Genomic DNA, 72089 nt, shown 5'->3' with positions numbered 1-72089 from the left:
CCAAAAGGGCTGGTGCACAGGGAACAGCATAGAATTTCTCTAACCCCTCCCCAGACCTGTAGAGTTCATCCCTTGGGAAACAAGTACCACATTTCATTCTGAGTTTCTACAGGACAAAAAGGATCCCCTTCTGTTTGTGTGGACTTTACCCTGGGTGTATTTGATGAGGGGTTTGTGCTGCCGTCTGCCTGGGAGGTTTCACTGCTGTGGAAGGGTGGGAAGGCCTCACCAGCTTCAGGGAAGACACCAGGACTGCGATATGCCCCTTTCTGCCACCAGTATTTACACCGCCTCCTAATCTTGGCATCACACAAGCGCAGGGGAGGTGCTCATCCAGCTCTCTGCCAAGCTGCTCCATGGAGCTAGACCAACCCAATACTAATGACTTGATTTGTTTTCCAAACTATGAGAAGACAAGGTGGCCAAGGTCTGTCTTAGGTCAGTTTAGGCTGCTCTGGATGTGTAACTTTAATTCTAGGAATGTGATTTGTTCCCATTTCACTTTTTTCACACCAGTCACTTTTCTGTAAACTAATATCATCTCTCTCAACACTTGTCTGTGTTCCCACTGGATGCAAACAGATTTCCAAACACAATTCTCCTTCAGATTGCTGGTTTAACCTCACTGCAGTGCTGCCAATTATAATAATCTTTGTCCCACATGCTGAAAATAACCTCTTGAAAGCAACGGATTCCCTGCAAAGTCATGCTCTTGACAGCATTATCAGGATCTTTCTTGCAAAGGCCACTAGCAACCCCACACATGAGCTGGCTAAAGCTTGGGACACAAAAACAGGGGCAAGCCCTGGAGCTTTGTGTCCCCAAGGTCTGCCTCCTATTTCTTTCAGGAGAGATTTGCCAGATATTCTGGCCAGGGTCTGTGGTTTTGGAAGAGGAAACATTATTTGTCTCATAAATACAGACATCAAATACAAACATGGGAGCTGCAGTTCCTGGCATGAAAGCTTTTTGTAGCAATTTACTATCCAACATCCTCATAACTAATGAGGGCTGTAAGTACTATTTTTAGTACAACTAAAATTTGCTATAAGTTATTAGAGAAAGACATGTTGTGTAATATGTGACTAATGTACCATCTCACCAAGAATTTGTATTAGATTGCTGAAAATTGCAGGGAAATGATTTCCAGAGTATTCCAACTGCTCTGAATGCTCTTTGAATGTACAGCACAAAGAAATCTACAGCTTAGCTGGCTTGGCTGGCTAATTATATTAAAGTTGTTAGAAAATTAAATTACTATAATGTAAATTCAGTCCACACCTTACAAGAAAGATGCGTCCAAATGTATTTCAGGTGTGACAAAATTGAAGTCATTGAAATTAATTGGGGCAAGAAGTAGAAAGTGGGAGAAGATTACCAAAGGTAGAACTGATGAAATAAGATATTTCATTTTCTGGGGTAATTAACTTGGCTTTTAAAGCCTGTCTGGGGTAGCAGGGCCAAAGGTACCCTGAGGCTGCAAGGCTCAGGCAGCAGTGGAGGAAGCTAACTTGAGGGGGAGGCAGCTGAAACCCATGTGGGTCCTGGGAGAAAGTCAGTGTCTCAGCATGCATTTGGTTTGTTCTCATCTCTGTCCCTGCAGAGATGGCTGAGTATCTTGCATTATTTCCTTCTTATCTGCCTTTGCTTTATTGCACCATCACACATTATTCAGCATCAAGTGCCCATCTTGGAAAATGGAAAGACAGAATCTATGTATGTACACTCTGTGTCTCTGACCCACCATTTCAGTGCCAGCTTCCCAGGCACATGCCAAAAAAACCTCAACAAAAACCTCTCTCCCACACCCTCTCCCCCAGGTAGCAACCCCAAGTAACACCCTTCTTTTAAAAGAAGTAGCATAAAACATTTTCTCTCTCTTCTCTTGAGTTGGGGAACATTCTTCCCTACATAATGATGTTGTTTTCTTGTCTGGCAATGTTGTACACACTGTCACAGCTATTTGCTATGCAATTCAATTCATAAAAGTCAGCAACCTGTTGAAGTGATTAGCAGTATTTGCTTAAGAGACGCCCAGTACTGGAATTGCAGGAGAGTGCATTACAGGTCAGAGTTACAATATTGACCAGGATCTGGGAGGAAGCTTGTACAATCACATTAGCCATTCCTATTTATGACTCCTTAGCTAGTTAACCTTAATACAGCTGCTCTTAAGAGATACACATGGGAAGTAACTCTGTATAAACTGTATAAAGTTTATGTGCAATCAAGTTGAAGATGGAAAGATGGGGGAGTAGATCCTTGAGATGCAGATTACTTCAGCTGCTAGACAAGAGCACTAGCCTTGGCTGGAGGATCAAGTGTCCCAGCCCAGACATCGACATGTTATTGAGAGAGTGCTCCAGCGAGGAATATAAGGTCACCAGCCCTGGCTTGGTGCTTCACTGCCCAGAAGAGTTTTGTCTGTGCCTGGAGAATTTTTGTCTGCATCTTCTAGGCACTTCCTAGTAAAGTGGTACAATGTGAGGCACATTTGGTATGGGTCTAAGAGGCAAAACATGCAGGGAATCTGTGTGACTTTACCTCCATCAGAAAGTAAAAAAAAGGTAAAAAGAGCAAGTATTGATTATGGAAGAGAAAACAAAAATCCCTGTGATGGAGCGCAGCCCTCAGAACACAAACCGAACAATAGAAGCGGCAGCAGGATTTTTCAAAGCATGAAAGTAACTTAGCAACACATATTTATTTCCTGTTTTAGAAAAGGTGTCATGAAGGCATGAATTCCCAGGAGATGAATCATATATAAAAGACACACATTGTTTAGCTTTAAAATTGCATGTGGAATACCAGTGAGATAATTCTGCATATGTTCTCCTCCATTCATACAGACCTGGCATGCTGATCACCTAGCGGGTGTGCATCCAAAGAGAGGATGAAGCTGCAAAGTCCTTGAGAAAGAGCATTTGATGTATTTCCTCTCACATTTCTGTTGGTGGCACAACAGGTAGCAGGTATAGATGCATCTTAGAGAAATGTAATTCCTGTCCAAGAGATTATATTACCGTGTGAGAAAACTTTAGTTAGAAATTTCCTCTGTGGTCTTCGTTTAGTAAGCAGTCACATAATAGCTTACTTCCAGGAGTTCAAAACTAAAAGAACATGCTTATTATAATGTTGTTTCTGTTTGGGAAAGTGTAAAGCTCAATGATTCAGGATTTATGTTTCAGGGAAATCAAAAGAAAATAAAATTTTACTAAGAACATTGCCAGTTTTTTTTTTTCTTTATATGAAAACCTTTCTGTTTTCACTAAGACTTTCAGTTTTCCAAACCAGCAATGCTTTTTCAGAAAAAATCAAGGCTGAATAGTCACAGTTTTATGGGTTGCATTGGTGACATTTATTGTGCAGCTATAAGCGTGAGATCTTTAATGTTCTTGAGCAAGCTAAACTCTATAACTCTGTCCATAAGCATACAAATATTGTTCCACCCATGTTGAAAGATATTTATTGACACTTAGCAATTTATATGAGGTCATGGACCTTTAAAACAGGTCTCTTTTTGAAAATTTTATTGCTGTGTTACATTGCTTGACTAAAAATAATTAACTATCTACATTGTTTAATGACACTGCCAAACTACCAACAGTAAGGTGAAACAGAAATGTGAGACTTTAGAAAATTCTGCCTCTGTCTCATTGAGTCTTATTTTTCAAAAAGAGAAGCTTCTTTTAAAAATAGAATCCACAAAGGTATAAAAATGTCCCCTATTCCTGAGAGGTTTGCATGGACCAGTAACTGCAATATTTACACTGCCTCCTCATCACTAATATATTTTCCTCCCAACATCTTTGTGAGAGAGTGAAAGGACTTTTTTTTCTTTCAACAGATGGATATCTGAGACATGGAATAAATAGGAGAGGACATGGTGTGGGGATGGACTGATTTGTGAAATGCTGCAGGCATTAATACAGATTAACAGTAACACATTCTGGAAAACATTTCTTGCAGCAAAACGCCCAGGTATGTAACTAGTTTTTCACCCCACAGGCAATACTCAGAGCAACTCCTCATAATTGCTCATTGCTAAGTGTCTTGCTTTTCCTGTTGCAGGAATTACTAAAAACTAAAAATTCACCTGTCTACCCCTGAAGCTGTCTATAACTGGGGATGTCTGGGCACATCTTTAGTCCTTTCACATGATGCTGTCTGTGCGATCATGATGGGGAAATTCCCCGTGGCAACACTTGACAGGGAAGAACAAAACACTGCAGCCTAATGGGTAAATTACGAAGGATGGAAGCACAGCCACAATAAGACGGTGCTCTGGAATTTTAGCAATTGATAATGAATAAGTATGACATCTGACAGCTGAGTGATGCTGTGGAATAATACTCTTTCTGAGATCTCACATATGGTTCAGTCTCATTGGCTGTCTTAAAATGTGTGAGAAAATGAGGTATTTTCATGTTCTCCCCTTTTCAGAGTTTTTCTTTATAAACTTATACTTACAGTGAAAATAGCAATTTAGTGGTTTTAGCAACTGTCTTTTATATTTGCCTTCTTACTTGCAGAAATAATAACCCAGTTTTAAGTAACAAAGATTGATCTCTCCCTGACAGCTTCAGTCTCCCTCTCTCCAATGGAAGATGGGAGACGGTTCAGCTCAGGGCAGAGACACAAGAAGGGGCCTGGGAAAGAGGACTGAGCATTTCTCTTGTGCCTTTCCTTGCCCCACAGCCCAGGCCAGCCATACATGTCAGTAGCTCTGTATCTAATAAGAGGGCTCTGTAGCCATTTAGAAAATCAATTCCCAGGGTTTCTGGCTTGCTCAGTTCTCTGCAAGTCAATGTGCACATGATTTCACAGCTGATTTCAACCCAAGCCACTAATGACGGTAATAAATGTCTTCCAATTTTATTAAGTCAGATGTAATTGGATATTTCAAAGCAACTAGAGGAATGGGATAGATTAGATCTATGAAAATATGAGATTAAATTCCTCTTTCACTTGTGGCAGCTCTATTGGAGTATCAGAACTGGTGTCTGTGTACTACTGATTTATCTGTGTCTATTTATGAGGAAATGGAGTGTCTGTGCACATATTTAACAGATCTGAGTACTTTTAAAAGCAGAGTTTGCCTTGTTCTCTCTCAGAGGAAATGGGAATTCATCACTCTCTTAGCACATGCCCCAGAGCCTGCAGCAAACACTTTGCTTTGGGAGGCGTTCCTTGTTCTGCCTGTGCCCATCAGCTGGACAACACTTGTAAAGTGAAAACTGCTCTTTTTGGCCGAGTTTAAAGGGAAGAAAATCCAGCCACAGGATTTGCACATGCTCACAGGAAATGGACAGCATTGCTCTGCCAATAAAGCATGGTCTGAATGAAGGAGAAGGCAGGATGTGTGTATAGTGGTGGATATCAAAACTGACTTTTGGATATTTTGGAGACACTCTGTGCCCCCTGCCTGCCTAAGCCATGAGTCTCTTCCCAGTGACTAGACACTAAGTAGATACTGATTAAGAATCAGAGACCCCAAAGCCCGCATGTCTCTGAGAGAATCGAGCATTATTGACATGAGAAAAGGGAGAACAAATGCATATTAACTTCAGGGATGACAGGCTTTTACCTCAAAGTTACAGGGGCAGCAGTGACTGAAGTAAAAACATGAACTATTTAGAAGATGTTACAGGAAATATTTCTTTGCGAGAGGCAAATTGGGTAACAAGATTAAATTTTGAAGGGGAGGGCTAATGTGACTGACTTAGAAAAGTATTGATAGCTGTGCTAAGCCAAACCCACACAGGTTTCCGAAAAGACCTGCAGAGTGCCAGAAGCATAGGTACATTGTAAGAGAGTCACATTTTCGACTCACAGAGTCATACCAGCTGGAAGGGAGCCCTGGAGGCTGCCTGGCCCAGCCTCCTGGCCAAAGCAGGGTTGCTGAAGCATTGAGTTGCAGGTAGGAATCAAGGTTTGTCAGACTATTAATTTATTCTACTGAGCTTCCTAGAAGAATTAATAGAAATGGAAACTATGACTTGATAAGAAATTACATTGTTTAACTTATTCAAAATCAATGGAAGTTGGGAATTACTGAGCTTTATTAGGCTGAGAAATAAATGGAACAGTAAAGGCTAGTTACTTAACCAAGGATGTTGTGTGGTAGTGTTGCAGACACTGTACGCTCCTCCACACCAGCATCCTACCCAGGTCTGAGATCCCACTGCCTGTAAAAACACACACAAAAAATATTAAAATATGTTAGCAAATGCCCAGTGTCACTGTTGAGGCATCTGCATGACAGTCAGTTGGAGCAATTGCTTTCAGATGAACTGGCTGTCTTATCTAGGGGAAAGTCATAACATCATCAAGTCACTTCCATGTTCAAGATGATGAATCATTTGAAAGATTGTCACAGATGGGAGTGAGCCTGGACCATTGCTTGTCAAATCCATTTTAGCCTTCCAAGTGGGAAGGACTTATATTATCCTTCAAACAATGGTGTAGCTGAGGTCTCTATGTACAACTCAGCAGAATAAAAAAAAACCAAGCAAAACCAAAAGCCAACAATCAACCCTCTAAAGAAAACTTATCCTGAAGGATTTTGGTACCAGATAAATATCATATACTGAATACCTGTACAGCCCATTGCATGTTTCTATTATTTCAAATGTAATAAATTTATGGCAAGAAAATGTAGAAATTATATAACTATTGGGGTTTATTTCTATCTTCCTTCATTTTAACCACTCTTTTGATATGACATATGCACAGATTTGTCTCACTGAACTCTAAGAGCATATTGATCCATTTGTGCCTGAGATAGGAATCCTTTTAAGTCTTATGCTGAACACAGACTTGGTAAAATTTTTCAGCAGTAAAGAAAAAGCAACTATAGGGCTGATCATTTAAAAGACTAAATGTTTGTTCCTTTTCCTTCAGCATGAGCTGCTCTAGCCAAGGATATTAACCTGAGTAACAAAAGGGATGGCTGAAGGGGAAGTGCAAGATGAGGCTTAACATCCTCCAGGCCTGAACCTAAAGTACTTTCTGCAGCCAAAGCTGCTATTGTTGCTAAAAAGGGTGCTGTGAGTTCAGGGACACTGGAACCTTTATCTATATTGCTTTGTCTGGATCACTTGAAATTAAAGGAGAATAAATTACTGGATTTATAATGTGAACAGAGTATCTTGTCATATGGGAACATCCAGAAATGTTCTCATATGCATCTTCATGAAGGTTCATATTTTCCTAGCTGTTAAGGATTCACTGCTTAACAGCAAATTTCCTCTGAAAGCTCTGAAGATGTTGGACTCTCACCCAGCCAGATCACTAGACAGCTGTGCTGTCTGGAGGAGTGGGAAGGACTGGATTGGACAGCCTTGGTGCCAGCAGCCAGGTGTGCATTGCCTGGATCAGCAGAGCCACAGGAGACCTCAGAGCAGAGAAAGTGTCTCAGCTTGCACAGGCCTCCATCCCCATGGGGCACTGCATCTTTCTCCTTCCTCTGGGTAAACTCAGAGCTTTTGCTCAGGCCCAGTTTCATCTTCACCAGAGCTGGTGAAGTGCTGTGCCAAGGACTGGCCAAAGCCTGGTGTAACTGTCCTGGTGTTGGAGAACGTGGGTGTTTGTCCCAGGGTGCACCCATGACCGGCAGGGAGGGATCTGCCGGCAACCTGACTATGATGCTGAACACTTCTGGGCTCCTTGCAGACATGCTGAAATGGGGAAAATTGTTACTCATTCAAATAATAGCTGACCTTCTGGTCAGAACATGTTACCAGGCACAGGTAGGCAACCTATTGCATGGAGTTTTGTTTTCACTACCCCCTTGCATGAAATAAGCCATTTAAGGCTCAGAGATTGTTTCCCACAAAGGCAGAGGGCAGAAGGTTAGTGGCTTCCTTCCTTAATGGGACTGTGGGGCTCCCTCGGCCGTGTTGTGGCAGGGGGCAATGGAGGAAGGAAGCGGATAACACACAGCCGTCCTGCACGCACCCAAGGGGCACAGAGCAAGAGTCAGAGGTTGTGAGCTGTGAATATCTGGGTTGGAGAATAAAAGCCAGGTGGTACCGATCCCCAGAAGCAGCCAGAGCTGGCTGCCCCCCAGAGCTGCTGTTGGGTCTGTGAGGACCACGCAGGAGCTGAGGCCCTTCTGCACGCCGTGGGCAGCACTTGCTGTCCTCCCATCCAGCCCTCCTGCCATCCTGCCATCCTGCCATCCTGCCATCCTGCCATCCTGCCATCCTGCCATCCTGCCATCCTCCCATCCTCCCATCCTGCCATCCAGCCATCCTGCCATCCTGCCATACTGCCATCCTGCCATCCTGCCATCCAGCCATCCTGCCATCCTGCCATCCTGCCATACTGCCATCCTGCCATCCTGCCATCCTGCCATACTGCCATCCTGCCATCCTGCCATCCAGCCATCCTGCCATCCTGTCATCCAGCCCTCCTGCCATCCAGCCATCCTGCCATCCTGCCATCCAGCCATCCTGTCATCCAGCCATCCTGCCATCCCGTTATCCTCCCATCCTGCCATCCTGCCATCCCGTTATCCTCCCATCCTGCCATCCTGCCATCCTGCCATCCTCCCATCCTGCCATCCTGCCATCTTGCCATGCAGCCTCTCACCTGAACCAAAGGGCCAGACTGTTCAGTGAGATATGTGTGAGTTCAGTGTGTTATGGATGAGAAAATCCCAAGCAGGAGACAGAAAAAAACTGCAAAATGGAGATAATTAGTCAACAGGTACTCTCCTCCCTCCCCAAACCCTTCAAGGAAACAGTTGTATCTACTTTTTTCACTCTGTCTGTGGTTATATACTTATTATCTGTCTTAACAAGAAGCAGTGTGTCAAGTCAATGTATGATTTATTATCTTCTACAAAAAAGATTGTTTTCTATGTTCAGTCTTACTATTAAATGAGCAGGGAAGCAAGTAACAGTCACTGGTTTTGGTGGGAGGCATGTATTTCCCAATATTATAATTTGATTTCTATTTTAAATAAATACAAAGAACCGGAAAAACAATGTGCCAACAAAAATTGCAGTGAAAATTACAAATTAGGTATTACTTCGATATCTAATTAGACTGAAATCTGAAGGAAATTAGATAATATCTAGGTAATGTAAATTCAAAATTAAAATCCTCATTCACGATTGAAGTATGTCTTTTGCAAAAAAATATACCAGATTAATTACAGGATGCAAAGATGAGGAAGAAAAGAAAGTGGGTGAAAGTGGCAACAAATGAACCAAAGAAGGAAAGATAGTAAGCTCTTGTGTTTCAGTAGAGCCTTCCACTAGGCCACAAATTTGTGTGAGAGAGACTGAGAACACTTTTTTTCAATTCATGTTCAGATTTCAATTCATGGTTCAAAGATGAAACACTGGAAACATGTGTGCTCTTTTCTGCCCTATTTAAATCACTTCAGGATAAATCCATCCCTGTTGTAAGTGGGTGTAACTCTGTTCAATCCAGTGGAGTTGCACCTGCTTGCACTAAGGGAAAATTTGGCTCAGATTGGATCCAAATTAACTCAACATTTGGAAATAAAAATTAGAAGCTTGGCATATTCCTGCATTTCATCTGGAATCTCATAAAGCCTGACATTAGTTTATCTAATAGATTTACAACTTGAAAAATATTTTGTTCTGCTATCAACTCAGTCCAAAACTCTCCCTTTCTCTGCTCCCTTCATCCTTCCTCCCTCCCCTCCCTGGGCAGGAGGATTGGTGCTGCCTTGGCCCCTGTCGTCCTGCTGCAGCTGGTAGAGAGCCCAGCTAATAACAGCACATCCTTTTTGATCTCCAAAGTGCTCCACAGGAGGTTGTTCCTGTTGGTAAGGCTGGCCCTGCAGCACTCATCTGCCAGCTTCTCCTCAGACTGTAAGGATGTGAGGGCCTGAGGATGAGGGACGCTTCCTGCACCGGCACTGCCAAAGACTGGGACAGCAACGTCTGGCATCACTGAGAAGGAGGAAGTCTGGTTTCCTCCCTTAATTGCTAAAGCACTGGTACAGAGGCTTGTGTGGGGAGGAAAGTAATTTTTTTTTATTTTTTTTTTTAATCTTTGTCTATCTACGAGTTTTTAGGAGTCATAAGGGACAAGTAGTTTAGCCTGGAAACTTGTAAGCATTTAAAGGGATGTCTTTCAAAGAAATGCAAGCACAAGGAAATGTCAAAGATCCTCCACACGAAACCCACCCGTTCAGAAAAAGCCTGAGTAAATGGATAGCCTGTGCAATGTGTTGGGAAAGTCAACAAACCCAGGGCTTCTCACAGGAAGGGAGAAGTGAATTCCTGAATCAAGGATTCTCTCCTGAGGAGACCAAGCCCACAGCTCTGAGAAATACAGAGTTACAACCTCTTAATGTAGTTTCTTTCCCTCCAGAAAGAGTACTCCAAAAAAGCACCCTGGAGCCCAAGAGAATCTGGCTCAACAGAGCAGAGGAACTTGTGTTATGCTTGGAAAAGACTGGCAAGAGGGATTAGTCTTTGCATTACACATTTGTTATGTTTGACCATTGCTATATGTGCACAGAGAGGTGTGTGATACCCCAGCCTTTCAGGGACAGCCACGTGAGCACGTTGTCAGGATCCAGGAAGGGCTGTGAAACCACTGGAAACACTTGCAGGCTTGGTAGGTGGTAGGAAACACGTCTTGGAGAAGAGGAAAAAACATATGGCTCAACTGGAAAGGTAGTGGTTTCTCTTGGATTAAGTACTTGCAGAATCACAGAATGGCAAAGGTTGGAAGCAACCAAGGGTTTGGGGTGAGGTTCATTTTCTTCATAGTAGCTAACAGGGGACTGCAGTTTGGATTTGTGCTGGAAATGGTGTTGATAATTCAGGGATGTTTCTGTTATTGCCAAGCAGCACTTACACAGCCTCAGGGCCTTTTCTCCTCCTCATCCCACCCCACCAGCGAGGAGACTGAGGGTGCACAAGAAGCTGGGAGGGGACACAGCCCGGACAGCTGACCCCAGCTGACCAGGGGGGTATCACAGGCCGTATGCTGTCATGCTTAACTTATAGAGCTGGGGGGAAAGCTGACGAGGGGCAGCTGCTCAGAGGCTGGCTGGTCAGTTCATTGGTAGTGAGCAGCTGTTTTTCATTTGCATAACTCATCTTTTTTGTGGTTTATTTCACTCTTGCTTTTTTCTATTTTTTTAAATTTATCTTCCTTTTCATTATGTGATTTCTATTATTGTTGTTGTTATATTATTATTGGTAGTAATATTATTATTGTTAAATTGCTTTTATCTCAACCCACAAGTTTTCTCACTTTTAACCTTCCAATTCTCCTCCCACTTGTCCTGGTGGGTGGAAAGTGAGTGAGCACCTGTGTGGTGCTTAGTTGCTGGTTGGGGCTAAACCACAGCAGTACCTTTGGAGGTCATCTGGTCCAATCCCTCAGCTCAAGCAGGGCCATCCCTAGATCAGCATCTACCTACAAGCATCTACCCCAAATTTTCGCTCCGTATGAGTTAGTCAAATGATCTACCTTGTCTTTGCTTGCATGCTGCTTTTGTCACAGTATGTTTTTTACAAAGACTGCTTTATTAAGCCTTTTTTATCAAGCAGAAGACAGGAGCTTGTTGATAATGTTGTTCCAGTCAGGATAAGATTGAACACGTTATTTGTACAGTGGTGAGGCTTGGCTTTTCTGACGGAAGCTGTCAACAGCTGCCATGAAAGCTGCTTGAAAGAAACCGCTATTTGCCTATTTAAATTTCGTCGGCAATGAAGAACTTACTTTAAAACCACAAATAGCAATCAGCTCACCTTCCAGTCACTTCTAGAGTTTTCCAACTCAGAGCACACTGGATTATTTCCTAGAAGCATGCAAATAGCAGAGTTTGAATTAACAGCGAGCTAAAGTAGAGCACACAGAAACAGAGGATTACCCCATCCCAGACCAGGGTAGTGAGAACCTTTTATTGAAGCAGATGTAAATTCTTGTTTTATGAAAATAAGTGGGAATTTCGCCATTTACTTCAAACCGCTATTCTCTGATCCATTACAATTTGAATCTAAACACAAAAACACAGCACTGATACTTTGGACACCGAGGAGAACAAGATAAATTAGTCGTCAGCAGAAGTGAGATATTGCATATGTTTTGGCTCTGTTTGGGATCTTCTGGAGCCGAGAATTTTGATAAGTATGCTTACTGTTATATTTTACTTTTTGCAGGAAACAGGCTAGTTTTTTATTTTTCCTTCAAATGTTCAGAAGTGATTTTTACACTCAGTAAGTCCGCAGTAAGAAGGATGAAAAGTCAAGTCCGTTGTGGTGTACCTTGGATGGAAGATTAGCAAGGATCAGCAAAATATTTTTGAAGAACATATCAGATTGTTTATTCTATGATAATTCATAACTGGAAGCCAACTCCTGCCATGAAGAAATCAAGTACTTCTTATTATAAATTATTTCTACTACCTTTGAGTTTTCTCCCTGTACATGGACTGGTGGCAAGAATCAACCAGTGTAACTTATAACAAATTGTGTAACACTGTCTAACTAGTATGTAAAATGGTTCATCTTGGCTTCTGATGACATATCAGTCACGTCATCTAACATGAGGTTGGGTTCTCTTGTTTTTTATATTTCACCAAGATGTGAGATAGAGCCATCAAGTTTCAGCTGTCACAGGAGCTCAGGTTCCATTGGAACCACTTATTTTCAAGTATGGAATTTAGCCAGAAAGCGGGAATACTTTTGTCTTTCCTGCAGATATCTATGTGAGCAGTCTATCAATGTGTACAGTTACTTGTGTTTCCACATGCTTGTAAAAATGAGCAATCCTCATAGCTGCCTGTGGTAGCTACTTGCTTTGTTTTGACTAGCTCCATTACTTATTTTCTTTTGTCTCTCATTCAGAGAAAAATTAAATTACTGATAAACAGTACTAAAGGAAGTATTCAGAGTTGTGCATTAAAGAAGTGGGAAGGGAGGGAGGGGGAAATAACAGAGGGTAATTTTATCATACATCTTTGACCTGAAGCAATAATAAATGTGAAGTCTGTATAATCATGGGTGATGTTTTTATATACGTATCATATTTTAGATTGGTTTAGGAGAGAAACACATAAAATTGATTGACTGGTGATGTGGCAGTAATTATGCAAATAGAGTACCTCGACCATAAAACACTTTAAAGAGAAGAAGGTAGTTCAATAACAAGTAAGCATAAAAAAAACGTGGTTATTGCATCTATCCTAATGCCCTGACATCTCTCCTGCCAAAACATGAAAGGAATGGATGTTGTGTAACAAAATTAAAACTTTATAAAATGTCAGATGAAGGTCATAAATAACTTTTCCATATAAAAAACCATGTCCTTAATTGTTGACTGTGACTTTCTTACAATTTTGTTCGGTCCTGGGCAAAGTTCAATTTTATGAGACCAGCCTTGTGCAGCAAACACACCTTTGCTCTGCTGCTTTACTGCACCATTAATGGTTCGTTTGCCTTTGGGGGCAGGGGAAGGTAAGGCCTGCTGCTGTTCTAGCCTTTCCCTGATGCTGCTCACATGAGAAATGTGAGGTAATAGTTCACTGAGTCATCCTGTGAAGTGTTCTCAGTTGCTGAGAATAAGTAATGGCAGAGTATTCCCTCACTGCCCACTCCACAGTCCCTGTATTCTTGCAGCTGCATGATCATTTTGCATGAATCATGATCCATTTTTGGTGAATGCTTGAGAAGGGCAAAAGATAAAGAAAAAAATTAATTATGCACAATGGACTGTCTTTGAGTGGAAACTCAAAGGGGTGGAAGAACAGCCATCTGAGCACAGGTTTGACCTTAATTAGGCCTAGATTTGAGATGTGAGTGAAGAACCCTCCAATACCTAGAAAACTGGAGATATTTGCTTGCAGGCAGCCGTGCATTAATTTTAGCGAAGCAGGAGCTTCCTGTGAGGCCAGACTGCTGAGAAACAAGCAAAGAAAATGTACAGCAGAGAGGATTGAAAGCATCTTCCAAAGCATACTTCTTCCCAGCCAGACGTATCAGGAGGTACATTGGAATCCTGGAGAAATCCTCTTTTTTCAGCTGTCCCTGTGTCCAGACTTAGGTTGAACATGTTCCTTATGAGCTGTGTTGTTTATGTTGGCCAACTGCTCTCCTCAGCAGCAAGTCCTGTGCTTTTGAGCAGGTTCAGGGTGTAGGGAAGTCTCATTGTGCTTGTGCTCTTGGCTTGATGATTTTGGATATCACTGAGAGACCCACTGTGCACAAACAGGCTGGTTCTGCACCACAGGCCTCCTTATGGACTAAACCACATCTGTCCATTTTCTCTCAACTAACTCTCCCAAGATGGACATGGCCTTTGATGGCAAAACACTGCATGTGGGCAACCACACTCCTCTCAAATATGCAGTGCCAACTTGATGTGGGCCACATGCTCTCGGAGAATCCAGGTTTTGAGACATTAAAGACAGTCATCTATCAGAAGTGACTTGAGAGTGATCTGCTGTCCAGAGCATCTTCAAAAGATGGACTAGGGAACATCAAATAAAGCAAACAGGATCAGGGTTCATCACAAGCCAGTGGGAGTGTTGGTTCTTGCAGGAGGTGCAGCTACCTGTGCAGCAGGAAGGAACAGGACAAGCTCTGGACAAGAGATTCATTGCAAGCTACTAGAAAAACAAACTGGGGTGTCTAGGAAAGTTCAAAACATTCTGAGCTGAAAATGGTCTCTGTGCAAGGGACTTTAAGGAAAATGTATGTTTGTGTCCTGTTCTCATGTTTCCCAAGAATGTAGCCAGTTTTTTGTAATTTATAAACAGAGTACTGGACTAGGAGGATATTTGGTTCCAGTACATTTGCATGGATGTTTTCCCTACAATTAAACTGCTAAATGCTTTTTTTTGCCATCTAAGTAGGACATAATAAATATATAAACACAATTAAATCTTGAACCTTTGACTTGCTCAAGTATAAAATTACTCCTATCCCCATTACTTCTCAACTAATTGCAGAGTCTAGTTGAAACCAAGACTGCAAATGTGAAGGTGAGGAACCTCAGCTGCCTGCAGTGCTGTTTTAAGGCAAGACCAAAATCATGATAAAAATGCCCATGATCATATAGTCCAATAGTCAACATGAAACCAGTAGATGTTGATTTCTTCCATGTGTAGAAACAGTGATTTACATACTGCAGGATAACACTGATAGGTCACCAACCAGCAAACACCATGTTATGACATGTCAAGGTCTGTCTGTTCCGGGGAACCAGGAGCTCCAGCCCTGTACAGCTTTCATGGTGACTGCACATATATTTTCTTCACCCTGTTTGCTTATCATGCAGGTTTCTGGAGCCCTTGTCAGGCATGAAGTCACATAGTAACAACTATCTTGGCTTCAAAAAAGACAGTAGCTCAGAGTTACCAGGTAAGATGTACAGACTTGGTAAGGCCATGTTTTACTGTTGCCACTCGCATTTAGTCCAGTCTCCAGCCGGACTAACACCGAATTAGCTTTGGAAAGATATATTTATTTTCTCACACCAACAGCCAGTATAGCCAGGAGATAGTCCTTCAACAGAGGACCCATCAGACACCTAACAAAAGGCAACATTTCAGCCCATGTCCTGCAGCTAGTCCAAACACAGAAGCATAATTCCTGATGGAGTCACTTAGCACTTAAAGGTAACTATTAGGCAAGTGAGAAAAAAAAGTCCATCTCTGATTTAAAAGCAATATTTGAACCTGGCGCAGCAGAAACAATAGGCTCTTTCCCAAGTGGAGATCAGGTATGTTTATTTTACTGAAATATATGGGTTTGTGACAATCAAAAGCAGATGTTCATTAACAGGCAGGACATAGGTAGGTTTCCAAGGCATAAAGCATGAGGAGGGCAAAGAGGCAAAACATTCAATCTCCTGCCTTGCACCTGAATCTGCCCAGCCCCTTAAATCAGTTTTCAGCAATGCTTTTTGATTTTCATGTTTTCAAGTAACAGCTATGCAGATGCTGTTCCTGCTGGCCTTGCAAAACAAATACTTTGGAGACCATTTTGATTCCTATTTCAGGATATTCTCCATTTTTTTGCCTTTAACTTGACTTGGGGTCCAGAACTAGATTTGAATTCTGATGTGCAGAGCTGAGAGACTTCTTTTATAAACTGACTGCAACCCTCAGTCTGGAGCTGAGCTCCTTCAGAGCCTTCATGTGCTCAGATCCCATGTTTGGTGCAGAGGGACACCTGTGGATGTGTTACTCCTTCTATAGCCCTTCTGTGTCTCCTAACAGTTTGAAACTCTCTGAGTGGAGGTGAGTGATGTTGCACTAGACCGGGACAACCTTATTTCAAGCAGGAACTGTCAGCAGAATCAGTGCAAGGTCAGCCACTCCACTTGTTCCTTTCAGGAAACTACTCCTCCTACAGACATGCTTACACTAAACAAACCCCCTCAAATACATATGCTGCAGCATTCCTCCATATGCTGGCGTCATGAAGACTGGCAAAAATGCCATGGCAGCAAATGTTAGCAGACTTCCAGACCAAAGCAAGCCCCGTTTTCCCTTGTACAAGGACAACTCCAAGATAACTTGCCAACTTACAGTTGGTTGTGTTTCTATTTTCAAAGAGTGCAGCAGAGTATCAGCAAAAAGAAAGTCCCGGGAATGTTTCTACCAGGAAAATTGAGTGATGGAACTGGTAACTGGATTCAACACACTGGCTAAAGAATTATTTTTATCAGCTGACCCTGAGTATGCCTATAAGATCACATTTTTTAAATTTTGTCTGCAAGTGCAGACAAAAATCTCAGTTCCAAACCAAACTGAGGTCTACGTGTTGTGGATCAGTCACTTGAGTGCTTTGAGTTTTTTATAAAAAGACAAAAAGAAAAAGTGTGGATTTAGACTTGTGGAATTCCCCAGATGGCACTCTGTATCCACTTTCCTTCATCAAAAAGCCTGAGACACCCCTGCCCTCCACCCATGTGGTTCCCAACCCTGGTCTCAGACCAGGAGGGTTGGTTGCCACTAAACTATGTGGCCTAAGAGTTATCTTCAGTGGAAATGCTCATGAACCCCCCCTGAAAAATAGCTCTGAAGAGGAAGGCACCCAGCTTCTCAGCTGCTGCATTTCAGGGGTAATGGTCACAGTAGCAGAATCATAGTTCCAACTCCTCTACAAACCTTCCAGCTTCACAATTATACAATGTGATACCACTAACATAAAGGTAGTAATATTGGCTATCAGAAGCAATAATGACTAATTAGAAGTCCAAGGCTAAGTCCTGGTTCTCAACAGCAGAGGCTCCTGGGTTCCTGATACCCTGGGAAGGAGGTGAGAGAGAGAATCTGGAGGAAGGTTAGGGAAGGATTGCAGGGACCACCGGTGGGCCAAAGAGCTCCTAGATGTCTCCCCCCACACGGGCAGAGAAGAGTTGTGGCAAAGTCAGGGAACAAAGGGCATGTAGGTTCCACTGCTGGCACAGACCTTGAAGCCATGTGAGTGGTAAATAGGTCTATCACCCACATCCACAGGGGCTGCAGGAGCTGGAGTCTGAGCCAGAGAGTGGTCTCTGCATCCAGAGCTCTACTTTTCTTCCATTGCCTGATCCCTGTGCTGCAGACCAAGGGACAGGGCTAACAAAGTTACAGCAGGTATTTGACACCACAGACCTTATTTCAGTGTGTTATGAAAAGTCACACAGGCAGTCTTTTTTTCCTAGGCTCAGCATTCAGAGCAAACACACTGCTGTAATCTTTAGCAAATACATTTTTGCTTGCACAATAAATCTGTTCAGAAATCACACATTTCCATTCAAACTAGTCACTAAAGAGTCACGTGTTGGGGCCAATCTCTGCTTTGTGCTGACACTGCATGGGCAGAGAATCACGTTCCTTCATGAAAACATATCCCCAGTCTTGAGGCAGGGCTTGGCTCAGGGTCACATAAGATTCATCCACATTTCATATCATGTTTCCTCCTCTTTCTTCACCAGCCAGTCTTGAAATATGTCACTTCCGTGCCAGCAGACAAAAACAAACCACAAATACATGCCAAGTGGCTGTACCTATGCTGGCAAATAAAATGGGCCAGGGACCAGTTAAAGGAGGAGCACTGCAAAGCACATCCTATGTCCCTCTGGCTAAGCTCTCACTCTCCAAAGCAGGAGGACAACAATCCAAACCAGGAGCAGACCCTGGCCCAGATGCTTTTCCCTAACCAGGGGCAGCAGCTGGGAAAATGTTAGGTGATCCCAACCAAAACCGTGCCATGCTGTGTAGTCACTAACAGGAGCTGTCACACACCGCTGCCTGTGTCCTGGCATTGGTGAGATACTACAACAGTCCCCGGCTGGGACATTGCCCAGGATCTGGAAGATCCTCAGTAAATGCCTTGTCTGTGAATGACTCCTGTGAGATGTTTGGAAAACTACAGAGGATTTCTAAATCCTGTTGATCCACAAAATTGGGATAAGGAACCCCACTATATGTCTGAGCTGTGGAGGGAGGATAGAGCACTTTCCAGCTTAAAAGTAATAGGAAAACATGACAGCACCATGGCTGGACAAGTGGGCTTGTCCCATTTTGTATACCTTTGAAATAAAAAATATTTTACCATATTCTGAAATAAAATGTTTTGTATTTTGTTTCTTATTGGTATATATCTTTTTTGCTTCCTTCATTTGTGAAAGATGATTTTCTGTTCTATTTTTATGACCTACTTATTGCTGATATCAGGAATGATATCACTAAATGAACTTCAGTAAAGACAGACAACTTTCTTATACTGAAGAATCTAATAAATGGGGTGGGAAAAAATCAGGAAGTTGTTTTATTCAGTGCTGTGGATTTAAAGATTTTCTGATCTATCAATTGTCCAGTAATATATGTGTGACAGACGTGTAGGTAGGAAGAAACAAACCAAAATGCACAGGATGAAACAGAAGCATAGAGGGAGAAAAAGAGGGAGGGAGAAGAAGAATGAAGGAGGGAAAACAGGCGAGAAGAAGGAACCACCTGGACTGATGTTCCCTGGCTCATTCGTGTACCCACCTTCCTCTACAGCATTTACAAGCCAGAAGCTCAGATGGACGCAAAGCACTCCTGATTTTCAGACTTCCATGCTGAAGATCCTCCAAATTTTGCAGCCCATATGTAGAGCTACTCAGAGGTATATGTTTGGAATGCATAGTTTAGCTACAGTTCTTCCAACCTGCCTGGCCTTCCCTTTATACATTAGATTTCCATTTAGAACCTGAAAGGAATATACCACCAGGGGCTGTATTTCAGGGAAGATCTAAGTGCAAGGCATGTGTGCTGGAAAGCTTTTATTTTCTGAGGAGTTTCCCAGCCCCATCAGGCTTTACCTCTGAGCAACATAGATTAGACATATGTAGGCTCTCCTTTGAAACTTGTGCACAAGACTGTTCTGTGACAAAGCTTCAGAGCAGCACTCAGACTTTTGCAAAGGCAAAAGAAAAAATTTGAAAGACTTTTAAATTCATATACTTCATGGGTGTGGGAAGCCATAAATGTAAAACTACATCCTCTGCTGCCATGGGTTTGCAAAACTGCAGAAATGCTAGTAGAGGGAGAATGAACACTTGACACCAGGTGAGGGTCAGCTGCAAAATATCTGTTTTTCCATGTGGAAGGGTTAGCTGGAGAGATGGTTAAAGAGCAGTATTCCATGACGTCAGTGGTGTTTATGATATGCCCTTTAATTACCCTTACCAGTAAATCAGTGTGTGCACTTTAGTACCGCAAAGTAGGACATACTTCAAGGAAATAATAGCTCTGTTGATTAGCTAATGAATATGCTATCAGAGAACTCAAGGAGCCTGTCCAGTAATGCTCACTTTAAATAATAATTTTAAATAATAATTAAATTCTAAATAATAATTAAAAACCTAGTGCATGCCTCAAATCCACTGCTTAACTTTTCAAACAATTCTCACATTCATTCTTTCAATTATCTGCTCTGAATTTATTGATAGAAGGATGTTGTCCTGTTCTCTGGCTGCATGTTTGATTCATGGAAGCAGAACAGTACACACAGAACAGAGGCGTGAATCTAATCTTATCTATGGCTGAAAAATGAACCTCCCTTCTCCCTAGGGCCAGGGAAACCCTCTCTGGATGCACACTGTCCAAGCCTGCTGGCTGAGACTCAGCCTCACTGCTCACATGTTAGGGGCCGCCCTGCAGCTGAGGATGACACCCCAGATAAAATGTTGGTGGCTTCCCCTTTCCCCCATTCACCTGCTGATGAGGCTGAAGACAGCATAGCTAATGAGCTTAGATGATAAAGAGAGATCAGAGATCACTGCAGTCTCTCATCATTGCTTCCACCTTGTCTGCTTACCGAGCTAAGACCCCTCTCTGCTTAGAGGGGTTTTACCTAAATGGTGCATTTAATCTGGACTACATTTCCTCTACACATCCCCAAACTCATACAGACTTTCTGGGCCAGGATATGCCCTTCTGGAGGACTCTCTTTTGGGGGCAGTTGTCTTCAGGACAGCATGTAGCCACCAAGCCTGTGGGTGTCTATAAGCATTCTCTGATGGAAGCAGGGCAACAGCAGACTGTGCCAAAATTACTGCAACAAAACAGTTCGGCAAATTATAAACTTCCCTTAGCTCAAATAAGAAGTTTGCTATCAGAAAATCTACCATAGAAGATATAATCAAAAATTCATTTTCTTAACCAAAGACACTCTGCAAAATGCTTGTATTCCTGTCAAAGAAGCCTGGCTGTAACGAAAATGAATCTGTTTTGAAAACCAGATACTTTCAACTCATTAATTTAGAACAGTAATTTAAATATCTTCCAAAGCTTCTGTTGAAAAGATTTGGTCTCCTGATCACGCTACAGCCTCTGGTTCATCCTGCTTTTCTCTTGTGCTGCAGCTGTCCTTAATGCTAAGTCTTCTCCCTGAAAAGGTATATTCCCACTGCCATGCCTTTTTTATGAGTAGAGCTCCACCTGACCCTTACTACCTCATTTCCCTCACACCCACCCATGCTCATTAGGTAGCACATCGTTTTTTGGGGTTTTTTTAACCACAGGGAGTATCTAGTCTCCTTTCAACAGGACATTTTTGCTCAAAATTGAATTTCTGGACCTGATGTGCAAGGTGTCTCAGAAGCTGACCTAGGGCTGGGAAGGATAAGGAAGATCTCAGTGTAAATCTGTGGGAATAGAGAGGCAAGGGTAAGATTTCTCAGAATTGTGTAGAACTGAAGCCTTAGGGTTAACATGTCACTCCCATAGGTTTCCCCATCAGTGGAGCACATTGAAACACAAGTGAAGCATCCTGGCCACATTTTAGGTTGCCCAACAGGAACATGAAAAGTAAGGTGCACATCAATATCATAGAGCCTCTGCACATAATTGGTGTGAAATATCAGTTTCTTTCCATTTTTCCCTGCGTTTTTTATATGTGGCTCATTTCAGAAGTGTGAAATCTCTTGCTTTAGATAAGGAAATGCTTTGCAGTGTGGCAGACCTGATCCTGTTGCCCAATGCTGAAGCAAGTGCTGCAGCTTGTATCCCTAGCCACCTGCAGAAGGGAAAACTGCATGCACTGGGATCAGGACTGGTTTATACTGGAGAAGGGGGACAGCACACAGCTGTCAGTGCCTATTCATGTCTGCCCTGATGAGCTCTGGCACAGAGAAATTCTAAGACATCAGCGTCTTGATTACAAAGCCCAAATCTGCTGGAATCAGTATTTGAAGTTTCTTACTTTTGCTGAAAACTGATCATGGCGACTTAGAAAGACAATCTCTTTTCCCTGAATTTCCTGCTTATACAAAGCTTTCTTTTAGTCCCAGAAACTTTATCTACCCAGAGAAAAGCATAAGACTGGGTAAAACAGTGAGAGCTCTAACTTTAAAGACATTGCTGGCCTGCTTCTGCCTAGAGCACATTTAATCCCATCAATTCTTTTTTGAGGAGTTGTCTTTTCATTTTCTGAGAGTCCCTGAAGTACATGGAGTAAAATTATTCCATGCCTATTCTGAGTATTTTTTTTAAAAACATTGAAGGTATCACTTGGAGTTTGCAATAAGAATAAACATTTTATTAGTCAAACTTTTGAGCGACTTTTTTTCCTTTGGTTAAAATGGTAATGCTATTTTTCAGTCTCTAGGCTCTTGCTTTGATCTGGAAAGAAAAAAAAATGACATGTCAAAGTTACAGGAAACTACAGAACATCACCTCATCATGAGGAAGGGAGTATTGCTTCTTTAGGACTGTGTTTCAGGCTGAAAGGTTTCTAATAGTTTAAAATAAAATTGAATCAAATGAATCTTGTAACACATTTCATTAACTCTGTGAAGAGCAGAGTTATGCTTTGTATCTTGTCCAAGTTATGGAAAGACCCAGGCATAGAGTGAACAATGTTGGGGCAGGTGTGTCTCCCCAGATGTCACAGGCACCACTTTTCGCCTCTGTCACTGATCTAGAGGGGGCTCATCATCCCCACTGTTCCATTTTTAATAAGCTCTATTCAAATAAAATGGAACAATTACAGAAAGTGAGGATTATGATAGAAAAAAAGACATTGAGTAAAAATCTCATTTTAGGAAAATGAAGACACTGCACACACACACACTTAGAAGATGGGGATCTACAGCCTGCCAGAGATGCTTGCAGGTTCAGAAAAAGCCAGTTTCAGGTTCTTGGTCCTCATGCACCTTGAGTCACTGTGAGCAGAGGCTGCCCACGAGCAGCTCCTCATGATGCTGCAGTTGAGGCAGGGCAGATCTCCCCTCCACCAGGCCTCCTTCCCTCTCCCCTCCACAGAGCCCTGGCCAACCATGCACATCCTCTCCTGTCAGCAAGGATACTCCTGGGAGACACATCTGCCAGGCTTGTGCAAAACTCCTTCAGGGTGGGAGCACTCACCAGGATCTTCCTGGATGGTCTGGGCCCCTCTCTACTGCAAAGGGATCAGACACATGACCAGCCAAATAGACAAAGCTCATCCCTCTCGTGCCACAAGACTGGGTCCTCTGTAAGCAAGGCACAAAAAGCAGCACTAGTGTTATTAAAGTGTTATTTATTCCAATGAGAAGAACAAGTAGAATTTGGGTTCCAGCTGGGGTTCAGTGCACTAACTAAACCTCCCATTTCGCTCATTTTTTTTTTTAATTGCCACATTTGTGAGGTGACATACACCTTTGTTCCTTCTTCAGGCTGTGATCTTCACACCATTGAAAGGTCATGGACTAAAGACCTGCGGACTGCTGTTTTCAGAGAAGGTTTCCTTCCTGCTTCTTCAAGAGCAGGGGCTGCTCAGCAGCCCCTGTCTCTGTGCTCTGCTGTAAGAGGGGACAGATATTCAAGTCTTGTTTGCTCAACTTTGAAACTTTTCTTCTATGTGACTCAGGATGTATTTAGCAGGAAACAGTAAAGATGCAGGACAGTTTTGGAGAGGAAGTAGGACGTTTTAGATATGCAAAAAAAATAATTACTTATGCTAAAACTGGGTCAAAACACCACAGAGTTTACCACGGCTCTCAGGAAGAATGCAATGGGTTTTTTAATAACAACAAAAATTCAAGATCTCAGCATTGGGTCTCATCCCAAAAAGTAATATGGTTTCAGACCAAATGGAAACTAATCCAGCCTATAAATCATGATGCAGCAGATGCAACATGCTCAGTCCTGAACCCAGTCACTTTTGGTCAGCTAAAGCTGATCTTCCAGACAGCTTTGTTGGGAAGGCAACAGGAGATTGAGCACTAGTCTTCTTTCCTTGGTATTGTTCCCATCATTAATTATGTTCATTGTTTCAGCTGAAGTTAAATTATCTTTTTAATTAATCCAGCTTCACCTTCTAGCCACTAGATCTTGTTATGTCCTTCTCTGTGAGGTCAAAGGCCTCTTAGCACCTATCATTTTCTCTCCACGAAAGGACGTACTACACCAGTCACGTTTTAATCTTCCTTTAGGAACTCTAAGCAGACCGTGGTCTTCAAATTTATCAAGACCAGATATTTTCCTCAGTTCATAAATCATTTTAGCAATTCTTTTCCCTACCTTTGCCAATTTTTAAACACCCTTTTCCAATGTGGATGCCAGGTCTGTATGCAGCATTCCAAAGCAAAATTGCCTCCTTACTCCTACTCACTATTTTCCTGATTATTTGTTCAAGGAGTACATTAGCACTTTTGGCTACAACATTGGCAACTCTTGTTTGATTGCGTGTCCACCCAGGCACCTAAATTTACAGATCAAAGGTTGGACTTGATGATCCTGAAGGTCTTTTCCAACCTAAATGATTCTGTGATTCTGTGAAATTCTACTCCACTCTCCTAGATATGATACCAACTTCCATCAGATAGCTTTGAGGAAATATTAAGAAGTGTTTCCAAAACACGTTACAAATATGTAGTGAAGGCCTCAAGCCTTTTGCAACATATGGAGCAGAAGGCACATGAAAATGCTCCTCAAGCCTTTTGTTTCCTTCTCTCTGGCCCACTGCAACAACCCTTGCCCTATATTCTAATACTGAATTCAGTGTGTTTGACAAAACCCTGGAATGCCCAGTGTATACAGATTTAGGAACTGGAGGATCTGTGAGGAATGAAGTTCATGACAGCTGGATAAAGGAAGATCTGGAGCTGTGATCACACAGGAAGAGTCGAAGCCCATTTTGGGTTTCTGCACCCTGTGCTCAACTGAGGTTCACAATAGCGAGGACAGGATGTCACCCCAAAATCCCTTCTTCTCTTTGAAAAGAACAGAAGTTGTCTTATTTTTGTGCAGGAACAGACACTAAATTACCCGAGTTCTATATGGCAGATGTTACAAAGCTGATGTATGGCTTTGTCTAGCTCTGCAGCTGGCAAACAAAAATCAGCTACTTTGGCTCCTCACTTCACACCCAGGTTTTTTGCCTTCTGATCATTCACAGGAAACAAAGCCCACCTGCAGTTCTGGAAAAGCCAGGCACCCCTTACTTCCTTCAGGCAGCCTGTCCAAGGCTGGTTCACTTTGCCTGGGGTGGTTCTCTGAGTCACCAGCCCAAGCCTGGCAGCTGGTGCAGCCACTCATACCACACCGCACCTCACTGCCATGCTGAAAAATACCACTCTGAGCCACAGTAGGGACCTCATCTTATCTCAAGCACTTTGAGCAGAAGAAAACATGATTATGGGTGAGGGTGTCAGGAATACTACGAAAAGAGGATCTAGGACCTAGGGAAGATTGGAGGCCAGGGTAACACACATGGACAGGAGCAGTCTGGTCTTGAGGGACCACTCAAGCAAATTTGAGCCTTCTAATGTTGCTTGATACTAGCACCTGAAGCAGATGCCCTGAGACATTCGGTATTTAATTTCTATTCTTTCTAGAGAGAAGGTGCTAACCTGATATGTGGCCGTATGCCTTTTCCCCCCACCTCCAAATGTTAACTCTGAAGCTTCATTCTGGTACTAGAAGATGCCCTGGGGTCAGCCTGGCTTGTTCAGCCTCAGTAGTAACCAAAACTCATGGTCAAATTCCTTCTTTGCTCTTTCACAGCACAGCCCAGGGCTGTCACTGCAGAGAAATGGTGATAAGTGAGGAAAGCTTTTGGCCAGGCCATCCATGGGGAGTGGTGATACCAGCAATGTAAGAGCCAGAGCAAAGTCCAGCTCACACACTCAGAGTTGTGGTGGCTCAGCAGGATTAAAATGCAAAATAATTATGAAAAAAGGAGAAACCTTTATTTTGTCTAGGAGTAGCAGCTCCAGCAATCCAGTACATTTGGAGAGCAGGTTTGGTAAGTGGTCCTCAGCACATTTTCAGTAAGGCAACATTGTGTTACACCCCTTTCATTCTTACAGAGGGTTGAAAACCTGGAAGCCCTGCTTCTGGTCCAAGGAGGCAAAGCATTCCATTCTTGATTTTTTTATTTTTTCTGATAAGAAATAATTGGAAACACCTTCCCTATGAAATATTGATGGTTTCTAGGGTTTGGGTTTTTTTTCTCCTGATATCACCAAAAAAGCATTTTAATCCTCAGATACAAGAGGAAGGTTTTCCCATAAGGCATCTTTATATGCCCCCTGCAAGACTGGTTATCTGCAGGAACCACCCTGAGATAGACCCTGGGCTAAGGTGGTGCTAAGAAGGGAGCTGGGCCTCCTAGGAGCCCTCCTAAACAGGTGCCACAGGGTTTCAAAGCAACACGGCCTTCCACAGGCTGCCAGCAAGAGCATCAGCAACCAGATGACATTTTCTACTGGGTCAGCAGCCTGAAACTGGAACACACTGGTCTCCTGTTTTATGGTAACTCTGAGCAAGGCAGATCTGACACACCCAGCAGGTATGGGTTATGTACTAAGCTTTTCAGCAGTGGCACATCAAAAATCACCCCAGGAAGAAAAATGGAAAAGCAAAAGAGATATAAGAAAGGATGCTGACCCTAACTAAGGCTGAACACTCTGCAACATCAGTTAGCAACAGGGCTTTTTATCCATTTAAGTGCCAACACTTGTAAAATCACAAATAAGGGCATTTTAGACAATAGGTGCTTCAAGAGGAAAGATATCCACACTCTTGTCCACACTCTTTGTTTTTTAAGCCCAGTGTTTCTCTGCATGGCTCAATTTGCACTTAAGTATTTATTTTTGTAAATCACAAGATCCAAGCCCACATGGCCTCAGGGCTAGCAGGGCTGGGGTACTTGGCTACATTAACCCACAGGCAGCCAGGACATGAGGTTGCCCAGCACTGACCATAGCATGACAACTCCACCAAGAAGGGCGAGTGATCCCCACTCCTGGCTGGCCACAGCAACCCAAACCCCAGGCAAGGCTCAGCCAGATCCCTTTTTGCTAGGACCAGTTTTCCTCCTGGGGCTGCGCAGCAGCATTCATCCCATAGTCCTCACAACCTCTGGCATAAGGAGGCATCAGGTTTGGAAAACCAAGAGGCAGATCCTTGACTGGTGCAAGTCAGCATAGCTTCACTGGAGGCTAGGGAGCTACCCCAATTCACCCCAAAAGAGGGTCTGGCATAGAGAGACAAAGAGACACACTGCAGCCACTCCATGGGTATGGAGGTTGGGGATCCTGACTTTCAGGACTGATGACATAGCTGGAAATCACACCTGGCAATAAGTCTGGCTCCAATGAACTGAGCAATGAAGATAACCAGTCCTCAGAGCCAGCAAAAGATTTGCCACTTCCCTTAGTAGCTAAAACTCATTGTCTTCTCTTTTCAGCAGCAGTGCCTTCAGGGTTTGCTGCCCTTAACCTTTGGCCACAGGAGGATGCCAACAGGCACTCAAAACTTCTGCCACTCAGCAGTTACATCTGTAGTGGGTTTAACATTTGACATTCTGATATTTGCCTGCTCAGGGAACCTGGGTGTCACCCTTTAGCTTTGGTGTAAAGGGCAAGCAAAGCAATGATAGTCCTCACAGAGCATGAGCTCAGTTCCCCAGACTTTCATCACAAAAACCTCACGTGTGCCCATGAGGAGCCTGTGCTGGTAGGTGGAAGCCCTGGTTTTACAGATCATCAGAAGGTATAGTGAAGGGAGTTGCAGAAAAAACACACAGTGCAGACTTAGGTAGGCAGGGCAGGAACTTCAGCTGATGACCTTCCTTGCAGCCATCAGAAACGCCACCTGTACCAGGTACATTTCCATAGGTTTTAATGTAGCTTAAAAATTGTGTTGGAAATAAAGGAAAAGGCACACTATACAGGAAAAAATAAAAAAACAAAAAAAATAAAAAAAAAAAAACACCTCCTAAAATGATACCCTTTTATTTGTAAAGCTCTGATGAAACAACTTTCCAAATGACATCCCATTTAAAAAAACCAATGAAAACCAACCTAACTATGCATCAGTCACACTATACAGATTGCATCCTACATTTTCAAGATGCCTAGATATCTTCTGTAGTATTTACATATGTATCAGTTAGGTAGTAAAATTTTCATTGCAATTTGTTTCTTTCCACCACACACTTATTCAATGGCAAAAAAAAAACCCTTGGGGATGCATTTGCATTTTTGTAGAACACTTCGGAGCAAATGGCTAGGGCAATTTTCCTGAGAGAAGGCTTGTTCTTTGAAACTCTTGCTTTAAAAACTGGAAATACAGAAAGTGGATGCATTTTTGTTGCTCTAAAAAGCCTAAGGATGCCTAGTTCAGTTTTTTCTCATTAAATTATTTACGTACCATTAAGTAAAATGTTTACATTCATTCATTCATATAAAAACCATTGTTAAATCTTATGCAAATGATTTAACACTGATTGCTGCAACGCAAATTGCACTTCTTTAAAAAAATTATTGTATATATGGAAGAAAAATATCTGATTGCTACCCCTGTTACAAATTTGACTGACTCTATACAGTTCAGCCAGGAAATATGGACTTTCATAAATCTCAGTCACAGTGTACTTTAAAAGTTATATCGCAGTCTTGAAAAGTGAGTAAATATTTTAAACCAAAAACACCAATCCCAAAATCTCCTTAACCAGCTGGGACCTTGTGGGACTTGTACCAAACATTGTGATTTCTTCCAGGGACATTGCTGGCTCTGAGGAGCAGAGCAAGGCACGCTGAAGATGGAGAGCACAGAAGGAGAGGTCTGACAGGGCGAAGATATCAAATGCTCGGTGCGAGAAGTCTGCATCAACTCAAGCTGTAAGCACGTCTGACACTCATTAAAAGTATCTCACTATCTCTGGTAATTAAAGTCTTTGCTACTCCCTCCCCAACACTGACAACTTCACCAAATTCTTAGGGAGAAAAGGCGGTGAGAGAGTGAAAACAACTATACAATCAGAAAGGCAGCACTGCTGGGTAAGTCAAGGATGTATTTCTGGAATCTATCAATAGGTGTGGGTTTATCTCTTCTTTTTTCTTGTTGTTTTTTCTTTTTCTTTTTCTTTTTTTTTGTTTTTTTTTGTTTGTTGTTTTTTGGGGGGTTTGAAGGGTTTTTTGAGAGTGTGAGGCTGCATTAGCTATCCCCGTGGTCATTTGCTTTCCATACATTTTTCTTGCATAGATGAGGAACTGGATGCTTCGGCAAAGCCACTTTCGGAAGTAGAGAAACACCTCTGCCACCAAGGCTCACAAACTGTTTCAGAGGAATGGTCTTTGCCAGCACTCTCACTGCCACTGCGACCGCTCCACAGAGGAAACTGCGCCAGATGTCTGGGGGCTGCCAGATCCCAGCTTCCCTCTCACCAGGTCACAGCCAGAGCCAGGGCACACCAGGGATCCTGTCTCACAGATAGCTGTCACTTCGGCTGTGGAGGTCAGGCTGACTCCTGTGTACAGCCCATCTTGACAAATACTTAAGGCTGCTGCTTTCAGGACTGGTGCTCTCTCCTGGGCCAGACATCACCGATGAGCTCGCCTGCAGGGAGGGGGAGAGCAAAGAGAGACTCATTGAGCAGGTGAGCTTTGCACACACTGGGGTGTGAGTGAGAGTGCAGCAGGTCTGAAGCACAACCATCATCTCAGGAATTCTGCCCGAAAACAAGGTTTGCCCTCTGCTTGCCCCTTTGCCTTGAAATCCTGAAACAAAAAAATGTCTCAGCATGAGCCCAGGCGCCCAGCCCTGCTGATGGGAGTGATGTCTGTGTTTGGAGAGGTGGAAATGAAGCCATGTGATGTGCAGAAAACTTGGAAACCAGTTCATGATGAAGAAGGAAATGTGCATGTGTCCCACTGCCCCCTACTGAAGAGGCACAGGTGCCAACACTGAAAATGCAACCTGGGAGTGGTGGCAGCTCTAGTTTTTCCTCCCCATGGGAAAAGACTGATACATCCCAATTCTCCAAGAGCAGATATGGAGCACCTCCTGGAAAGCAGCTTTTTTTGGGCTCTTCAGCCCTTGAAATGCTTAAAATCATTCCTGACCCTTCAAAACGCCAGCCAAAACCACTTTATCCCTGTAGGACTGGCCACTAAAGAGACGCTCTTCTAATCTCCAGTGGAGAAACACTATGCCTTTGAAGCTGGAGCATTTTTGTTCTGCTTCCTGCGCAAGCCAACAAGCAGGGAAGCCCTGGTAGGCACAGAGATGAACCTCTGAACCACACTGGAACCAGTCCATTTATTTTAACAGAGAAATGGAGAGTTAAAAAGACAAAGGAACAATCATTTTTTCCATGAGGCTGAGCAGATCCGCTAAAGAGGAAAAATTTGCAGTGCCAGACAGAGAAGGGGCAACATTTTCACCTGATAAAGGAAATGTTTAAGAGCTGACTTCATGCAAAATTAACTCTTGGATATGTCAACTTTAGAACCTTAATTTACTTGTTAATGGATAGTCTTTGGATGAAATTCCTTAAAAAAAAAAAAAAGAAAAAAGAAAGAAAAAGGCTCTCCTAAACTGTGACTGCAGAAGCTTCCTGCCTGCTGTTTAAGTATGAAGTATACATATTTAATCATTTTACAAGAGTAGAGCTCTTGGCTCTCCTGGAGCTGTGCCAAGCTAGCAGTTCTGACACAGGAAAAGCAAGGCTTCATTTATTCAAAGGTAATTTCCAAATGGTGTGGTGCAGGGCTCTTGCTTAACCCAGGGAAAAACCTCATCTTCTGAAAGAGATACTGCTAGCAGTCATTTTTGTCTGAAATAACCTGGGCTCCGATATTTTCTTAACCTTTTATTAAAATGATTGACTGCCACTATTCTTCCACCCAGTCATCAACCCTGATCCCGCTCCATTAGTCACTACCCAGAAATGCAGAGAAGGAAGGAAGGAAAGAAAAAAACCTATCTGTCCCCCAAAACCAGCTGAAACAGCTCTAAACTTAAGAAATAAGTTTTATCACTCCATTGAACATACAGTTGCCAATCAGTGACAACGAATCTCTGTATCCTCTTTCCCTGTAACTCTGCATGGAGAATTCAGTAAGGCAAGTCCCATGCTAACTTTTGTGTACAGTCCTGATCTTGCATCAGCCTGGCTTTTCAAAGCCTTCCTTTTATTTCTGATACCTCAAACAGATTTCTGTTAGCACAAAAAACATAATTTTTAACAGCTTCAGTCTCCCCACAGTGGAAGAAGGGTTTAAATTACTGTTGAGCAGTGTTTGCTCAACCTGAGCTAAAAATACTAGGAGCTGCTTTGAAAGGTTCCCATTTGCCCATATTTGCCACTGCTGTTCTGGTAGGCAAATATCTTATCAGTACCTGTTTTTTCCGGGCTTGGAAAGTGTAATTCACCTTTTCCTGATTCAGCCCTATAAAGGCGGGGTGCAGGGACCCACAGTTTCCATATGGGGTTATCAGGTCCCCCTCCCTCGAGCACCCCAAAAGGGAGGACATGGAGGCACGTCCTGTTTGAAGACAGCCCATCCCTGCCTGTCCAAGGCTGGATTGTGGCTCTGTTGAGCCAGGACGGGCAGGACCCGGGCAGGACTGCCGGGCCTGGAAACCCCACCCCGGTAATGTCATGACAAATCCAGGCAGCTTGGGCAGCTCCCAAAGTGAGACATGGAAAACAAACTTTAGCTCATGAAAGGGACGTGATGGAATCACAGTTCTGTTCCTGAGCCTCCCTACCTTTGCTCTTACTGTTCCAGCTTTAAGGGATGAAAGATGACAGAAGTTTCACTTAGTTATTAGAGGACTTTCTTCGGTTGAAATAAATAAGCTGAATAATGCTGATGAAGTCAATGAGGTCTAATTCACAGCTACTGGCTCTTATCTATAAAAAGATAACGCCTTTACTTTTTATTGGTGAAATCTGGTAATAGCATAGATTATCAACTGAAGGTCAGCTTCCATAGGAAAAAAATAAATGAAGCCCACTGCGAAAAGCCTGCCTCCCAAACAAACATGGAGGCTGTGTTTGTATCTGCAAAGGTTCTTCTTTTTACACAAACCAGAAGGAGCTGGTCATTAGTCAGCCCCCAGGCAGGTTGTCTGTATCAGAGGTGTCCTTTCTGTAGAGGACCTGCCCACCATGTACACAGGAGGGCTCTGCCAGAGCCACAGAGACAACCACATCTCACCCAAACCTGCCGTCCTCACCGAAGAGGTGAACATACCTTCACTAGAACCGCTCCAGATCAAAACCAGGCTGCTCAGGCTGCACTGGCCAGCACTCAGGGAACAGCAGCAGTAGTTCTGGCTGAAAGACTCTTCTTTCTTCCACCCACTCCTTCCTGCACCATCTGCCCACCACAGAGAGCAGGGAGAGCTGATGGACACTTTCCCCTCTGGCCTTCCCCCACACCTCCGCAGCCAAGAGGGAAATGCGCTGGGCAAGGACAGCTGCAGGGGGTGGCAAAGGGCCTTGATCTAGACCTTTGGTCTATCAGATAGACCTTTGCTCTATCCACTTGACATGTTCAAAATGCTCCATGAATTTTAGACATTACACTAAGTCAGCAACAGGCTGAGTCTCAGCTGAGACTCTCTCTCTTCCTCCTCAGCCTAGCTTACTTTCGCAACACTTAAATAATATCTGCAGTCTGTTAAAATACACTTGCAAAGAATTCTTTCACACATGAAGTGTTGTGGCAAACTGGTGGAGTCCTTAATTTTCCAGCCTCAGCCTCCCTGCAATAACTTCCATCCCCACAAAGAGCACGTTTTCCCAACGCCGTCAGTCCCCGGAATACAAAGAGCAAGTCTTGGCACTGCAAAATGACGGCTTTTTTTACTGATGTAATGACCCTCTTAGTACACAAAGTTGTCATTTCTTGCTAGTCCAATTGATCCTTTTGTTTATACTGCAGACGTGTAAGTTTACATGTCTTCTAATCTCTCCTTTGTATTATAGCAACATAAATCTGTGGTTAATACTTCATTAATTTCCTAAGGGAGGCAACTTCCAGCATGGCTTGGAAAACTGATGACCCACTGCTGTCAAGGGCTGTATGAGTAACTGGCTTTATTACTTTGGCAATAAAACAAAACCAAGCTAAAGGTATGCGTCCATATGCATACAGAATCTTGGGATAGAAGCAAAAATACTTTTTCCTTGCTTTTCCCCACTGAAACAAAAAAGCTGGATTTCCCCACTGAAAAAGCTGGATTGCTTCCTTCTGTTTGATATAAAAATTAAATGCTCTCTTTTGGATTCATATACACAGAGCAAAGAAAATGACTCAGTGTAAAACAAAAAGGCTCAGTGTATGAAATAGAGTGGGGAGAAGAAAATAGCATGCCATTTTGTCCAGAAGTGAGGACTGATGCAGAAGAGGTAGGAGATCAAGAAAGATTCATACTAGAGTCTGGAGTATCAGATCTCCCAGCACACTGCCCTGTCTGCCACACTCTTTGGTATTTTAGGTTGCCATGTTCCTCACGCCTCCTGTTGATCTTATTCCACCTGGTTTAGATAAATATTTACTCATACCAGGACTGAGGCACTGTGTTCCCATTTTCCAGGTGAATGTCCTACCAACCATGCTGGTGAGCCTTGTCCCAGGACCTACAGAATTATTCCATACAACTGGAATATTATCATCAGATAATATGAAGGACCCCTGGACATTCAGCTTCCCAATATCCAGGTGGTTAGCATATTGTTTTAAGAGGCTCAATCTCCAGTTCATCCAGACTCTGGAACATACTCTGTGGAGGTTGATTTCCCCATAGCCAGCATGAATGTCCTATGAATTCACTGCCTAAACAGGCGCAAACAACACCACCTCTAACCAGCTCACAAATCTTCTGACAGAAAAAAAGAGAAAGCAAATGCAGGAGAAGCCATTCATCTGATCCAGCCCTATTTGTCCAGCATTTTGGAGACAGTTAGTACTGCATTCTCCTGCGAGTTCACCACATGTCAAGGCCATCTCTGTCAGCTCTCTCATTTCCCACCCTACAAAACTAAGAGCCAGTCCTGAACCACTTCTGAAGGTAAACTTCCAAGGGAAGTAGGCACTAATTTTACCTCCTACATTTTCTGTGCTGTAAGATTATGATCTTTCTGGGAAAACTCTGAAGTGGAGGCAAAGGACAGGAGAGTCTTCTGAAAGAAGAGTTCCCCTTGTGCTGCTGAGCTTTTTCTGACATCAGTTGTGGCTCAGAGAGCCTCCATGTCCTGCCATAAAAAGCAGATTTTACAGCAGGTTTCATACTGCCTTTATCCTAATAAGGGAATAAAGTCCTTCTAGTTATCATACTTGTTGGAGTCCCTGCATGGGAATGGATGGGTTTGGACTGCAGACCATGCCCTTCATTTAGCAATTTATTTGGTGGAGCTTTTCCCTGTACAGTTTCAGCAGCATCAAAGGGAGAACAGGTATAGATGCAGATGCAGGCTGACTGAGACCTTCAAATCTTCTTTTTATGGGGACGTAAGGCAACTTCATATATCACGCAGCTGGACCCTTTCCATATTAGTAACACAGGACACCCAGTACTTATACTGCTTAGGAAAACAGAAATAGTCTTAAATCCTAGATCCAGATGTGAATTTGGCAAATAGCCCCTTTACAATGGGACAACGAAATATCTCCGATCCAAACACTTCTACATTTTGGGATGTTTGAAATCAACTTTGCCCCCACAGCAATTCATTAATCGTATCTCTTAAATGTTTAAACTTCAGCTAGAGTGTAAAATCAACATTTAAGGTTCTTGCTAATTTGTCTCAGAATTGGCATCATATAAGATTCCCCTTCATGAAATGGATAGTCTCAAAGACATTGCCAAGAGTAATTGCTGCCCTCCTCTTTTTCTGCCCTCCCTTCTTTATTTTACTTTAAAGAGATAAAGAAAGGTGGGGCGAAAAGTGAATGTTACTGACAAGATTTCTGCTGAATTTCATTTCCATCAGATTTCTACATAACTGGAAACTTTTTTGGCAGCCTCCCATGAAAGGCATAATAAATTGCTTTTGTACCAGTAGAGGAATTTGTTTTCTCTGTTTCATTTAGCAACAACATTGCTGTGAATTTCACACAACAGTTTCTAAAACGTCATCAGATTTCTCTGCCTAATGTCAATTTGGCACTTTCCCCCTCTTCACAGAGTAAAGGCTAAAGAAGCAAAAACAGAGCAAAACAAAAACAAGTTGCCATGCTCGCTGGATAATGCACAGGGAACGAGCCAGGTTCGTTATTCAAGCAGGTGCCTGTTTTTGGGCAACATCACCAACACCACTGTCAGGAATCAACATCGGTCTTGTAAAAGTGACAAAAGATCATAAAGCCTGGATTCATCCATCTGAGGATTTGTTTTTTCCCCTCCTGACATGAGCTAGAGAAGCTCATTCTCCCTGTGCAAAGCCATTGCCTATTCTAGAAATAATTAAAAACCTTTGATCTGTCAATGGATCAACTCAAAAGGAAAAAGAAGAAATAATCAAAGAAAACAGAGGTCTAGTAGAGCATCTTTGCTTCAGCATGTGATCAGGTTACAAGCTAGCTTGCTCAAAAATGCTGACATCCCCCCACTCACAACACCTTAAATGGGCTTTATGAGTGCTCAGTCCCTTCCATAGGATTTAGACCCTTTAGAAATTATTTTGCGTCCTTTGCAGCTAGTGATCACATTCCCAGATTATATCTGGGACAACAGGAGCCAGTCTTAACCACCACCACTTTCTTCTTTAAACTTCCGGTCTCCCAAGTCCTCATCCCTTTTCATTACAGATGCTTGGGCAAAGCTAGGAGCCTGAAAGAAGGATGTGACCATGTCTGTGACATATCCTGACAACTGCTCTCCTCTTTTCATTTCCATACATCTGGGTCTGGGGCACAGGGGCGGGAGATCAGTGGCCCTTCACATCATTTGGGACGGAGGAGTCAGAGGGATGCCCGTATGTGTGGTTGCTGCTGCAACTTCCTCTCTTCAGTGCATGTCACAGCCCCTCTCCATCATTTCCTTTCATTGAAATATTTCACGAGGGGGTATTTGCAAGTGCTTTGCATATGCAAGGCACATCTGATCAAATCATGGCTATGCAGATGTTACCATGCTGCCTGCTGGATATAAGGGGACAGATTTTCCCAGCTGTTGTGCAGGTGTCCTCTCCCAGTCTGATCTACTATGGAAAAATCAGGGAGCACTGAAGTCCTGCCACTGGGGATGCCATCATGTAACTATGAGCAGCCTCAGGGTCCCTCCTGGGAGTTGCTCTCAGTTGCTAATAGCTCTCAAGGAGTCTTTTAGCTCACAATCCATGAGTCTACAATACACTCCTCTGGTACCCACACAACTCCATCTGGCAAAACCATATTAAAAATGGTACTACTAAAATTATTGCATAAAGATATTAATAACATGTTTCATGTGCCCTTCTAGGGAGAAATACTACAGAAAGGAAGTCGGGTTTTAGCCAGCCAAGAAGGCAGCAGCACGGTGGAAATGAGATCTCGTCTATATGGCCTCTCCTTCCCTGAGCAGCACAAGGTTGTGCTGCCTCTGTCTCGGCTGGGATTGCTCTTCCATTTCTATCCGTGACATAAAATCTCACCACATAACTCAGGATCACAGGCACTGCTTAAGGCAGTGCAAGGAAAATTTAAGGAAAATTTGGCTATGTTTTTTCCTTTGCAAATATAAAGGAGAGCCTAAAACAGTGCAGAGTAGTTCACTGGGGGAAGTCTAAAACTGCAATGGTACACTTTTCAGTTAGTGTTTCTCTTTTTTTGACGTGATCCGTTTATTTTACTGGATTGACAGGGTTTTCTCATGTCAAAGACAAGCCCTTTTAGTAATACCCTCGTCTCACAGGATCCAAACCCAAAATCCAGTGCCTCTGAAATTGGGTGGCCCTGTCAGTTCACAAACAATCGCATTTGCTAAAAAATGGGTTTTTCCTCCCCTTGTACAATGAAACTTTGTATATTTGAAATTAAACTATTGAAAGGAATTTGGATGTTGGGAACACCAAGACACACTGAAAAATAGCTATTATAAACAATGTCTTCTTTTCATTAATAAAGGACTAAAGAAAGCCACATTAGGAAATTTTCTCAAAGAAATTATGTGGCAGATTAAGAGATACAGAAGGTTGAGAAATGAGTGTGGATATGGATATGTACAGCCAAGGGGTTAGAAACTGATCTACATTAAGCTTCACAACTTTAGCAGTAGTATTTATCACACATGCTGAGTGAAGGAAGGAAGTTTGAGATGATTGGAGTACATGATGTAAAATAAGGATCAAAATTAAAGCGGGGGATGATCAGCACTCCTTGGGTGCTCCTCTGGAGCTTGGTGCTGCCAGATGCTGAGCATCTGGCCCCTGAAGAACCCTCTGCAGACAGAGGGCTGAACCCCTGCGCACTGCAATCAGCAGGCTGCTCCAGCTCGGTTTCAGCTGGGTTTGGATCAGGGTTTACTTACACCTTTTAGTTTTAAACAAAAGCCTTTATGATTCAATTCATACAGCAGGATAATGTTTTTCTGAGTTTTACCTGTTGGGATAATGCATCAAAATATGTGTGTGTATATATATATATGTACATATATATAGCATTTTTTTCTTGAAAGGATCAGTTGAACATGTTTTATTGTCTTCTGTCCAAAAGAAAACCTTTGAAATTAAAGAACCAGAATATTTAAAAACAAAATGTCTGTGGTTAAGCTGTGGCTAACAATCATAAAAATTATACAGATCTTAATCAAGAAGGTTTGCAAGGTACTTCAGCTTGTCGTTCTGTTTACAGCTATATGTAATATCCTCCGAAAATCTTGTTCTAGTATCAGCTAACAGAACTGGAAAGTTTGTTTAGATTATTGTTCTGCTAGATAAGATAAAAGCTGTGATAACATTGCCCAGTGATCAGCCTGCTTGCAGATACAGACACTTACCCCGGAGGCTGCGGTCTGTGCGCCGGGAGAAGCCGTTTTGCTACAGTCGTCTGAGTTAGTAGAAGACGTGGACGTCGGAGTCATAGGAACTGCAGTAGTACTGTTACCTGAAAAATTGGGAATTGGTATTCAAAAGAAATATTTTTCCAGAGAAGAAAAAAAACCAAACAAAACCAAACCAATAAAAAACCAAAATGACTACAAACTAATGCAGCTACACTTTCTTATATTTTATATTTACCAGAGCATGCCTTTGATTTATTTATATTCTTAGGTTTTCGCTTCCTCGTCTGAATTCCTTCTTTTTTCATAGCAAGAGGCCGAGGAACCTGAAAAAATTAAATTTCCACATCAATCACAGAGTTGCATACGTACTCTAATATCAAAAATCACAATGCAGTACAAGACCAGATGTGATGTTGCAAATGTCTGTGTAGCAAGTCAATTTTTTCTGTGTCACAGTACTAATTCTAAAATTTTTTGCATTTTATTTGGGCAAAACAATAGTTTGATTCAAGGCGAGTTGTAGCTGAATTAAGAAAGCAGAGAAACTTTTTTTTCTCTATGCAAATTTGATAGTTTTTTCAACCCCTCAATCAATGCACAGGAAAACAGCACAGAATTAGGGAAAACCAGCATCATTTGGCAATGAGCCATAAGAAGTTAAATTGGATGGGGTATATCTGATCCTTGATTTATTATTCCAGTCAGTTAGGAATTATCTCCAGTGCCTGATTCTGGAAAGAAAGAATGTATATGAGAAAATAAAAAATCATCCTGTGGACCAGCTATGCAAACCAGATCGTCATGAGGAAACATCTTCGGACAGAAGCTTTAGAGTAGAAGAACTGTCTTAGCTTTTGTTCCTATAAGCAGTTCTGCCCATAATACAGCTTTATGGTATCTAAAGTTATATTTATAGGGATAAATTTATATTTATATGTGCTCAAAAATCATCTTTGTGTTCATCACAATGATAATCACTCTACAAAAACACTGGCTTAAAATAGATTTTAACACAAATTTGAGAAAAGGCAATTCATGTGCTTTCTATCATTATAATACTTAAACCTGTGACATAATTTACATTTTATTGAAGGCTAGACCACATCTTAATCATTCCTAATGCCCTTGCTCTTCAAACATTTATGCTTGACTGTAACACAATCCACAGGGGGTCTCACCCAAAACATGCTCCATCCCATCCAGGAGAGAGCTTATTTTTTACTCTATTATTGCCCAACAAAGGCTGAAAGAGCATTTAAAGTTTTTCTGGCACAGCTATGGCTGGAATTACACTCAAAGTTTTGCTGGCATAGCTATGCCTGTCCATGAAAAACTGTCTCATTCAAGGTCTAGGGATTTTTTTCCCCACTAAGGAGCTGGTTTAAATCCCAGTGGCAAAAACACCACGGCTGCTCATCCAGAGGTGGTTTCTTTATACAAATCTGTTGAGAGAGCTACAGTGGCAAGCACATAACTAGTCAAAAGCATAACAAGCTAAAACGGTACAACCACTTCCTAATGTCACACATTTTTCTGTTGTTCTGTGCACTTCGCTTGTCCTTTTTCTGGGGACCAGCCCTTCCCCAGAGCAGCACCAGAGCTGGCAGGGGATGTCCCTTGGTGAAGCAGCCACTCACCCCATGGAGCTTCATGTAGAGGCCGCAGGCGTTGCAGACGGGCTCGCCTTCGGCATTCCTGCGCCACAGGGTGGTGGTCGTGGTGTGGCAGTTGGCACAGGACAAGCCCATCCTCCGCGACGAAGGCTGGACGCAAGCACAGGCAAACACAGGTATAAACAGGCGGCCAGGAGAGAATGATTTATGCCTTTATGGTTCGTAAAAAGTCCTTTAACACAAGGCGGGGATGGTAGGAGCTTTTTTTTATAGTATCTGTCAGCTGTAACCCAGAATTAGAACAAAATTATCCTCATATCAGAGGGTGGAAAGCTGGTGTGAAGAGGTACCCAATGTCTTTCAACCCTGGGCAGAGGCAAAATTCTGGTTTGGGAGCTGGTGACCAGGAGAAGTCTGTTCAGACCACCAGACATTGGTTCTTTTTCCAGCAGGACAGCTAGGAAATACCTCCACTACAGCTCCATCAAGAGGAGGCACATCACTCCTGTGCTGCCTCTCCAACCAGTTAAATGTCCTCTCCCCTGTATGGTGGGTGAAGAGGCAGCTCTGATCCTGCCACTGATACTCCTGACTCATCAGAAAAACCAGCCACATTAATCACCTGCCCTCAGTGGCACCACACCTGGGGAAAACTTTCCTGGGAATCCCAGGGGTGACATGCAACAGCATTACTTTCATAAAAAGATCTTTTTATCGTCACCCATTTTCTCTTCATATGAAAAAAAGCACGCCTTGGGAGCGTGTTTTACAGAGCAGAGCCTCCCTCGGCCAGCAGAAAAGCTGGTGGGTGACAACAAGGTTCCCACTGCAAACAAGCCATTTATGACACTCTTCCGTGGAGTTTGGAGCCAAGATGAAGCAACTCTGTATCAGAAATAACCGTATAACCCAGAGCTTTATGGCCACAGGCTGTATATCATAAGTGAAGGCAGTCCTCATAAACATGTGAAATGAAGGTGAATGGGTTATAAAAGTCCCTGTAACAACTGATCTCTTTTACGTTCATCACAAGTAAAGAATTCCAGCTACATCATAAATCTAGTCTTTTTCAAAGTATCGCATTGTCAAAAAAATAAAAAAATAAAAAAATCTGTGCCTAGCTCTGTGTCTGGCAGCTGAACAAGTTTACACGGAGAAGTCAGTTTTAGAGGATTGCATTAATCTTATTCTGACTATAAAGTGCCCATAACTGAAATTACTAACTTAAGGGTACAATGCCCTTCCTCTTGAATCATTTACTGCTGGGTTGTTAGACATAACTGGGTCACCTTTGATACCACAGGGCTGCCTGCCACTGGGGAAACCGATAAAAATGTTTTGAGAATGAAGAAAATTCCAGAGCAATAACTGAGTTTCTTGAATATTGTCTGTTTGAGTGTCTTTAGCAGTACGCCGTCATTTTACACCACAGCTCAGAAAGAGCTCCAGATTAAATACAAATTTTGTAATCTTGAATCAGTAATCCATTATTAATTGTGAAGGAAAGAAAAAAAGCAAATCACCCAGCCAAGTGTTATATAGGCTGAAGTACACAAATACAATTTTTAATCTTAAAAATCCAAGTATCATGAAAGCAGAAGTTTTGACCTAGTTATTAAATATGTACGCACACAGCGCTCAAATTGCGACCTCGATTCACTACGTGTTTTATGTGATCACACTGAGTAAAAGAAAGCTGGTCATAACACATATTCTTCATTTTCTTTCTCTGCAAGTGAAATGCTATCAGCTGTTTCACTCTGTTAAATCTTTCTCTTTCCTATGCAGCCTGGTCTAAACCTTCATACATTTTATTTCAATAGCTTTTGCTTATTCCCATATCTAAATAGACATGGAATTTTGGCATGTTTTGAAGCTAAAACAACTTTTCTGATGCAGGAATTTTATCAGAAACTTTGGGGCAATCTAAACATGTTTAGCGTTTTCAAAACATTTTCCCTTCTCACCTACATATTTCCAAGTGTATGAACACACAGTCATGCTTGATTTATAGTTATGGCCAGGGTACTCGGTAGGGATTGTTACACAGAGCTATTTCAGAGTTATTTCACTGAGGTGTCAGACCGAAATCGGGCTGTAGTTTGACTCTCCTTTAGTCTTCTCCTCCTGATCCCTCCTGGCCCCCTCCACAAAAAAAAAAAAAAAAAAAAAAAAAAAAGAAAATAAAAGAAAAGAAAAAAAAGGACACAGAAATGCTAGAACCTGGTGTTAGCTACTTGAAATCTGCCTTGGGCCAGGGTGCCACAGCAAGCTGGGCTCTGATGCTTGAGACAATTAGCAGATCTGACCCCTCCACTGCATCTGTCCCCACTAATGAGGTAACACCTAGTGTCATGAAATTTACCCAAGGAGCAGCTAGAAAAAACAGGCACCTGGCAGCAATAAACCTCTGGCTAAAAGTTAAATTAATTCTTCAGCTCAAAGAAAGATCTATAAGCAGAGGTGAGTCAGTTCCCAAGCGCTTACTGTCTGCTCTGATCATCGTGTGTTTGGGTCTTGTTTTTCCTCCTTCCCATAAGGGCACTAAATACAAACAGTTGTGAAATAAAGAACATTAGGTGTTTTAGCCCTAAGAAAACAGGCATGGAGCAAAGCAGCTGGCATGACTGAAAGGGGCTTGAAAGGCTGATGGGTTTGATACGCTGTCTCCATACACAAGGGTCCAAACATCAGCTTGGATTATAGTGGTGTGATTTATTGTGGCTCGCTCTGTAACAGCCATTACTGAAGAGCGTATTCTTTCTGTCTGCTGACCTCCACCCAGATTTGCTAAACATAATGTGCAGTTCCCGCTTGTTAAATTTTCTCCTTGCCTATTCAGTGCCAGCCTGAGTTATAAACAGGGGTTCTGGTTTGTACTATTTATTTCCCCCCGTAGTTTTAGGAGTATATTTTTAGAAAAATTGCCGCTCATTTCTTAGGAGTAAAACAAAACAAAAGCTATTATCATTGTTTAAACAATTGGTTTTCTTTGAATTATATACAAAACTTGCTTACATTCCCAAGGATCGAGCTCTCAGCAAACAAAGCAGGTCTGGAGAAATTCCTAGCCCTCTGAACAAACATTTTCCAACCTTGATTTCTTCTTTTTTTTTTTTTTTTTTTCTGTTGGAAATATCCAACATCACCAGCAGAAATTTCTTCCAAGCCACTGAATCCCCCTCCGAGGTGGGATTCATAGCTCAAAAAGCCAGACTGGCCCATACCTGGTATGCAGCTCACAAGGGGACAGAGAGAGATTTTGCCAGCTCAGAGCCTGGGAGTGGGTCTAAAGCGGCTTCTGAAAGGCTGCCAGCCCTGTCACCCCTCATTGTGACTGGTCTGGTCTGCAAACCTGATCAGGAGCCCCACTTCAGGTTTGCAGCCAAGAGGATAATCAGGCTAATATACTGATTTCTCTCCCCCATCTTTGCCCCAAATTTCTCCCTGGCTAGCGCTGACTGGGGCTCCTTAGGGCAAAGCTCCTCTGGCCCCCCTCCTCCCCTCCCTCCGGACTCACCACTCTCTTTTGGGGTTTGATGAGGGGCCGGCTGAGGCCGTTCATTTTGGTGTAGAGCCCACAGGCGTTGCACAGGTAGTTTCCGGTGCCGTCCCTCCTCCACAGCGGGGTCTGGATGGAGCCGCAGTTGACGCACTCCCGGCTCTCGGACAGGTCCTCCAGCAGCTCTGGGGACAGGAGCAGAGGGGACAGGCGGTGGGGCAGGGCCCAGGCTGCCGCAGAGCCCGGTGTAGCCCCGCGCAGAGCAGCCCCGGCCCCGCCGCACCGAAAGCCCCGGGCGAGCGAGCAGCCTGCCCGCAGAAAGGCAATTCCCCGGCAGTGACGGCTGCCATGCGGTGATTTATTTTTTTACAAAATCATGGGTTATTTCTTTTCCTTTTTTTGTTGTTTGTTTGTTTGTTAGTTTTTTTCCTATTTATTTACATGTGCCAGACCCGCTGCCGGCCGCGGTGCAGCGGCTGCTCTCGGAGCCGGAGAGAGCCGGCGCGCCCCCGACACCGGCCCGCCGGAGGGCTCAGCCCCGGGCTGCCGTGCACTCCCGTCGGGATTTCACCCTTGGGAAATCCGGCTGGGGTCCGCTCCAGGGACGAAACCCCCGCCGTGGTGCCCACAGGACGGAAAGGGAGGTGCACTTGCCTTTAGAGGGGAGCAGAGTGGGGAGTGAGGTGGCTGTCAGAATAGCCAGATCCAGAGACACCCTGGAAGCTGGATATAAGGAGCTGTCGTTTTGCCCAATATTCCCCAGGGTCGAAGTTTGGCAAGAAGTTTTCTACCCTAACTCCTATTTTAAATGTCTCACAATTAGTAGAGCTTCAAGTTAAGAGGCAGCGTTCAGGGCCCTGGTTGTTCCAAGGCAGAAACGAGCAGCGGTCGCTTTCACCTCAGCTATTTGGTCAAATTAGAGCTGGTTTGTAGGAAACAGAGGAAATGGAAAAATAAGCGGTATTGTGCCTCCTGCTTTCATAGTTACTGAGTACTGAGGGGAAAAAGAAAGGTCTAAATGCACGGGGGGGGGGAAAAAAAAAAGTGAGAGAGAGAGAAAGAAAAAAAAATAGGAAAAATGAGAGAACCCACCTACAAAAGCTAATACTTTCACCCATGCGAATCCTTATTCTGATTCACCTCTCCATATTTCGGGGAGGGGAGAATAAATACTTATTTTACATAGACTGTGCCACGTTGTGAAGAAATAATAAAAGGAGATGTTTGGATTTTTACAGCAGCTTTCGAGTCGAGTCTGGGAATGTATGTTTCAGACTCAGAGCTTCGTCATTGCTTTTTTTTTCTTCCTCCCTCGGCTACCTGCCTAAATTCATCATTGGGTTATTCTCTTACGTTTCTCTGTACAGAGAAGGAGAGCTCGTAATGGTCGAGCAGCTTTGGAGACTGGGCTGCAGTGCTGCGGTGACACGGCGGGCATTGAGCAGAGAAAGAAATGGCCTTTTGGCCCGCACCCATCCGAATACGTTTCTCCCTTCGTTTGCGAATTATTAGGCGCTAAAGAAGAACGAACACACGGCAGAGTCCAGAGAGCACAGTTCAACTTACGTTGTCAGCTCCTAGCTCTTAGCACATCGCTAAGATTTATTAATCTTTGCACTAAAAGCACCATTGAGGACTGTAAGCAGAAAAATGCTTAGGGCGTCAAGGACGCTGGAACTTAAACAGTAATTTGTCTCAGCTATTTATTTTATAGCATTGCCTTCGTGCCTGCAGAAAGAAATTCTGCCGTGACAATATTCCTGGGGCATTTTCAAATGTTTTTTTTTCCCCCTTACAGAGTGAGTAGTACACTTATCCCCAAGAAAAAGAAAATAAAGTTTTAATTTTAGATACTGTTTTAGCATCTCTACGAGTAACGTTAAGAAAGCTTCGTCAAACTGTCTAATATTTAGCCCTAAAAATATGTATTCCGGCTACAATTTTCCTACAATTTTGAAACGGTACAGAGCGTAGCTTCGGCTTTGCTGCCGCGTTTTGCCTCGCAGGAGCAAAAACCTCGCCTGGCCCAGGAGCTCCGGGCTGCTTTGCCCTGCGCTACACCGCGATGCGGCTGCCCTGGCACCCGTCCTTTCCCTCATGGAAAGGCTAATCGCTACCCCTCCGGCCCCCAGCACTGCTGAGAGGGGGGCACAAGGGCAGGAGAGACCCCCCTGGAGCAGGGGAAGCTGCCGTGCTCCTCGGCTGCCTTGACACTCCTGCCCCAACCTCCTCCAGCTCCCGGCTCCTTCACTTCTCTGCTCCTTCTTACTAACCCCTCTCCTCTACCTGCCCTGAGATTTTCCAACCCCACGTCTCTCCCGACAAAATAAAAATTAAAAAAATAAAAAATAAATAAATAAATAAAGCAACCAAAAAAGCTCCACAACTTATTTTTTTCCCCTCCATCACCCTGTTTCACACCAAAATATTTTTCGTGTTACCCTGACATGCAGCTTCTCCTATCACTGCTACAACTGATTTTCTTCCCTCAGTCATGATAGTAAACATCAAGTGGGAGGCCTAAAATTCTTAAATCTACAGTGTATCATCGAGAAACGGGAGGAGCATTATGTGTACAGCCCTACAGAAAGAAGAAAATCCATGGGGTAATTTTTCTGCAACACTGCACTGAAAAAGAAAATCACAGTGTCTATAAAATACGTGCACCTGGTGGGTAGTTTATGCTTAAAGTGAATGATGATCAAATGCGTGTGCATATTTACATAAATATGTATATATACATAATATATATGTGCATAACACATATAAATAAATATATGTACATAGCCACACACACCTCTCTATGCACCTCTATTTATATATACATAAATTTATTCTAAAGCTGAAGAGACTGCAATAATCGTTAATCTTTTTATCTCTGACTAGATCATCGCAGCTCAAACTCCACTTCTACAATTGATTTAATTACACTGAGAATTCCTTTAGCTAAAACAAAAAGTAAGGATGGAACACCTCGGGAATTAAAGCAAAACCCCATAAGGAAGTGCTGTATTTTACAGCAGTTTACAAATTAAGTTTCCTCATTCATATACGAGGCTTTGCTTTGCTGCTTTTCTTTTTTAACGAAGCAGCCAAGTGTTTTGTAGTTGAAATAATCCAAAACGGGTTAAATGAGCCGCTGCAATTTTCCTCTACGATACAAGAACGATTAATTTGCAGTGAATTTGTCACCGTTTCACATCCAGATGACCGCATTTAAGGAAAACGGGAATGTACTGACTTGGAAAAATTAAAAATTAAGTTTACACCGGGCAATTCGTTTTGGGATCTTCGGGTTGGTAACCCCGATACTCCAAACAACGCCGATATTTGGGGGTGTATTTTCCCCCCTAATCCAACACGAACGAGTTTCCTCCACTCCAGAACAGCCATGGTCCCGGGACCGCCGTCCTGCCACCGACACCGGGGCCGTCCCTAGCCAGCGATCCCCTCTCCGGGCGGCCCTCCCGCCGCTCCCCCGCCCCCCCCGCCGCCCCTCCAGCGGGCAGCCCCGGCGTGCGGCCACCCTCCCTGCCCTGTGCCCTGTGTCCCGCCCGCGGGTCTTACCTGCGCTGGGTGCCCGGACGGGGATGGGGGCGGCCCGGCCCTGGAGGCAGTGCAGCATGGAGTTCTCGAAGGGCGCCGTGGGCCAGGCAGGAGCGAGCTGCGGCCCCACGTAGGACGTGTAAGGGCCCGGGTAGGAGCCATTGAGCGGCCGGGCCAGGGGGCTGTACTGGTCCCTAGCGCCCAGGCTGTTGCTGTAGGCGCCGGGCTCCCGGGAGGCTCCGTTGGCCACCGGCGGGCTCGGGGAGTAGGGGAAGCGGCCCGAGGGATGGGAGCCCCCGCCGCTGCTGTACGAGGGGCTTTCCGCGGCCGGCTGGGACCAGACAGCGTGGCCGCCGCCCGGGTGGCTGGGCTGGGCCGCCCCGCTGCCCTGCAGGTAGGGCAGCGTGGGCAGCATGGAGCCCACGCGGGTAGTGGGCACGTAGACGGGCGAGCTGGGCGTGGAGTGCATGAAGCCGCCCGGAGATCCGTCGTAAGGCGTGGGGCCCTGGGCGGCCGAGATGGCGAGGGTCTGGTACATCTCCTCGGGCTGCTCGGCGCCGAGGGCGCTCAGCTTGGGGCCGCGGCTGGACCAGATCAGCTTGCTGGTTTGGTCTAAGTCCGCGAAGAGCAGGATGTCCTCCCAGCTGGGACGGCCGGAGGGGTGGGGGGTCCCGAAGTGCACGTAGGGGGCGAGCAGCGACCTGCCCTCGGCGGCCGGGGGCGGCGGCGGGGCCGGCCGGTGGCTGTCGTCGGTCTCCGGCCGAGGAGTCTTGGAGCAGCCGCGTTCACCCTGGGAGCCGCAGGAGGAGGAGGGCGAAGGAGGAGACGGGCGCGGCTCCCTGGTCGCGAAGGGACAGGAGGAAGCGCCGGAGTCCGCAGCGCACCGCTTCACCGCGCACCAGCCGCCTTCAGCCACGGCCATCCAGGTCCCCTTCTAGCCGCTGGGTGTGGATGGGGAAGGGCGAGGAGGGGAGGAGGAGGAGGAGTGGAGGGGGGGGATCCGCAGGGCAGGGCGGGGAAGAAGGACACAAAAGAGCAGGGAAGTGGGGGAGAGAGAAATAATAAAAACAAAGTTTGCAAACAGGACAGCCCGTCTCCCTCCCGTAATGAGATTCATCAGGGCTTATCTGACCCCTCTGAGCGCTTAATCAGTCATGTCGCCTGGGCGCTGTTGTCCCTCGCCCCGGCGGAATGGGATCAGGCAGCCCAGGTCAAGACGGGCCGGGAGACGCCAGTCCCGCGGGGCCAGGGCTGCGGCTCCGGCCCCGCTTTCCGCGCCGCGGGAGGGCTGCTCCCCTCGCCCTTCGCATCCCGGGCTGCGGATTTGAACATGAAGCACGCCGGGGCAAAGGTGGGCGTAAGGGCGTGGGGACAGAGGGGAGCGAGGGGGCATTTTTCCCTGTCTCTGCCCTTCCTTGGCTGCTGTCGTTGTTATGATTATTTCAATGAATGAGTCATTTGACTCGGTTCCATCGAGAAAACAATTAGTAAGGCGATCACTTTAAGGTTACTTTTTCGGAGAGAGATGTTAGCTCTTCCGCGCATCGCCTCGCTTGTTTGCCTGTTTCCAGCCCAAGGTCACGGAAAGGAGGAGGAGGAGGAGGAGGAGGAGGGAAAGGCGCCCGGGAGACCGGAGATGCGCACGGGCCGGGCCCGAAGTCTGCGCGGCGGCGGCGGCAGGACACTGACCGAGGGCGGGCGGGATGTGCCTGCCGTAGGGGCCGGCTCCAGCCGACAGCCCTGGCTGGGGGCCTGCCCCGAGCCCCAGCACACCTTGCAGGGGTGACACCCGTCCCGGGGTGAGCGGCGTCAGTCCGGAGCTGCCAGCATGAGGAAGGCCGGACAGACAGACACAGAGAGCCCCGCGCCCAGCCCTCAGGAGAAGGGGCGGAAAGCGAAAGGGGACACAGAGAAGCGACAGCAAGAGAAGGCGAGGATCTCCGTTCTCAGCCCACCTCGGGGCTCTCCAGATAACCACAGGCATAAGAATACAGGACACACACACGCACAACAGAGCCCCCTCGCAGATAGGCACCAAATACGTCTCTCCCTCCTGCGAGATAACTGGGAGATAAGGCTCCGGCAGATAAGAGCTCCAGGCACCGGCATCGGATGTTTGCCCACACAGTCTCCCTCGGGCTCCCCCAGCCAGGGACAGCCGCCGCCGCGCTCCCCTCGGAGCGCCCGCGGAAGGAGAGGCACCGGCAGAAGGCCGAGAAAGAACCAGAGAAACCGCGGCGAGGCAAGGAAAGAAAGGGGCCAAACCTGATGCCGGTGCCCCGCATGGGGCCGGGGAGCGGGGCCGCGGCGGGAGGTAAATCCAGTGCGACGGGGGCGAGTGGCGGCGGCGACTCCGGCGGCGGCGGCCGGCGGCTCATGTATAAAAAGGAGAGAGGAGGCGCCTCTCGCAGCCCTGCCGGAAAACTGCAGGCAGCCGGCCCTGATTGGGCTCGGCCAGCCCTAAACAAACACGGGGCTCCGCAGGGGTGCCAGCCCCGGGGCCAGCCGGGCCGCCGCAGCCCCGGGGGAGGGGGGCGCGGGGGCACCTCGGGGCGCCCGCAGCGAAGGGGCGACGGACCCCTGCTCGGGGAGCAGGAACCAGCAGAGAGGGCTGGCTCTGCCAAATACCCCAGTCTTTTCTTTTTTTTTTTTTTTTTCCCTTTTTTCTTTTTTATTTTATTTTAACCCTGAAATAATGCACACTCTTCTCTCCTTCCCGGATAATTTATTTTTTTATGGTGAATATTCAACTTCTGTGAGGTTTTTTGTTGTTTTTTGTTTGTTTTTTTTTTTCTCCGCGCCTCCCGGCATGTCAGCGAATGTCCCCTGGCAGCGGCCCGGGGGGGGATGTGTGCCTGGCTTTCGCCCTAAGCAACCAGGCGGACTTATCCCTCCCTCAAATCTCCTTAGGTTTTGCTCGTCAAAATCCGAGCTATCCGTGATGAAAAAATGTGGCTCCTCCTTGAGTTGCCCCAACCATCAGGTGAAACCAAAGCAAGCTGTGGGATGTGTCCATCCCAACAGCTGGCGATTTTTTCCTCCGTTTCTTTCTTATTACCCCCCCGCTCCTCAACCCTCTTATCTCAGCTGTGTACAAACTGATATGGTACTTAGCAGGAAAGTGACTGGAAATTAAAATAACTTCGTTCACCAGAGGTTATCAGCTGGATATCTGTCATCATCAGTTTGTACAGAAAGTCATCTGCGGCAAAGGGCTGGACTAGAGCAGAGCCGGGCTCTCGGCAGCCGGCAGGCATGAGCCCTCCTGACAGAAACCGAGCCCAAACCTGCTGATGCGCGGTGCCGTCGCTCCTGGGGTAGGCACGGCTTTTCTTTCGGTCTTTCCAGGCGAGGTGGACGGGAGGTGAAGAATTTGCAGTGCCGGGGGTACGGTAAAACACTGGCTGTAGCGATCCGCTCTGCCGGCATTGGTGAACTGATTGTGACTTGGAAGTTTACTGCTCGCATTAATTTTTGTGGTATAGCGCGGCAGGGGTTTGATCGGAAAACAATCGCTCTCCCGAGAAACCGTTTCTTTATTAAATGGTATGATTAAAGGTGATACTTCTTCCTTGTCAGTTGTCTCTAAATAATATCGTTAAACAGTATCGGTCACCCTGCCAGGCTAAAGTGACTTTTTTTTCTTTTTACTTTTAGGTGTACTTTAGTGAGTGCAATATTAAATAGAAAATAAGATTTTGCAAGCGAGGGCAGTGATTTGTCTTCTGCCAGGCTCGTCCTCCGATCCTAGCTTGAAACGTAAAACATTTTTGCCGTGTTTTTTACCTGCAAATGTGAGACAAGAGCAGTGGAAGCCGCGGGGCGGGAGTCGATGCCCACGCCGCTTCCCCCCTGCTTGGGTTTCTGTGCTGAAAAGCGCCGAGCTTTAAATCCCGCGTTTCCTTTCAGCCTTTTGGATGCCCCTTCTCCAGCTAAACACGAGGGTATTTCAAACACGTGTATAACTGGATATAAAGCGAGAAATCTCGTGGGGGTTTTTTTGTTGGTTTTTTTTTTTTTCAAGCACCAGGCTTTGTTTGCTGGTGCTCATGTAAACCCATGATGGGAGGTGGGGACCCGCCCGGGCTCGGAGGGTGCCTGCCCGAAAGGTGAGGATGGCTGAGAAGAACGGCCGGGTTGGCCTGGCAGGCGCCTCTTTCCCTGGCTCCAAAGTGACCCGTGTTTTACACTCAGGCGCCTTGGTTTTTTTCCCTGCCGATTAGCCTGTTTACGTTATAGCCGGGCAACAAGCTTCGTTTTATTTCCTCCGATAAACACGATAAGAAAACCCGACTTACACTGGGACCAGCGTGGGAAACCATTCCCAGTTACCCCGTTCCTCTCCATTCCTTTTCGTTTCGGGTTTGCCGTGGAATTGCTCATATCATAGACTCCTAACTCTTCCTTACGTCACTCCTTTCCCAAATCCCTCTCTGCTGACGTAACTTTCACCCCGGGGCTCCGGCAGGCTCTCGGGTATCTCCTGCACCATGCCTGGGTTAGGTAGCGGGGCTGCGTGTGCAGGGACATTTTTGAGGGCAGGGGGGTGCGGGAAGACACCGCCGGGGAGGAGGTGCCAGCGAGGTGACCATCGCTCCTGGTCGTTGTGGCCAAAGAGGGAAGAAGGCAGATTGGGGTTAAAAAAACTTTCGTATCCAATTAAGGCAAATTCTCTCGCGGGCACTTCAACCTCCCAAAAAAGGGTTGGGGGTAAGCGGTGTGCAAGCGCAGAGCTGTTGCTCCTTCCCCCACTCTCGGGTCTCTGCAAACGTGATTCCTTACCAGGGGTGCACTAGGGAGGAGGGGAAGGCTCGATCCGACCGCACCCTCGCTGCCCCTCGGCCCGGACAGTCCCGGGAGCAGCGGAATTCGCCCGCCGGGTCGGGCCCCGATGCTCCCGTGGCGCTGCGGCCGTGGGGGCCCGGCGGGTTCGGGTGCGAGGCCGTACGAGGGGTCACTTTGGTGACTATCGCAGGCTGGAGTGTATTCTTTTCCGAGACGTGTTTATGTAACTTAATGTACTTTAGAAACTGCTGGGGAGTTTAGGCCGGGCTGATAAGCGCCGCGGTTATTACCGGCGACGTGCCGGCACCTCTCCCCCTCTCTTCTCCCCTTCGCTTATCCGCGCTACTTAAAATATACTGTTATCAAGGCCACCCCACGATATGAACTGTTTCCATTGTCCAGCGGCTGTGACATTGAAGAGAACATATCGATCGGGGCACCGGCGGCTCTCGGGAGCGCTCAGCCCGGAGGGGAGCTGCCCGCCGGCCGGCTCCGAGCTTCCCGCTGCCGGCAGCGCAGGGCTCAAGCTCCTGAGGCAGGAACGGCGCTCGAAGCCGGCGGAGCAACCCGCATCCGCAGGAGAAAAGATGGATTTCAGAGGGACAGGGGCCTTTGACACCACCCACCACCTCCGTCTCGGGCCGGCTGGGACAGCCCGGGGAGCTAAGGGTAGTGGTCAGCCGAACTGACCCCCAAAGCAGCAAGGTTCTGTATACACCACTGCACGGGCAGGGGCGGGCACGGTGAACGTGCCCTTTGCGATAGACCAGATGTCTCCCGTGGTGAGGACGGACTCCCAAACTATCAAGGATGAGGAGGGATTATTTTTTCTTTCCCTGAAACTCCTAGCGAAGGGCTGCCGGGTGCTCCAGGGGTCCTCGCGGGTCGGAGGCGGCAGGCTCCGGGTCCCTTGGAGCAGGACACCCTGACCCGGCTCACGGAACCTTGCCCGCTCGGTTCCCCCGCTGGCTGAAACCGTGCCCGACGGCGGGGAGAGGGACAGAAGGATATTCCCCGAGGCAGTCAGCGGCCTCTCGGTCACTGGTGACCTGCTGCCGCGTGGTTTTGGGTGATTTCCACGGTGTCTTTCAACACTTGACGCTCAAATAAACATCAGGCAGCAGAGAGCCCGCACGGACATTTATGCAGTGTGTACCCAAGTGTGTGCTTTCTGTGTGGTTGGGGTTTTTTTGTTGTGGGTGGTTTTTTTGGTGTGTTTTTTTTTGTTTGTTTGTTTTTTTTTTTTTGTTATTGTTGATTTTTTTAATGATCTGCAGCTTCTTTTTATTTGCCCTCCCTCCAGTCTCTGAGGTCCGGCTGGTTAATGATTTCAACCTTAATAAATAAATGAATAAATAAACCCAACAAAACGCGCGGAGGAGGCTCCTGTTGCCCCGTAACCTGACTCCCGGAGCCGGCGCTCCGCGTACCCGCACGCCGAGCCCCGATGGGGCGCGCAGGACGCAGGCGATGCCCTCCAGTTCTCGGGGTGACCGGGAGGCAGCCGGAACCCACGCAGCACCTAAAAAGCACGATTTAGCTGCTTCTGTCCTTACACATTTTGTCTCTTTCCAGCACATACACAGGGACTTTGAAAGTGAGTTAAGGATTACTTTCATTGTTCCTCGGCCGTTTTAAAGGTTTTGAGAATCGGTGACTAAAATGGCCTAATTCTGACTCTTTCATCAACGGGCACCTCATTGCCCTTGCTCAAAGAGCTGGGACTGTGTTCCACTTACTGCTTGCGGCGACGAATATTATGTATGATTTTTAATTGCAGCACCCCTTTCTGCGCACAACTGTCGATAACTCAAGTACCTCGACTCCGTGTGCGAGTCGGCTTTCACACCTAGTGAAAGAATCCGTTTCGAGACAACAAGGCCAGAAGGAAAGGCCCCCACCCTGGCTCCCGCCGCCCCGTCGAGGGGAACGGGGGGCGGGGGGTGGGAGCCCAGAGCCCTTCCCGCCGCCGCGTCTCCCGGGCCGGAGCCGTAGGGATCACTGTCCGTTCCTGTCTGGGTGCTGGGGAAGGTTTTCAGAGCTCGCTTCTGCTGGATCTGGGAGGAAAACCCGGGAAAGGGTTTCTTGCTGAGAGAGGTCGTTCTGGGAGAGAGCCGGGAACGGCGGGACACGGGGCACGGCAGAGCCGCACTTCTCCACAGCGCTTTAAAGCCGGGCTTCTCCTCATCCTCCCCCCGTTCCCTATCACGGATGTTAAGCAATATCAAATCCGATCTGCAATTAGCTACCCTGCCTCCGCCCCCATGCCCGCAGCACAGAGTTAATTCTTTCTCACTTAAACCCACCCCTCCCAAAAGAACTCCAACAAAAACTAAACTAATCAAAACACCAACAAAAAAACCAATCAAACAAAAATCATCACCGACTATTCTCTGGGACTGTTGTCGCCGCTGCCGCACACTGTGAAGGAAATATCGGCTTATGCATGCACAGAAACCCGTTGGGAAACCCCCCACACAGTTGCCTTCTTACTTCTCTATCCAGGAAATAAAATAAACCATCAGAACAGGTCACAATCTTCCGGTGAAATGTTTTCCACAGGTCAAAATGAATACTGTTCTCTTGGAAACATTTTTCGGGGCTATCTCCGTTCCATACGTGTCCACGCCGAGCTCTGGCGGGGCCGCTCCGTTTCTCTTGGCATCGTGGCAACCTCTCGTCTTCCTTTTTGAAACCGCTTTCCTCTCCATTTACCTGCCTGACCGAAACGTCTGAGAACACGTGCGAATAATAATCATAATAAACCCCCAAACAACGACATTCGTAATCCCAGCTAAGCGAACCGCTTCCCTCCATCCCAGCTAATATTTTTTTAACTTGCTTATTTCGTGTGAAATGTCAAATTTTGGGGACTTTGTTCCTGCTTGGAATGAAAGTAAATTTTTAAACGTTAAAATAATATCTTCCAGAGCGAGTCTGACCAGTTCTGTACGTGCAAGCGCTACTAGATTGGAAAATCAAATCAAAACAACCACATCACAGAATGAGAGATTTTAGAGTTAGCAGCTCAGGGTAATTAGATAGCTTATTAATAGCCTTGCTCCTCGCTGCTATTAAAAGTAAGTGGATGGCTCCTGCCTCGGGAAGGTATGAGCAAGCATGCCACGGGAGGTAGGATGGAGACCGAGGAGATGTGGAGAGGTTTCCAACGAAGAGACGTGTACGACCCCACGGGCAGGCAAAATGTGTGTACCCCCCTTGGCGCTGCCTGCCATCCCCGCAGACCCAGGCTTCTCCCTCCTTTTGATAGATGGAGGTGTCGGAGGGAGTCCCGGCCGGGCGGGACCCAGCCCATCGGCCCGAAGATAAGCGATGCTGCTAATTCACCTCCGGGGAGGCGACGCCTTCCTTCCCTTTTGCTTTTCTTACCCTCGGTGTTAATGGCTTCGCGGACACAGCCCTCTATTTGCAGTTAGAAATATAAATATATACGTTCGCCGTGGGAATACCGCAATTTCCATTTCATTCATGTAATCACTGCCAGTGTTTATCCATTTCGCCTAAGCCTCCACGACCAAAGAGGGTGTGCAAATAATCCGTACTTTTCGATTACTTTAGGAGAAGGTTGGGGTTATGAATTCGTTATTGCTGCTCACGCTGAATTTATAATTCAATAGAAAAAGGACGCCAGTATCTGCAAACAGTAAAAAGAACAATTAAAAAGCTGATCATCCCAAAACTAGGTGACTATAATATATTGTTCCCCTGCTGTTATTGATTGATTTTAAGAGGTCACAGATGATTGAACTTTAAAGAGTCAAACGACTTTTTTTTAATGCCAATTAGATGAGGAAGAAGTAGCGTAGTCTAGTATACCTAAGGTTTTTCTTAGTGCATTTTCTTACATTTTTTACATACACACATTGTAATAATTTCTGATTTATCTTTCTTGATGGACAAAATAGTTTTACTATTAAAGATGGAACACTGTAACAAAGGAGATAGGAGTAATCCTAATGTTACTGAGGTTTGAGGTTTTTGGGGTTTTTTTATTCTTAATATGGATAGAGTTAGTAGCCTTTTTCTGAAGTAAGCAATCCTCAGAGTAAATAAATATGATGTATAGAGTGACTACTGTTTCCAAGGGTTAAAAAAAAAAAAATACCTATGCACTTTCAATAAACTCTGAAGAAAATACCATGCAGGAGCAATACAGGATAACTTCAGAGAGTTGCTGGTAACATCCATCAGTAATCAGGTTGATAGCTGGATCTTACATTTAGCATTTGCCAATGACAATCACACATAAGTTTAGCAACACACAACTTCAATATTCACCTCTGAAAAAATAATCTAAAAACTGCCAACAACACAGTTTTAGTATAAATTTACATAGGTTATTTGCTTTGCAGCAGCACATTTTCATTGTAATGTTACTGTAGGTTGTTTTCTTCTGATAGGGCGTGTGAAAAGGGGCTTACAAAGAAGCTCAGCTTCTGTGTCTTTGCTCATTTATCCAGATCTAGGTCTAAGGCTACTCATTCAGCTGAAATTTGTCCTTGTTCATGACGACTTGAAGAACCAGTGCCACAGACCTCCATGGAAACACCTCTTGCAGAAGTAAACCTTGCCAGTGGATCACTTCTGCGGTTACCAGCAAGAATTGCAACTCGGCCCTTCAAGTCGTGGTTTCAGCTTCACTAAACTGGCTTTAAGCAGATTCTTATACAAACTTCAGAGGAATATTTGGTCAGCTAACACAGAGTTTTCTGCTATCACAGCTTGGAGGCTGTTGGTCCCAAACAAACCTAATCAGTGCTAACTCAGCAACTACCATAGCTCCTGTAATGAACTCAACAAGTTCAGTAAAGGTAATGTTGGTGCTCTCATTTATTTATGTCAGGCTCAGTCAGGTTTAACAGCACCTCTTTATGGCACAGATGCCATGCCATTGGACACTGAAGATGGCAGATCCATCTCCATGGCCAGCACACCCTTATAAACTTACGTTTTCTTAATTCTGGGGGCCAGTGACCCCAGCAGAAAGGACAACCACAAGCACTGACATCAGTGGCATCTCATGGCGTCACGGATAAATCCAACAGAGGTGGGATTGTCAAAGCTTAGGAGTTTTGGGAGACGAAAGCTCAGCAGTGCTTAGCTGGCTGGAGGGCTTTTCCCTGCCTATTTTCAGCTTTCCCCCAAATGCCCCATAGGTGACACCCTATGCAGCGCCACTCCCCACAGACCACCAGCTGGGCTGTAGGGACACAGCTTTACATGCCACTACTTAAATCAAAGCGTTTCAGCTTCTACATTAAGCCAAACTCTTTCCCTCCAAAATTTTTTGTATCAGTCAAAACATTTAATTTTGAAGTATTTAGCCCGTTAAAGAAAATCACCTTGGAATCAAATATGCAACAAGGTTCATCTCGAGAGGGTGGTAAAAGTGCTTTGTGTTTTTTTTTCACTTCTCTCAGTTTGGTAACAGGCTCACATCTGGAGTGCTAGGAAAGATCTGTCACTCCTGGACCAGAAGCAAAAAACTTCAGCACCTCATCCTTTCTCAGCCACCAGAAACTATAGCAAAATCTCTTGTTTTCTCTGTGGTCAGCAGGCACAGAGAAAGCAACAACTCCTGAACTGGTTGAAACTGCTGCCTGTGCTCTGGACTGAAGATTTTAAGCCTTTTTTATTTTAAAGGTAGGGGCTTACATGAATATGCCCCAAGCTATTTCACACATGGAATTGGAGCGGGTTGTAATTCAGCCTGAAACCAGAATTTATGCTACACTCTTATTTTAGTTCCTACTGCCTAGGAGAATAGTTACTACCCAAATCACAAACTGCGTCTGTGACCTGTAATAAGTTTTCAAATTAATTTGGTTTTGGTTTTCATAACTTCAACAGAATTGTTGAATGACATTTCCTTTAGCAGGAGTTTTCCAAACAAATTTACTTCATTTCTGCTTGCAAGAAGTGGAAAAAAATGTATTTTTCCTTGTGCCTGCTTGGAACTACATGTACCTCTGAGGTCCAGAAGGTGACATATCTTTCACAAGTGATTCCTCTAATAAGCATAGAGAGGAAAACCTAATTGTTGTGAGCTGTAGCTACCAGAAGATTAAAAATATTCTGTACTGAAATAAGTTAACCATTGCTCAGCATTTGGACTTGTGGAGCATACAACTGACTAGGTCGAGCCTATGGAAAGAACTGGAAAGCAGACTTTTCAACTGGAAAAGGAGACCCCCTCAATTTAATGCTGTTGGACCAAATGAACAGGAACAAACCTGGAAGACCTTGGCTGAATGCTAAATGTGAGAATGGACCCAAAACAACATTTCTTCCATGTGTCAAAAGTGCACTGTTTAGTGGATTAAATTATTTTATCAGTTGTCTATTTGAAGGCAAAGGCCTGCTGTGCAAAACTCCAGAAGTAAATAAAATCAAGTGATGGAGGACTTAAGTCTGATGGGAATTTTGATGAAGAAAGGCCTGCTCAAGTTGACCCATTTAATTAAAATGCAATAAAATGCAATTTCCTTTACATCATTACATGCTAATGTCAGCCTTAGAATCACAAATCTGTTGAAACCTGAGCAATATGGTTCATCTGTGCTTACCTCTTGGCAATAAAAAAAATGGGAAAAGATGATTTTCAGGAAACATGTTAATAATTAAAAATAAATTTGGTGATCTAAATGAATAGTACTGACGGTACTAAAAAGGGCATTGACTTAATTATTTTTGTTGATGTCAGTTATTCATTTGTGAGCCATCAAACTATAAACTGGGGTACTTTATTGACTGCAATATATACTGGATATGTGCCATATTATTCAAGAAAAACAATGCACTGCAAAAACAATACAGAGAAGAGGTAATTTGTACAGAGTTCATGAGATAATTATATAACCTAATTACAAAACTGACTCACTATGCCCTTGGTTCTATTTATTTGAAGAGAATTGAAGGACATACTAAACATACTCAGAGTCTAGGAATTTAAATTTAAATCCTGTCCGTATATCCAAACATCCAGGAACTGGAGTGATCCAGAACACAGATCGTGAGTCCCAAAAGAAGGATGCCTTGGTGTGGCACTCAGGATGCTGCTTCATTTTCCTGTGTCATGGCAATTAAACTACTGCCCCATTTTCCTGAGAAGTGCTTTGAAACTCAGTCAATATCACAGGAAAATTTTTAATGCTGTTAATGACACACAAAAAGAAGTGTAATTAATTATTTATTTCAAAAGGTGACAGCAGTTTGAAATCTGCTCATGTTTCACAGGTACAAAGCTTCCGGAGAAATGCATCAGGAGCATTTGAATGCATGTGAAGGTGTTTCATGTTCAAACAGAAACAAATCCCTGAGGTGCCTGAACACAAGACATCACCAAGGCTTTGCACATGTCACTCACTCACAGAGAAGCTCATCTAAGCACAGTAATGACCAAAGCCAAAATAAAAATAAATTGCTGAATTAGCCAAAACAAAAGAAAGTTGCTGAGTTATTCTGTGAATTTTCAAGTTGTAGCTGCACTGCAACTGTTTGAACTCTTTTCAGATGTTTTTCCTTAAACTTTCAATGCTTTTTAAGCATTGTATAAAATATTTCCTTTCTTGATTATGGAAGAAACTTTATTTAATAAAACCTGGTTTTCCATCTCTTCTGATGTTTTTTTATTCTCAATTCACTGTGCATTTCGTATTTGAATAGATTTTAATGGGTGACATCTAGCCATACCATAGTAAATTGTGGAGGAGGTTAGTATTCAGAGTGATTACAAGGAGTATTTGTTTATAAAACAGGAAAAAACCATCAGTGTCTCTTTATTTGTTTTTATTAATGGTAATGCTGGCTCACATGCAATAATTTTTTAATGAGTGCTATGAGAATCTAGGAGGCAGAATAGCTAATGGAGAGCCTGGGACACCTGAGTCTAGTTTTGACTTGGGTAGGGAAGTCATAATTCTGTATATTGGAAGGTACAATTCTGCAGCCCACTGGCCCTGGTGCAATCCTGGCTGCAGAAATCCTTTCCCCCTGCCAGGAAGGACTCTTCTGCCTGGAGGAGTCACTCCAGTGCCAGCACAGAAATTCACTGCCTTCTCCCAGTTGTATTAATGAAATTCCTTGTGGGACCACACTAGAAGAAAGACCATTGAAGTGATTACGATTAAAAATAGCTCTTCCTCTGCTCCACCCACAAAGAATTTATTTTTAACTTCCATCACTTCAGCGAGCTGATTTAATCCCTGCTCTACACGAAGTTGTTTTGGCACAGCTGAGGAGGTGACAAACTGCAGGCCAGAGGTGGGAACAAGCATCTGGGGCAGGAGCTGGCTGCAGCAGCTTAGCTGGCAAAGGCAGTGTATCATGGGACTGTGGTGTGATAGTTCACTGTATGAACTTAAACTTTGCCTTTCCTGAGTGTTTTCATAGCCATGAAGCATCTCTGCTCCAAATTCCTAGTACAGGAGAGCTAGTCCAGTGTCACTTTCCTACCCCAGCCTGGTTCATTTTACATCAGAGATTTACAGTCATGTGAGCTGTATCACTGAGAAATAGAGTGTACACGAAGCCTCAGCTGAATCCTGAGGCTGATATCCTTGAAGACATTTAGATAGCTAACTTGCAGGTAGCGGAAGGCTTAAATTGATAGGGTTAGGAGCAGGTATATGGTCAGTGACAACACCTTGGCCACCAACAGTGACCACCCACCCACCCACCTTCCTGGGTTTCTGCTCACAGCCTTTTATGTTTGGCTTATATGCAAAGGATCAAGCTGTGTGTGGGACTCAGGACTGAGTAAGGATTTCTGGCAGGTCATTTGGGCCATGATTTAGGATTCTTCCATATTTTCTTAAAGCATGGACTGTGAGTCACTTGCTGAAACCTTCTTTCTCATCTCTCCATCTTCCTGGCATTTTGTGGACCTCAGGATATGGTGGTGTTTGACTTCTTCTGTCCCCTGCCTGCAATTTTGGTCTTTTGAGGACTTGAAAACTATGACCTAATTTGAATTTTTGTTAACAGCTATGTAAGTAAGCACTTGGGTGAACCTGCATTGCCTTTAAGCAGCCAGGAAGGCAGATAACATCTAATCTTATCCCTGTTAGGGCAAAAGAGTGTCCCTAGCACATTATTGACCAATGTGTTCTAGAGCAGAAACACTGCATCATGAAACCTACCCTACAGCTCCCTATACTAAAAACAATTCTCTGACTGGCTCACGTGGGAAAGCATCACAGCATGACACCATCCAGAATACTCTACTGAGTAGAGTAATAATACTCATCTCAGTGGAAGAAATACCAATTCAGCAGAGTCTGGAGCTCTCCTTTAATGCCTCAAGTAACTCACTTCACACATCACAGTCTGAGTTTTGAGCCTCCCCCATGTTCTTCAGACTTTACTTTTTCTTCCAGTCTTGAACCAGACTAGGAATTTAGATGAATTTCCTAATCATAACTGGCACTTCTGGAAGACTTAATACTTCGGTGTCAAGCCCTTCAATAAAAAGTTCTTGTTGGACTTCACAAACATAATGCATCTCTTCTGCTCCATGCAGGCTTTCAGTCCTCCCTGAGGCTCAGTCCCTGAGACCTTCTTGTAATGCAAATAAATCTAAAGCAAAATAAAATAACATCACAATGGCTCTAAAGTAGCACTTACATGGCACTCCACCATATCTTGACGGCATAAACAAAATGCCAGCTGAAAAGGAAACCATGAAAATCATCTAGCTCACAAAAGTATGATTTTGTGATGGAATGGGAAGCCTAGCTTGGCTGGACCATGTTGGACCACAAGGATCTCCAATCCTTCAAAAGCTCAGTAGAGCCTTAGTCCTTTATTGTCTGTGGAATTAGCCTTGAAAACATTCCTTCAAAGTGTCTCACTGGTTTCAACAACTTTACCTGCACTGGAGTATTTTTCTCTTTGTGAACCTCAACCATGACTCTTCTGCCCTCACTTTGCAGAGGTGAAGAGTCAAACAACCTGTACAGAGTGTATGGAATCTCCACACTCACTGTGGAGAGCACAATATATGGTAAGAAAAAAGTTTAAAAAAACCATCGTACCTTCCCAGCAATCTTTACATATCCATTGAGCTGGAAGTTATTTCAGAGAACATTCAGGCTACTCATAAAAAGCCATTATCAAAGTCAGCCAAAATTCCAAGAAAAAAATTAAATGGAAGGGCAGGCAGGTAACTAATCCATTTTGAAGCTGTCAGGCTGTAACCTGAGGTATGTTTTCACAGGAAAGGCAAAAATGAGGTTCTTTCCCTAATGAGTAACAACACAGTGATTTAAATAAGGAAGGATAAATGACCAACATACGGTTGCTGCCTGCACAGAAAACATTCCCAAGAAGAGGACTGATCAGATGTAGTCACAGTGGATGGCTACAAACTGCCAGACAGGCAGTGTTGACTCAGAGCTCCCACTCCTGAGCTCCCTTTCTCGGTTGCAGCTTATGTAAAAGACTATAAAGGAGGAAAATCCATGGAATAATGAAGATGAATGCAATAAATAGACCTGAGCCTGTCTAGTTGTTTTAGTGGTTAATGCCACTAGAGAAACCCTGCAGGGCTTTAAGCAATTCTTAGTGATGAAGATTTATGAAGCCCTTTTAAAAACTTCATTAAGGGGTCAGAGATACTTAAGTGGCCTCACAAGCTCTGCACTAAGCCAAGAGATTCACTTTGCAGGAACTCAGCCAAAGGCAGTGAGGACAGAGCTGGCCTGCAAGGGCTCTTCACACACTCCGGGAACAATGCTGAGTACCCTGTGCATCTGGGCAGGACAGCTTAATGCTGAACTCCCTAGCAGGGTTGTGGCAACTAAGATGGTTAAAGGAAGCTGCTTAGCAAAAGTATTTCCTCTGAATAATGTTAAGGCCAGCAAGCCAAGTCTGTATACACTGCTCACATAACTTTCTTATTCCAGTTTCTCTCAGATTATCTGAAATATCATAAAGTTTTTTTTTCTCTTTCTTTTTGTATTTGGGATGTATTTTCCTCCTTCAGATGACAAGTGTTGCCTGAAACCTGTCAAATCGTAGCCCAGAATCTTACCTTCCATACTGATGCCTCCAAGGAATTGTTTAGGACTGTGATTATTTTGATATAAATAGCAGCGCTCATTAATTTAGCAATCACTCCCAGCTATGAAAATGCAAATTGAGTTGGCTTATTTGTGTTTTTGAGAAAGAAAGAAGGTGGTGGTGGTAGGTGGGAAGGGGAATATTCCCCAGGTGCTGCTGTTTATCACCTTTTTGTCTCACCCTGAGCCAGGGAATGTTTCATCTGCACCCTGCAGAGCTTTGCTGGGCTCTGTTCCATCACCACTGAGGTGGGTGTGCATCACGCACCTCTTGTAAAGCTGGTTCTTGGACTGACAGCTTGGGTCAACCCCATAAAAAATCAAAAAAATTCTGGACTTCTTTTTAATAGGTATGCAGCAGAATAAGCTCTGATAGCAGGCCAAGGCAGCAAACTTTGACAGAGCAAGAGATGAAGGCTGCTTTTGGAGCTTCACAAGTAAAACTAGCAAAACTACCACTCCCTTTGGCTTGCTGGAGCTGCCTGGCCATGGGGAAGCAGCCATGACGGAGCAGGCTCCATGATCTGTCACAAAATTCAGTACAAACCAAAGCAGCACATCTCCTCCAAAAGCTGTGCTTCAGCTTGACTGCCTACCTGAACACCCCCTGCTAGATACTTATCTCCTGATATTCAGTGCTTCTTATGGTTTGAGGGAGGTGCTGCACAGCCTCAGTGCCTGGTGAGGAGGAGAGGAGCCAGAAGGAAGGTAGGTAAAAAGAGAGTAGAGCATGGAAAAAGGAAAACCTGAAAAATCTGCAGTAGGTAGAGTAATGTTGCACTGAACCCTCTAAGACCTCTCTCACCTCACATCCCATCCCTGAGAGCTGCCAGCAGCAGGCACTCACAGAAACCTCCTCCAAAAAGGCTGGTTATTATCCCCAGCATGTTAAAAACCCTGGAATCTAAATGCCTCCTGAATTTTTTCAGTTCTTTGTTGGACAGAGAATCTGTCCAAACAATTGAATCATCTTAACAACTAATTATCAGGATTTTAAGGGAGCTCGTTCTTGCCAGCTCTCATTCAGGAATCCACTTTTTACATTCACAGAGCTTAAAGCACCTGCTTTACACTAAATGTGGGGATGAATGGATCCCCACACTTGTGAACAGGGCTCCTCAATTAGGTTTTGTGGCAGAATGGTTCAATGGTTCTGGGGTAGCCTCTGGGAAGGCTTGAATTTATGAATGATTCTACAGGCAACCCTCTGCTTGAAATCAAGCAGTACCAATACTTCCCAAATAGATATCAAATAAATTATTTAATATTAATGAACTGCAGAAGAAATTTTGTCTACCATTACTTCCATCCTGCAGCTTCTCTTAAGGGCCTTACCTCATTATCCTCATTAGAATACAATAGCTTCTGATGTGTTCCTGAAGGTACCAACAAAGTCAGGAGATGTCTTCCCATCTGAAGGGGCAAGCACAGTCTCAGGAATGAGTGGATTACGATTATGGCTGGCAGGAAAGAGAAGCCTCTCTCATGATAGTGAGTCACAAGATTATCGCCTCGACAAGGAAAACTACAACAGAAAAGCCAATTGCATAATATCCCAAAGAAAGCAATTAAGTGGTTTCATTGACAGAGGCTTTGGATGAGCTACACACTACAAATAACAGCTTCATTCAGGCCATTTCAATGACACGTGCTAGAGATAGGAAGAGCCGTGACAATTATGTTTTGCCATGGCATTTTGGGAAACTGGGGATCAGGAATTTTCCCGGACTAGAAAGCTTGTTTGGCTCCCTGAAGACCTTGTTTTGATTTCAAGCACTGCCCACTATGCACTGCTGCCACATTTTTTAGATACCTTTTTTGTTGCTCCCTTGACTGTAGGGTGCAGGGAGATTTCTGCAGTAGACAAAGACTCTTCTGAGGCACATGTTATAACAGTGGAAGGAATCTTCTCCAGACCTCCCATAAATACAGAACTAGCTCACTGTATCTAAGTGCCTCAACATTGGAGGAACATTGTTTTTGCCCTACTGAGACTGGAGATACAGGGAGGCAAAGAGAAGCAGGGTGCTTCAGGCACCCAGTGTCTGAGCTCCTGGGTACCAAGGTCAGCCCTGGGTGCTGACATTTGCCTACACAGCCTGAGGTGCAGTGTTTCCTCTCTGATGCTCCTGTGTAGCTACTACTGCTTGTGAGAGGTTGCAATGGCTAAACTGAGAGAGTAAATCTGGGTCTGGCATGCATTAGCCAAAGTAGGCAAAACTCTGACCTGCCTGGTTTACAGTAATAGCAACTGTGGAGAGTAAAAGCACTTGGATGGCTTAACAACCATGGCAGAAAACAAATTCACAGTGAAATTTACCCTGATCCTTCATTTGGAGCTGTATCCCTAGTGTGCCAGAGTAGGAAACATCTGAAGTGACAGGAATCCATGAATCAGGTGGCCATTTTCCATTGTTACCCTGCTGTGACTTTTTGGTTTGGTTGGGGTTTTTTTCCACATACAAAACAGTAGAGGTCATCATTAAATTATTTAGGAACTTTTAATGATCCCAAATTAGCACTCCTAAACCTCCTGCTTACTTCAGGTTTGTGTGTGAAGCAAAAGATAAACCAAAGAAGAATGCAGTTCTGAGTTTCCTTGAGTCAACAGGAACTTTGCCAGCACTTGATTTTTTAAAATCTGGTTTCCTCAGCTGAAGTAGTCATGCAAAATTAGCAACCTCAAGAAGGAAAACATAAGCGTGTGTTATTCCTGTTATACCCAAAAGTGGGTTACATTTCCCTTCAGTTCCCTCGAGCAAAACCTGAACACCTGGGAAGCAGTGTAATTTTTCTTTTTGTCTCCCTTTGATGAGACTTTAGAAACAAGTGAACTGCAAGTTTTGAGTGTTGTCACGGCTCTTACCTGGGGGCTGGCAGCCCAGCCACCTCATCTTTCTGCAGAGGGGAAGGAGATCATTACTCTTTCCTTTCTCCTCCAGATGGTAAGAAGCCACAGGGAACCACAGAGCCACGTCATCCTGGATTGCTGTGACCAGATTTATCAGGGAGCTTTTCTTCCTGGAAAGCAAAAGTGCTGTGACTGCTCGTCTGCCTGTGCGTGTACCCCGGGCTGTGTGTGGGAAATGGGGTGGGCAGAACAGCTCCTGCCCAGCACGGCGCTGTGTGTGGGTCCCCCTGCAGGAGATAATTACTTTTTTCGTGTGTATTCCACATATTAAACATGCAGAATGAAGAAAATTGAGAGTCATCAAAGCACAATTTCCAAACAGACTTGGCTCTGGGGGAACATGGAGCACAAGCAGGACTGAGAGCATCTGCCAGTGGCAACCACGCCAAGCTGCTGCGTGGCCCCAGGCCCCACCTGCTGCATTGTCTGGAAGGAAACTGAGTATTTCATGAGATGAAGGGAAAAGGAAGCAAGTCTTCAGGTAATGGACTTCAAATATACAGACTAGGCTGCTGCAAAGAGAAAAGGAATTTTGTCTCCATTGACAGATGGAAGGTATGGGATGCACCAGCTGGATACTTGCCATCACCTGTGCTCTTAAAAGGAGGTTAAGCACTTTAAGAAAAGTCAAGACATAGTGAAAAAAGGATTTGGTGTCCCTTTGAGATCCTTCCCAAGAGAATACCTCTGTGGCTCTTCAAATGTGTGATTATCTGCATCTGTCAGTGGACAGGGCAGTCACAGGGGAGAAAAGTTGCATTCCTCAAACAAATGATTCATTAAAAACCAGCACCCTGCTCCAGGAACCATCCACTATCAATGTTTTGCCTCAAACTTAGTCATGAAGCCAAGAGGAGTTAAAAAAGGAAGGACTGTGGCACAACAATGAAACTCTTTCAATCATTAAACCCTACCAAAAAATACTGGCGAGTGCTGGAACGAATCTTCATATTTCTAGAAATTATTCTAGCTGTGGAAAATATAAACTGTGTCTTCCCTGCAGACACAGTCAAAACTAATCAAAATACTCCTCATAACACAGAGGAAATACCTCTGGGCTGCGATAAGGACTATGAATGTAGCTCTTTTACGTCTCCACTAGCTAATAACAATAAGATGGACCGGTGGCACTGTTTTCAGCACAGAGATTAATAGTCGGGGAGAAACCGAGAAGGAGAAAGTACACTTTCAGTTTTCTTTCCGATGGCTAATTAAAAAGCCCATATCTGAAGGGAAATGCTGTGGAAATGAGAGCTATTTGGATGTGCTTTCCCCCATCTACTATCACTCTGCTTTGTGAGGAATGCTTTATTAACGCTAATCTCATCTCTGTGCTTTGACAGAAGTTGCAGTTTCCTTCCTTTGCAGCCGCTAAGGCTCAGTTCTATTACAGGGTTTGTTTAATGGGAGCTTTATTATTTTACTAAATTACCTCATCTTCTGGGAACAAACTTAACCTTGAACTACGAAGCCAAATGTCTTTTTAATGATGCAAGTCTGTTTGGAAATTGTGCTTTGATGACTCTCAATTTTCTTAATTCTGCATGTTTAATACATGGAATATATACAAAAAAGTTACTCTTTTCTGCAGGCCTTCCTGATCCACCATTTAAAATCAATTTGTTGCAATTATTAAGGTTAAGACTAGTGGGAACAAACATTCTTAATGGTATTCAGGCTCCAGAGAGGAGCCCCTCGCATCACTAGAGAACCTATCTTCAGTAAATTGGAAAATTATACAGGACTGATACTAAAATACTCCATATTGAAATGCTTAAATTCTAAGATAATATAAATATCACTCCTACATGCATTTTGGGATGCAGCCTTCTTTTGCTGCTTTGAGACTCAAAGAGAAACTCTGAGAAATGTTGAAAAGCTACCATTAACCCACATGAGACAGTGATTTGATCCAGAGTTTATGGCCAGGCCAAATTAATGCAATTTTTTAGTACAATCTGTGGGATGGTGCATCTCTTGAATCCCAGGGAAGCAAGGATTTTGCTTACAGGACAATTGTCTGAGTACAGAGGGTAAAGCAGGGTACTGGCCTATTTTGTTAACATCTGATATATAGGAGAGGAATTACTGTGTTGGTTCCTGGTTGATTCCCTCCCAAATGCCTGTAAGTTGCTGCAAACCCACACAAAAGACTTTTTGACTCTAGAAAAATGTGTGTCTGTGTTTAGGGTGTGTGCACTTTGGGTACTTCTGAGGCTGTAGTGCCCCGAGGTCACCTCTGGGCAAAGCTGGGGGCAGCATTTTCTGTTTGTGTCAGACTTGAGTGGGAAGAAATACATGAAAATCAAACAGAAATATGCTGTTTGCTAGTGGGGTAGATACACTGTGATGACCTATATATTTAGGACTATTGTTAAAACTTGTGAACCTCTTTCCAATGTCTCCATTCAGAAAAGTCCTGAATTGTCCTGCATGCAGTAGGAGCTGAGGTCTGGGCGCTGCCTCCCCTCAGTGGGCTGTAAGACCCACACAGGCAGGCACAGTTCCCTCTATGCTTCCTGGAGACACTGAGCTGCTCCAGACCTGCTGCATGTGTGCACACACATGTCCCTTGTCTGTCACCTGTGAGAAAAGGTGCAGGCCTCTGGAATGGTTAGGGAATCAGTATTGGAAATGTTGATCCCTTGGAAAAGTGGCAACTTCTTCCTAGCAACTCTGTGTCCAAGAAAAAGGAGTCCTGAAAAAAAAATGTCAAACGTGGGCAGGTTGCAACACCAGAATAGCTCATCTGGGGTGCCAATAGGTTCCCAGAAAAAAAGGGAAAAGCTACCAGGACCAGTCATCATGCTGGATAAATAGTTCTGAGGGCTATAGACAGCATCTGGTGTCCAGTTGGATTTTTTTCCACATTGCTGAGGATGTAAAAGCAGGGCTGTTGTGAGCAGGTCACTTTAAGCACAATTTTCATTCTGCCTTTCTCACCCTATGAAACAGTCCTGGCACATTGTGTGGAAACAAATTCTCTAGTGACAGGCACAGATTTGGCACTAGATATTTCATTTGTTATTAGATGCCCAAAATCAGCTAAAAATCACCCAGAAGAAAAACCAGCAGTTTTGATACCTGTTTTTCTAACCCTCAGAAGTTGCAAAACTTTTGTCTGAGCTCTAATTAAGGGAATTGACTCTTCCCCTGGATACTCTCATCAGACTCTTCTTCCAGATCCAGTCTTCTACCATAACACATCCCAATCATTCAAGATCAAACTCTTTATCCTTTTTCTTGGTGCCATGCCAATAAAATCACCTCTTATTCTCTTACTGTAGTTCTTTATACAGAGACTTCTGCACTTGCCCCAGGGAATGGTAGCTAGTTGACCTGAAAAGACCACATACAACCAAGTGCTTCCCCACCCAGAATCTTTTTATTCCCTTCAGCTCCCCCATTCCTGTAATAGTCCTGGGTTCCCACATTGTTATGAGTCTCTGAAAACTCCTGCCCTACAAAGCAGGATGGCCAACTTTCCCCCAGGCAAGCTTTCATATGTGTCAAAAACTTTTCCAGATGAGAGCCATGGGACAACACAACACCGTGGGCATCAGAATGCTGAGGGAGGAGTTCTGGCAAAAGCTCATTGTTTGGGGATAACACACATTCCTCACTACTTTCCTTTGAGATGGATGATTTGGATGTGGACTTGTTACAGTGTCATTTAGCCATGTTATACCAAATCTACTCCACCAGTTTTCTTCCCTCAGCAGCTGGGATTGCCCAGGAGCCCTGTGCCAGCGCAGCCCCAGTGAATTTCTGAGCTGAGCATGGAAAAACCACTTGCCTTGCACAAGAGCTTCCCTTGGGCTTGAAAACTGCAGCTTGACCACCTCTGCTTTATTCCATCTCTGTAGTGTGAAGACAAAATGCCCACAAAAATCCACCGAAAGTGAAAACTATGTATTTCCTGCAGACATTTTACATGCTAAAAAATATGTTTTCATATTTTCGTCACCCTGTCCCTCTGGTTAGGTGCAAGTTTTACCACTAAAATTTTGTCACTGCTTGGAAAATCAGTTGATAGACAAGGTCCTGCTGTGTTACTAAACATAAACATTTCACCTTCTTGATGTGTTAAGCCTTGGCTGTACTTTTTTTCACCAATATTTTTTTTTTCCCTAATGGGAATGCAAGCAGCTGAAGCCCAGTAAGAAAACATGAAAATAGATTTCTAGGAAAGTAACTAAAAGGGCTTTAACAGCATGACAAGTTGCTTATCAAGAACTATTTTAGGAACGTGAGGAAATGAAACTTTGATGAGAGAGTTCCAAGAGGGAAGATTTACTGAGGAGCTGAGGGTTCAAAGCAGGATGACAGCACAGCTATCAGGAAACCTTCTCTGCACCTGTTTCTCCACCAGCTGCCTAACCATACTCCCCCTCCTTTCTGCTGGCAGCTGAACAGCCGATATCTGCATCCTCTTTTGTACTAATCTGCTCCACCGTCTGTCTGGAAATGTTTGCCATCAACTCATCCCCTCCTCCTCCTCCTCCTGAGCACAGACATGAGACGTAGTTTCTGATTTTAATGCCCAGCTGTGCTCCAGAGACCTCATATAAATCCAAGTCACACTCTTGGAGAACAGGATCATAGCCTGCCTCAGTTTCCTATCTGTAAGAGGGAAATACGTTACAGCTTTCTTTCCTCTGCATTGTCAGTACATTACCTAGTGAGGCACCAGGCCCCTCAGGCTCCTTCCTTCATCTAACACCAAGTGAGCCACCTCAGCCTCATTTACAGGAGCTGTCCTGATTTAATGGTGCCCAAGGCACGTCTATCATACTGTGAATCAGAGTCCTTTTAAGGATGAAATGCAGTCTTGCCCTCTGCCACTGCTTTGCCCATGGGCACTTTGTAAGGTCTTCTCCAAGCTGCATGGCTAAACTGTAGGTTTCACAAGCAGGACTCTTGCCTTTCTCCTGCATGCTCTTCTGCTGGAGAAGTGCCCAAAACTCCCAAGACCTCAGAGCATTGCACTTCTGCTCCTATGCTGCGATAAGACAGCGGGAATGGATGCCCTTGCTGAAGTCAGCAGAGCATCATACAATGTCTTGCTTTCACACCAAGAATTATTTTGGAGTCAGTTAAGGATGATGAGGCAAGATGCCTCATGACACAGGCACCAGAGAGGCTGATCTTAGGATGTGGTACACGGGACCTGCCTCAAGCAGGGTGCTGAAGAGTCACAGGCAATTTGCAGAGGGAAGACGACCAACCCAGAGGACCTGATGTGCTGTCCATTCCTCAGCCATGAAGCAGGGACACCAGAACATCACTGCTTTGAGTGGTGAGGACCTTGTGCAGACCTTCCTTTGAAGGATGGGCTCACTATATTGACATTATGTGTTGCAACAGACAGAAGGGCAGATTTGGCTCCTGTCTAAGCATGGCCCAGAGAGTCTAGCGAAAGAACTAGGAGACTTCTCTCAGCAAAGTGCTGTCCTCCCTGAACTTGAATTATATCCCATAATTATGGATTTCAAATAAAGGATGGCCCACTTAGCACATAGCCAAGGAGCCCATATCAATTTCCCAAGCTTTTCCTCCTTTCTAACAATGAGAAAATTGTTTTTAATGAAACTTATATATCAAGCTCATGACCTCCTTAAAGAAAATTATTCTGATTTTAACACCCATGGCTGAAATGTCATTTTCAGTGTGTGAGCAACATTGAGAACAGAGCTCTCTGCAGCACATTAGGCTCCATTTTACTTCATTTCTTCTGCTCTTTTCCACCCATGTCCTCCCTTTGCTCACAGACCTTGCCCTGGTTGTTGGCTACTGTAGGGATACACAGGTGGAAAGAGCAGGGGATTGCAGATGAGAGGCAGGACATAGGCTATGCACTTGGAGACATTAGTCAGACATGTATTTTCTGGTGTGAGATGACACTATGGTTTTCAGTAAACTGATGGGATTGCTGCTCTTGCTACTGTTATTGTTGTTATCTCAGGAGCGCCAGAGGATTTATCCCAAGTCCCAGGCTTTTTGGACCAGGGAGAGAGATACAGAGAGGTGCAGAGTGTGCTACACCAGTTTCTAGTAAGAGTTATATGTACAATGCACAGAAATGTAGAACACTCAAATGTATGTAAATAAATAAGCACACACATTTTTTGCATTCATATGTATCTTACATATAAGAATAGTGTATATACAAATATATATATGTACACACATATCTGTAGATGTCTCCTACCACTGTACAGCCCTCTGGGAAGCAGTACTGTGCTCTCAGTACCTGGACACTGTGAACAGGTTTTCAGTGCCTCCCTTGCATTTTCAACCAGAAGGACTCTGTTCTTTTCTGGGGGAACCCCCATTTGGACGTTATCTCCCAAATTTGCCCTAAACCAGGACAGATTCCCTGTATTTTGGGGCTGTCATGCCCAGTCTCCCCATATTTGGTTGCACAATCAAAAGCTGGCTTTGGCTGATCTCTGCTTTTGGCATCTCTTTTTGCCTGGACAGGGAGCTCGGCCTGTGCTACAGCCTGTTCCAAGCCCCACAGTGATGTCTTTTTTGACTGCAATGCTATCTTCAAGGCATCATGCAGCAGGATTGCATAAATTAAGGCTGTGTTTTGAGCTGAAAAGGCAGACAGCACGGAGTAGATGTTATTCCATCCTCTGTAGAAAATTCCTGGGACAGCAAGACCTATTCTTGAAGCTTTCACCCAACAAGCTTTGACCCCTTTTGGAAAGGCTGCCTTTTTCCTCTTTCCTTCCACCTCTCTCAGCAAAAGGGCTGAGCCTACGCCAGTCCCGTGGCACCAGGGCACAGCACCACTGCCTTGCAGCCACCCTGTGACTGCCTGACGGGGTCGGTCGGCGCTCGGGGCCGAGAGGAAACCCAGCACCTTTGCACATTGGAGCGTTTACAATGACTTTTGTTGCTGATGGCGCATGTTTGGTTGTACTTGTTAAATCTTGTTAAACAGGAAACAGGTTTT

At 44.5% G+C, this 72089-nt stretch overlaps 1 protein-coding gene and 1 long non-coding RNA gene across 3 annotated transcripts; one reads left to right on the top strand and one right to left on the bottom strand.

The window, feature by feature from the left end:
- Nucleotides 1-27686: 27686 nt before the first annotated feature.
- GATA6 (GATA binding protein 6) lies at nucleotides 27687-48890 on the bottom strand. The gene is given in 9 exon segments (XM_058831631.1): nucleotides 27687-29183; nucleotides 29185-29239; nucleotides 29241-29308; nucleotides 37682-37788; nucleotides 37923-38010; nucleotides 39325-39450; nucleotides 42821-42987; nucleotides 46370-47289; nucleotides 48614-48890. Coding segments are annotated over 8 exon segments (1563 nt in total). The 5' UTR covers nucleotides 47271-47289; nucleotides 48614-48890; the 3' UTR covers nucleotides 27687-29132.
- Nucleotides 48891-49035: 145 nt separating this feature from the next.
- Nucleotides 49036-58761, top strand: LOC131575747 (uncharacterized). 2 transcript variants are annotated; one of them, XR_009276846.1, is made up of 4 exons: nucleotides 49036-49665; nucleotides 55615-55965; nucleotides 56575-57414; nucleotides 58391-58761. It is a non-coding gene; the product is annotated as an uncharacterized LOC131575747 (long non-coding RNA). The 2 variants fall into 2 exon arrangements; XR_009276845.1 differs by having other exon boundaries at nucleotides 55615-57414.
- The last annotated feature ends 13328 nt before the right edge of the window (nucleotides 58762-72089 follow it).

The sequence above is a fragment of the Poecile atricapillus genome, chromosome 2 (assembly GCF_030490865.1).
Source record: "Poecile atricapillus isolate bPoeAtr1 chromosome 2, bPoeAtr1.hap1, whole genome shotgun sequence".
Lineage (NCBI taxonomy): Eukaryota > Metazoa > Chordata > Aves > Passeriformes > Paridae > Poecile > Poecile atricapillus.
Note: the sequence above shows the minus strand (reverse complement) of the source record. Positions and strands in the feature narration are given on the sequence as shown.